This window comes from Apium graveolens, chromosome 10, assembly GCF_009905375.1.
Source record: "Apium graveolens cultivar Ventura chromosome 10, ASM990537v1, whole genome shotgun sequence".
Classification (NCBI taxonomy): Eukaryota; Viridiplantae; Streptophyta; class Magnoliopsida; order Apiales; family Apiaceae; genus Apium; species Apium graveolens.
Window position 1 is genome coordinate 211,200,033 of NC_133656.1, and position 72,089 is coordinate 211,272,121.

Below are 72,089 nucleotides of genomic sequence, written 5' to 3' on the forward strand. Positions count from 1 at the left end.
GACTATGGAACTGGTGAGTCTGAAGAGTTCTTTGAAGATGAAGATGGTGATGAAGAAGAGTTCATGGATATAGGGGAGAAGCAGGCCCTAGCTCTAGATCAAACATTCCACCTTGGGTGTTTTCTAAAGAGTGTGATGAACAACATTTCAAGACAACTCTTTTTCACATAATCCAACAGACATACACTGCTCTTCAAGCCACCACTAATGCTAGCACCAAGAAGCTTCTACAGGCACACCTCAACTCTCTGCAACTACATCAAATACAAGCTCTTCAACACAATCAAGATGTCACTTCAATCAAAACAGAGATTGATCAAGTCAAGAAGGATGTCTCTGAAAGATTGGATGCTAAATTTCCAGATAAAACAGTGCTTGACATCAACAGACAGTTGAGGAAAAATTCTAATATTGCAACTAAAATGGATTCTCTAGACACAAGACTGAAAGTAGTTGAAGCCTCTCTCACAACTATTCATCTACATCAAGCACAGCAAACTCAGTTGCTTCAAAAGTTGGTGGTTGCACAAACTTCTAACTCCACTCTACTTGATGATAACAAAAAGGGGGAGAAAAATTCAGTCATCCCAGTTAGTCAAGGAGAGCCAACCAGTGAGGGGGAACATATGATAAATGTTTAAATCAGTCAAGTAATAGTTCCAGAAATTACTTTTCCAAAGCCACCAGTATTGGACAATGTTGATCTGATCCAAATAGCAGCTGCTAAACTGGATTCAAATTCAAAACTCAAGATGCTTGATGTTGCAGCTGTTGAGAAGGAATTGGATGATAAATGGAAGAAAATTAATGAAGAAATTCAAAAGAAATTTGGGCCAATTGAGAAACCAGACAAGACTTTTCATCACTACTCACAAGTCAAGCAAATCTCTGTGAATGAAATGAGTCTAGGTAGCTTGGAAAAGGGTCAACCTTCATGCATAAAGTCTCCAAAGGCCAATCTGGTTTTGAAGCCTAAAAAGAACTATCCAAAGTTCTCAGACAAAAATCTTGTGAATCTTATGAATGAGACACCAAGGCCAGATGAAAAGAAGCTATTGGCAAGGTCAATTACATTCTTCAAAGATCTAACTGATTCGGTGCAAAAAAGAAGAATAGCCAAGATCTACAGATATGGTAAGGAAATCTGTGTGGTGGCTGGACACCCTCAGTTTGTAGAAGACAAGAAGGAAGAAAAGGAAAGAATTAAGAAAGAAAAGAAGCAGGCTGCTTTAGATGCTAAAAAGCTCAAACAAAAGAAGAAGCAAGCTGTTATCTTTGCCAAACTTCAAGCTGTGAAAACTACAACTGAGATTTCTGAACAACCACCTGTGATTACTGAAGCTCAAGATCAGCAAATACAAAATGAACCTCAACAGAAAAGAAAGTTCAGATACAAATTCATTGGACTTCAGTGATGAGGAAATGGAAGACTACATTCCCAAAAAATCTACAACTTCAACTCAAACATCCAAGCCCTTAGTGGTACATGAGGAATTCAAGGTGGATCCAACAAAGAACTTTCATGGTGAACCTATAATTCCCAAGGATGAGCTAATAGATTAGGAAAGTTTGCCAATTCCTGAACTAAATTTACCTATCTTCAACAAGCCAAAGAAAACAAAGATAAGAGCAACCAAGAAGGTCAAGCCTGTGACTCTCAGAACCAAAACCTTGGTCAAAACTCAACCAACTGTCAACAAGGGAGATCTACTATACATCTGTGACATCAAGGAATTTTCAGAAATAAATCTCTACTTGGATGAATTGGAAGAGGTAAAAGGAATTAATGCTCACAGACATCTTCCTGAAAGACTAGTGTTTAACTACCAGGGAGGGAAAGATTTCACATGGCCTCTTCACAGGGTTCTTCAAGAAAGCCAATCTGTACTGATAAAGGTCTTCTCATCCTTCAAGAAAAACTTTGGTTTTTATGTAACTACAAGGAAATTGGTCCTAAAGAAATTAGAAGATCTAAGGAGTAATAAAGCTAATGATGCACTCCCAAAAACTCTATCAATTCCCTTCATAGGAAACAGAGTGCATTTGAGACCCGATTGGATGATGGAATTCATGGATGACAAGGGTGTTAGAAGATTCTTCAGACTGGATGACCAATTGAGTATCTCTAGTAATGAGACTATATTGGAAATGCAAGAAAAGCTGGATATGTCAGATACTGAAGAATTTGAATTCCACAAGCAGCTCCAAAATCAAATAAAGGAAAAGAACAGGAAGCTTGGGAAGAAATTCAGACAATCAATGAAATAAAAATCATCTGCTCAGACCAGAGGAGCACCTTGATAATGATTGTGAGAACTCTTTGTACACTTTACTTTATTCGGTTTTCAATAAACTTGTAGCACTTATTAGTTTTATCTACTATAATTCAATCTGTACATTTAAGGTGTTTTGTTATCATCAAGTTTCTCTTAATTTATGGCTACAATTCGAGTAGAAATAAATTGGGGGAGATTTTTAGGAATATGTTGTGAACTTGATGATAAGTTAAACAAAACACCTTAGTAGATTTAACTTAATGAATTTTGTAGCTCTCGATGGATGTTCTAATAAAGTTCTGACGGATGAACTTTATAGTCCCGACGGATAATAATTTGACATCCATCGAGAGTGCAGCTTATGTAACAATAAGTATTGTAGCACATTTCTACAAATAACATATTTTTGTTAAGTAAATGTTGTAGGATTCTGTAAGTCATGATGACTACTAGATTGATGTACATAATAGGTTGGCTAATTGTAAATATAAGATGTCTTGTAATTCTGTACAAGTGAAATAGAGTCAAGTGGCAGAAAGACTCCCAACGAATAATCTACAAAGGCTCCCGACGGATGATCACCGAAGTTCCCAACGGATAATCAACATAACTCCCGACGGATGACCAACATAGTCCCGGTGGATGATCATATTCAAAATAACTGTTGATAGTGACAACACAGTCACATGCGTTGGGTGTTTGTAAAAGGAATGTGGCAGCGTGTTAAGCAGGATTTTGAGAACAAAGAAGCATTACCATTTCCATGCAAATATGAAGATATTCAAAGATGCTGGACAGAGTAATGTAGAAGCATGATATTAGACTAGATTTATTTTATTTTATTATCTTGTCTTACTGTCATGTAACTTGGTGATATATAAACCAAGTGTAGAAAGTAGAACAACTAACTAAGTAAGCACATTTTTCAGAGAGATAGATAAAGCTATACTTGTTAAGAATTTCTCTGTAGTAGTTTGTTTGTTCACTTATAAAGCAGCTTTGTGCTATTCAAAGCATCACAGAGTTCTCAATCTGATATATATATATATATTGTTAGATATATTTCAGATGTCATGTCTAATATGATTCATGTTTAGTTTTCAGATCTTAACAAACAGGACATATCAGGACTTACCGGAAGTCAGAACTTAATATCAGAACTTAAGGTCATATCAGAACTTAAGTGCGGGAAGACTTTCATATAAGGAAGGAAGCTGATTTACAGTAGAAGATCGAGACTAAAACAAATGAAGATATACATGGAAAGAGTTAGAAGACTGGAAGACTTGTAGAAGATATCTGATTGATATATTTTAGGAGACAGGATTATATTTCATATCAATTAGAAGTTATCTTGTAACTGTGTACTATATAAATACAGACTTAGGGTTTACACTATATGTGTTATCATTATCGAGAAGATTATACATTATAACCTAGCAGCTCTTAGTGATATTTGCTCATCACTGAGAGAGAACAGTTCCATTGTAACAGAGTTTATCATATTGAATATATATGTTTACTGTTACTTGTGTTCAAATCAATTTGATTGTAATAACACTATATTCAACCCCCTTCTACAGTGTTATGTGACCTAACAATTGGTATCAGAGCTTTTCTGTTAACACACATACAGTAAAGATCCAAACAATCATGTCTGAAGAAGCACAAACTCCAACCAAGCCCACCAAAACTGAAGAAACTCGAAAGACTCAAACCCACAGTCGATATGAGACTATTAGGATTCTCATACTGAGACCTTCTGAGTATCCCATATGGAAAGTGATGATGGCTATGTTTCTGGAAGCTACAGATCCAAAATACCTTGACAGAATTAATGAAGGACCACATAAGCCTACCAAGCTCTCTGTTGTAGTTGCTGATCAACCAGCAAAGACCATACTAAAGGAGAAAGGTGAGTACACAGCTGAAGACATCTCATCTATTGCCAAGGATGCAAAGGTAAGGCATTTGCTGCATAGTGCCATTGATAATGTCATGTCAAACAGGGTAATTCATTGCAAGACTTTAAAGGAGATATGGGAAGCTTTGGAGACAAGATGTCAGGGAACTGATGCAATCAAGAAGAACAGGAGGACTATACTCACTCAAGAGTATGAGCACTTTGACTCAAAAGCTGATGAGTCATTAACTGACTTATATGAAAGGTTTGTCAAACTCTTGAATGATCTGTCACTGGTGGACAAGGAATATGATCTTGAAGATTCAAATCTAAAATTCCTTTTAGCCCTTCCTGAAAATTGGGATTTGAAGTCTACTACCATAAGAGACAACTATGACCTTACTGAAACTACTCTTGATGAAATTTATGGTATGCTCAAGACTTATGAACTTGAGATGGATCAAAGGAGCAAGAGGCATGGAAGAAAGTCAAGGACAGTTGCTCTTAAGGCTGAGGAGGAATCTCCTAAAATGGCTGCCTCAAAAAGGGGCAAAGGAAAGGCTCTCGTCATAAAGTCTGATTCAGAGTCATCATATTCTGATAATGATGATTCAGAAACTGAAAGTTTACCTGAAATAGATGCTGATGAAGAGATGATGAAATTGTGTGCTCTTATGGTGAAGGGTATCACAAAAATAGCCTACATGAAATTCAGAAAAGGCAAGAGGTTTTCTAGGAAAGGTGTAAGTTCTGATAAGAGAGGGTTCAGAAAGTCTGAAGGTAAAGGAAAGTCTGACAGAGGAGACAACTCAAATGTCAAATGCTACAACTATGGTGAAAGAGGCCACATATCTCCTGACTGCAAGAAAGGAAAAAGTGACAAAGGCAAAGCACTTGTCACAAAGAAGAAAAGATGGACAGACACTTCAGATTCTGAACATGAGGTGAACTATGTCTTGATGGCAAATGCTGATAGCAACCCTGAAACTGCTGAATTGAAGGTACCTCAAACAACTTATGCTTTTCATACTGATGATATTACTGAGTTGAGATTATATCTTAAAACCATATTTATTAGTTATAGAGATCAGACTTTAACATGTGAAAGATTAACATCTGAAAATTCTTCTTATAAAAAGAGAAATGATTATTTATAAAAGGAGTTAGTTATTCATCATCAAACTAAGAAAGAAAAAGATGATGCTTTATATGTTAGAGATGAAGTGTTAAAATTAAATGAATCTCTAAAAGCTGACTTAGAAAAGGAAAGAGAGATTATCAGAACTTGGACTAACTCTGGCAGAACAACTCAGAATTTATTAAGTAGTGGAAACTGGAAAGAGGGCTTAGGTTATGGAGATGATATAAGTGAAAAGGGAACTGAACAAATTGAGTCAATTGTTGTTAAACAGAATGCTAAGCCAAAGGTAAATCCTGTTAAGTTTGTAGCAAAAACTGTAAAGTCTGATTCTGAAAAGATGAAAGAGTCTGTGACAGAAGTCAAAGATAAGTCAACTTCTGACAAATTAAAACAGGATAAACCAGCTGAAGTCAACATAGGCTTAATGACAAAAAAACAGCTTAAGCATAAGCTGAAAGAAATTAGGAATGTCAACAAGATAAAGGAAACTAGGAAAAATAGGAATGGAAAAGAAGGTGTGAATAAAAGCAATAATTATATGCCTGTTCCTAATGCTCCTAGAAAGAAATGTTATAACTGTGGAAACTCTAACCATCTTGCTTCTTTTTGCAGGAAGAATAAAGATATAAACTCTTTACCTCCTAGATCAGGAGTTAAGAGTCAGTCTGTTAGGTTTAAGCCACAAAATCCTTGTTTTCATTGTGGTAGTTTATGACATTCCATTTATACTTGTAAAGAATATCATAGTCTGTACTATGATTATTATCAAATAAAACCTTCTTTGAAGAAAGTTACTTTAATTCCTTCTAGTGTAAAGTCTGATGCAAAGTCTGATATAAGTTCTGATAAATAACATATTAGCATAAACTCTGAAATTAAATCCGCTGCAAATGCTAACAAACTTAAAAAGGCCAAAGGATCCAAGCAAGTATGGGTCCTTAAAACTAATCAATAGCGGTCTTTGTTTATGCAGGGCAACAAGAAAGATATCCTAGTGTTGGACAGTGGATGTTCAGGACATATGACTGGAAATAAAGCCCTGCTATCAGACTTTATGGAGAAAGCTGGCCCAGGAGTTTCTTATGGAGATGGCAACATGGGAAAAACTCTGGGATATGGCAATATCAATCTTGGCAATGTCATCATTGAAACAGTAGCTCTTGTCTCAGGACTTAAACACAATCTGCTAAGTGTGAGTCATATATGTGACAAAGGTTATCATGTGGATTTATTTGAAGAACACTGTGAAGTTGTAAATAATTCCACAGGCAAAGTGGTTCTGAAAGGTTACAGGCATGGTAACATTTATGAAGCCAGACTTTCAACAAGTTCTGATGGCTTTGCAATCTGTCTGTTGAGTAGAGCATCAATTGAAGAAAGTTGGAATTGGCACAAAAGACTCTCTCATTTAAATTTCAACAACATAAATGAGCTAGTAAAGAAAGATCTTGTGAGAGGACTGCCAAAATCAATATTTGCTCCTGATGGCCTTTGTGATTCATGTCAAAAGGCAAAACAAAGAAAATCTTCTTTCAAGAGCAAAACTGAATCCTCAATTCTTGAGCCTTATCACCTACTGCATGTTGATCTATTTGGTCCAGTAAATGTCATGTCAATTGCAAAGAAGAAATATGCTATGGTTATAGTGGATGAGTTCACAAGATACACTTGGGTGTATTTCTTGCACAAGAAGAATGATACCGTATCTACTCTAACTGATCATGTCAGACAACTGGATAAGTTGGTCAAAGATTCTATTAAAATTATAAGAAGTGATAATGGAACTGAGTTCAAGAATTCAATTATGGAAGAGTTATGCAAAGTGCATGAAATCAAACATGAATTTTCTGCACCTGGAACTCCACAGCAAAATGGAGTTGTAGAAAGAAAGAACAGGACTCTCATTGAAGCTGCACGAACTATGCTTGATGAAGCAAAGCTACCAATCTACTTTTGGGATGAAGTTGTGCAGACTGCTTGTTTTACACAGAATGTTACACTCATAAACAAGCATGGAAAAATACCATATGAGATGGTGAAGAAAAAGAAGCCAAATCTGAAATACTTTCATGTATTTAGATGTAAGTATTTTGTTCTTAAGACTCATCCTGAACAGCTGTCAAAATTTGATCTAAAAGCTGATGAAGGAATTTTTGTTGGATATCCACTTTCCACAAAAGCCTTCAGAGTTTACAATTTAAGAACAAGGGTTGTCATGGAATCTATCAATGTATCTTTTGATGATAAGAAGATTACTGGACTTGAAGATTTCAATGATCATGATCAACTGAGATTTGAAAATGAAGATTTAAATTCTGATTCTGTAAATTCTGATGACTTAAACTCTGATCCTATAAGTTCTGACGGGTTAAATACTGATGTCATTGAAACTGTGGTAACAACTCTAAAGGAAAATGCACCCGTCCAGGGGGAGCAAGCTGAAGATACTACCACAACTCAAGACTCTCAAGAAGCATCAGAACCTGTCACTGGCTCTTCAAGTTCTGATTCATCAAGTTCTGATGAGCCAAATTCTGATAATTCTGAAAACTCTGATTCTTCAAATCCTGAAAGATCTAACTCAAATTTTGAAGTCTCAGAGAGCATAACTACGGGGGGAGCATCAGAAAATGCTGATGGAGATAGCATGGATCATGGGGGAGGATCCAGTTCTAGAAATCAACTTCCATCTGCAAGGAAGTGGACCAAATCACATACCCCTGACTTAATAATTGGAGATCCTGAAGCAGGTGTAAGAACTAGAACCGCAACATCAAATGAATGTCTCTATCATTCTTTTCTATCTCAGAATGAACCAAAGAAAGTGGAAGAAGCTCTTCAAGATGCTGATTGGGTGCAAACAATGCAGGGAGACTTAAATGAATTTGAAAGAAATAAAGTCTGGACCCTAGTGCCAAGACCAAAGAACGTATCAGTTGTTGGCATAAAGTGGGTGTTCAGAAATAAAACTGACAGTGATGGCATAATTACAAGGAACAAAGCAAAGCTGGTTGCTAAAGGCTACTCTCAACATGAGGGTATTGATTATGATGAAACATTTGCACCAGTTGCTAGATTGGAAGCCATAAGAATCTTTTTGGCTTATGCTGCTCACAAAAAGTTTAAAGTCTTTCAAATGGATGTAAAAAGTGCTTTTCTAAATGGAGAATTGGAAGAAGAGGTGTATATTGAACAACCTCCAGGCTTTGTAGATTCAAAATTTCCAAATCATGTCTACATGCTTGATAAAGTACTTTATGGCCTTAAGCAAGCTCCAAGAGCATGGTATGACACTTTAGCTCAATTTCTTCTGGAAAGTATATTTCACAGAGGTATAATTGATAAAACACTGCTCTACCTCAACCATGGAAAGGAGTTACTTTTGGTACACATATATGTTGATGATATCATATTTGATTCTTCAAATGCCAAACTCTGTGAAAGGTTTGCAAAGCTAATGCAGTCAAGATATCAAATGAGTATGATAGGAGAAATTAGTTATTTTCAGGTACTTCAAGTCAAGCAAATTGAAGAAGGTACTTTTATCTGTCAATCCAAGTACACCATAAATTTACTCAAGGAATTTGGAATGCAAGACAGTTCAACTACATCCACTCCCATGGCCACTGCAACCAAGTTAGATAAAGATACTGGTTCATCAGTAGATATTACTAACTACAGAGGTATGATTGGCTCTTTACTCTATTTAACTGCTAGTAGACCTGATATCATGTATGCTACCTGTCTTTGTGCAAGATTTCAGGCTGATCCAAGAGAACCACATCTGATAGTTGTGAAAAGAAATTTCAAGTACCTCAAGGGTACAACTGATCTCGGATTGTGGTATCCTAGAGAATCAGATTTTAAGCTAATAGGTTACTCAGATGCAGATTTTGCAGGATACAAAATAGACAGGAAAAGCACTAGTGGAAGCTTCCAATTTCTTGGAGGAAGATTAGTTTCTTGGTTTAGCAAGAAACAGAAATCAATTTCCACATCAACTGCAGAAGCAGAATATATTGCCAGAAAGACTGTGATAATTTTCTTTGGATGAAGAACCAGTTACTGGATTATGGGTTAGAATTTTCTAAAATACCTATGTACTGTGATAATTAAAGTGCTATTGCTATGACAGGTAATCCAGTTCAACACTCAATGACAAAGCACATCAGCATTAGGTACCATTTCATAAGGGAACATGTGATGGAAGGTACAGTGAAATTACATTTTGTTCCAACAGATCAACAACTAGCAGATATCTTCACAAAACCACTATGTGAAGCTACTTTTACAAGACTGGTAAATGAACTTGGAATGGTTTCAGGTTCTTTTTCTAAATCTGCTTGGTTTTTGTTCTCATGCATCAGATTTTATGATCAATATTTACAGATTATCTTATCTTCATGTAATCTGTACCTAAATTGAAATACATTAAATGATGATTGTTATCTGATGTGGATCTATATACTCTGATAGTGATTTGAATGTTCTGTGATTATTCAATCCAATGAGGATTACTGTGCTAGATGCTGACCTAGTAGTCTTTAACATACTAGAAATCCCATGTTTGAATTAGTTGTTTATGTGAAAACTCATTAACACAAGCAAATTATGATTTTGAGCTTAGTTAAATTTACTTTGTGTATCTTATTAATAAGTCACAAACTAGATTCTTGCTTCTTATCTGTCAAATTCTGATGTCAGTAAATCTTAAGGATGAACCTAAATGCTGATAAGCCTCACTTATCTGAAGAAAAGAAAAGAAAATTAAAGTCAGGTACTCCTTTGAGATCTAGAGTAAATATGTGAAAGGGAAGACCCAAGTGCATTGCTGGTATTAAGTAATATGCATTAGAAAAGCAAATAATTTTTTCTTGGTGACTTTTCACATTCTCTGAAGATTGGAGAAATACTCTGATATTAGCATAAATTCTGATAAGCAGTTGTGACTCACTTACACTGAGAAGCCACTGTAAAAAAGAATTCTAAAAGATGCATAAAATGAGCACAAACAGTTGAGGTGGACTCATGCACAAATTTATCCTATAGTAGACTTCATTATTAATGACAGATTTTAAGCACTTTTCTTAGTTATGCCTTATTTCTAAGATGTACTGAAGTATATCAGACTTTAATCTTCATCTGATATTTTTCTAAATGCACACACTATCACTCCATATGAATGATGAAAATTACTGTGGTGATTAAGTTGTTTTTCACAAACAGTTAAGTGTCATTTGCATAAATTCTGAGGACAAATTCTGATGGAAGTTCTGATGATTAAACTCTGAAGAAACAAGTCATTCTTTGTATGAAGAATCACAGTAACAAACATTCACTTTTTGAGTACAGAAGCCATGTTCTGATGACTGTTAAATTCTGATAATAGTCAAGTTCTGATATTAAATCCTGATGGAATCTCTGATGCTTACGTGGCATTATTTTTACTTGACTTATTTGTGGTAAATACTGAAACAGTCATATTTAATCAGAATATATTTAGGTGAGATAAAAACAGTCATAATCATTTGGGTTAGTGGTAAACGTGTTTGTCTTGAAAAACTGCATGTGCACAGTAATTGTTACTTATTTCTCGTGCCCATTAATTCCTGCTTTAATTTTTTACTGACTGTTATTATTACACATCGGTCTAGGGAGACGAGGCATCATTAACTCTACACTTAATCATTAATCAGTCCTCTAGTCCCTTGATATTCCATTGGCTATTTAACCGACATTTCATTTCAGACAAATCATCTTCTATTCACAAACAAAATCATTCTCTCTCTTTTAATTCTCACCATTTTCATTCTTCATAAAAATGGTTCTTGTAAACATGTTTATGAATTATAAAAACTTCAACTTCGAGTTCAGTTGTATGACTGGGAACAGGAATGGCACGTCACTGCCATTCCTGATGAGATATGGAACTTGGTTCCACAAGTGGTTCAAACAAATCTCTTGTTCTTTAAGATGGACTATCAACTCCATCTTGATCGCTTGAAAGAAGAATGGAGAGAGGCTCTTCTTCAGCAAGAACGGATCATCCGTCTTGCAGTGCTCTTTGTCAGCAACAGGAGGAACTAATCGATAGCTTTCCTTCTTAGACCAAGACTGTTAATGTTCACAATCTTAGACTAGGATTATCTTGTAATCTTTTGCATGTAATCTACAAATTTCATAAGATGTACTCTTTGGATATTTTAATGAAATTTCTTTTGATTGCAAGTGTTGGGTCCCAATGTGTTTGTAGAAGGGGGGTTGAATACAAACAGTACCAAATAATCGAATTAAATGCGGAATAAAAAATGTGAAACATAATTCAAGTTAAATAAAAATATTATTAAACTTGAAAGGTGTTACAACAACTGTATCGATTACAAGGAATTAATCTCAAATTAATTATCACAAATTTAGAATAAATTCGACATGAACTTTTTCTATTTTTGCAATAATTAGAATCAAATGCTAAACGCGATTTGAGATTAAGTTCTAGGGATTTTGATCCGCTAGATTGTTACACAAGAACAAGATAAAGATTTCTAGTTGATTGGATTTAACTTTACAATCTAGAAATTTAATCTTGGATTAAACAGATGAAAAATGTAATATTTCAAGGCGGCTGCTTTTCTTGTTTTTTTTTCTTCTGTTTGAATGATAGATTATTGAAAGAAGGTCTTCTGCTTCTTTTTAATCAACAAACCAATAGAATTGAATTGGCATGACAATCCTATAGCTGGCAAGACTTTCGGTAGGACAATTGAATGAACTAGCAAGACAATCTGAATGAACTAGCATGACAATCAGAATGAACTAGCAAGACAATTATCCTCCTAGAGTAACTTTCGGTATGACAATGGAAAATGGCCTAGCATGACAATCGGTATGACAATCCTGATTGTCATGCTAGTTCATTTTCAATTGTCTTGCTGATTTAATGCTTGAATTTAATCCAATTAAGCTTCTGAAAATTCCTAAAATTCCTAGAATTAATTCAGAATTAATTAATCAATTAATTCAATTAATAAATAAATTATTCTTCGCAGATATAATTTATTTTCTTAATTAAATTAGATGACTTAATTAATTAATAGAGAATTAATTCTAGTCTTGAGCAGCGACCATTCTTCTGCAAATCTTCTGAAAATCACTGAAAATTATGAATCAATTCCATCACTTCAACGTTGACACTCGATGTACTGTCTGGTTCATGAGTGACTAACTTCCGTGACGTTTCTTCATGTCTTGACTGTGACACTTTGATTTTCTTCAAATTAAATCCTTGTAATTAATGATACTCTGACGAGATCTCTGTCACTTGATTAAATCCACGATCTTGATTTATATCACTGAGGCATGATCAACTTCTTGAACTTCTTCCAGTGAATTAACTCCTCAAGTCTGTAGATGAACCTTGTTTCTGAATCCTTTGACAGATATTACTTTGCGAGATCTCTCTGACGGTCGATCCACTATTTACTTATTACATTCTTATTTGAGTTGAGTTGAATCCTCGAATATACAAATAGGTCTATGACATATGACTTACAATCTCCCCCTATTTGTTTGTTAGACAATAACACACAAATACCTAGAGGATAACTCAACTAACAAATAAGAAAAAGATATAAACATACATGCAAAGTAAATAGCAGAAAAGTTCTGGATGAGATTTAACATTTTCCAGATTCCAAGTAGATGTTCCTCTAGACTGAACATATCTTCAAGTAGTTCCATCTTCATTTATACAACCACATTTCCTGTTGAGAAGCCCATATCTCTTGCTTCTCCCCCTATGAGAATCAACTGATTAAAGAAGATCACCTTCGTTTTACCACCTCTCCCGTACAATAGGATCCGCAGATAAAAACCAATGGTACTCCCCTAACTGCTTCTTCCCTTACTAGGAAATCACCTTGTGTTTACCACCTCTCCCGTACAATAGGATCCGCAGTTACAAACAACAATGGTGTGGAGTAGTGTACATATGATCTTTTTCTTCCTCCCTGCTATTTCTCCCCCTTAGTTGAGGAATCCTCCAAACTATTACTTAAGCTTTTATCTCCCTCTTAAAGAAGGAATGTATGCCGTCGTCTGAAGGAGTTCTCATATTTCACTTGGTTGGAAAAGAAATAACAAGTAGTTTCTCTTTCTTCCTCACTGTGAGTGTGTGATTCTGTTTAGTGTACCTCACATGTGTTTCACTCTTCTCTCCACTCGTGTTTACACTCATTCTCACAAGTGTATCACTCTTCTCTCATAGCTCCATAATCCAGCTGTACCTGCAAGGAAAATCACCTTAGCCATCCTTTAAGGAGGTCACAGGTGGTGCAATGGGAGTTCACAAATCCCCATCCTTGTTAAACTCGTCAGATAAATCTGAGTCATAATCTACAAGTTGCTAGTTTCCCTTTTAGGGTTCCAGATTTGAATTCTGGGAAGGTAAACAATGATCCAACGATTTTAGCATAAAGATCAAAGTTCCCTTCTAATGTCTGTGAAGACACTTCCTTGTGACTTATCAGGTAATATCTGAATCATTGTCAACAAGTTGCCGATCTGCACCTATGTTAGATCCACTATCCGCAGATGCATCCAGGGGATTTACGCCTGGGGAGGTAGACACTGACCACTGACATATGGCTTTTGGATCAGTATCCTCTCCTAACACATGTAAAGGCAATTGGTCCATTAACGAACCTTAAACAATCGAATCTGACCTTAAAATGGTCGAAATTCTTGTTTCCGTCAACTCATCCTTTGTGTGTGTAACCTCTCCTTGTGCATCAAGAATTGATTATGTTTGAAGTGGTGACACTACATCGGATACCTTGGCCGACAGGCAAAATTCAATAGACGCACCCTGTTGAGAGAATGAATCTAGTAACTGTTTTTGTACCTTTTCAGCCATTACATCTTTTTGAGAAGATGTATGGGGGCTAGCAGTTGTCTCGGTTTAAATACTACTCATCTATGTATGAGACAGAGCTACTGGGTTGACTACAGAACCTTCCTTATGTGGTGCACTAGGCACTATCTCCCTCACGCTCATTCATACTACATTTAGTGGTAAGAGAGTGTTGGTTGGTTCTGTTTTTGTGTTTGTCTTTACAGTCTGGGATAGACGTTGTGGGTTTTCAACCTCATGACTGTTAATGAAAGAAAGTCATTGGAGACTGAACCTGTAACACAGAACATATGGTAATAGAGAGAAAATGATTTACAATAGTGATTTCAAAAGATTTTACATGAAATACGAAATCACTAATGTAGAAAGAAGTTTAATTTTGTTTTTCAATATGAATGAGTTTTTGATAAAACATTGATCACTTAGGGTAAAGTCTAAGTAATTCTCATTCATGTCAAAAGCTTACAAATATCTGCAACATAATGTTAACAACATATCATTGACCGATACTTGTCAAGTACTTTAGATACTAATTGTTATGTTGCATTAACAATATACCACTGCACATATAAAACAATATGATTGTGCTTAGTGATAAGAGAGTTATAAATATGACGACTCTATTTATTCATATAAAATTGTAACTGCAGTTAGAGTGCCATACCATGTCCTTGACGATTGCTTGAGCAGTATACTAGTTCATACCAACCTGAAGTGAGATTGTGAAGAAGAGATTGCATAGTCCAATAGATCTGCAGCTGCAAAGTCCATGAACTGTGGTGCACTGACTTCCTCTTTTAACTCACCAACCAGGAGTACACTTGTACACATCTTACTAGAGTACAATTCCAAGTGTAATGTGCAGCAAGTGCCTGATATGTCGTAATATTCTCAAGTCTCGTCACTGGTGCTATATGTTAGATACTGCTTCCTGATAATAACCTAGCACAATATACAAAATTTCACTGATAACATTCCCAGCTTGCAAACAGCCATATCCCTCGGATAAACCTTTGCTGTTATCTCCAAAGGTAACCAGGGGGCCAGCTTTCTCAATCCACATTTGATAGCAGGGCTCTATCTCCGGTCATATGTCTTGATGATCCATTGTCAAGAATCCACACTACCGGTTACACCTGTTTAATGCCCTGCACTACAAATGGATTAGACCTTCTTCGGAACCCAAACTTGGTTGGGCCCGGCATACTTGTAGAATTGTCCTTTGTCAGGCAAAACAACATTTTTAATTTTAACAATCTCAACATCCTCAATGACTGAACATTTGACCTTGTAAACAGCCTTAACAAATTTCTGTTTAAGCTTAGGCACAAATGTCTCCTTTCTAGCCTTAGAAGGACTAGCAGTCTTAGACCTATCATGCTTCTTGTTATTCACATGCTGACGAGTAGTACTCTTATCATTAGACACATGCTTACCATTAAAATAAGCATACATCATATTAAAAGCACAAGACACACAATTAGCAACACTACATGCTTTATGAGAGTGATTAACAGCAGGTAATTTATGCATGGTAGACATGGCATTATTGTTATCCAACTCATGTGTGTCTGAGTTAGTCTCAGTTGCTTTCACAACTTTGACTGGAACTTTCGACTCACTTGACTTGGAAACAATCTTCTCATAAGCATGATCCTCAGCACGTATTTCTTCTTGAATAACAGAAGAGGTCGCATCAAATGGTTCAGCAATTGATGCTTTATAGAGGGGTTCATCAACACCCTTAAGCACATGTGGTACTTCCCTCCCTTTAGCACAGACATGAGGAGGGGAGTTTATGCCTAATTCTCCAATAGCAGCATTGTAATCATAACCTATTCCAGATGTTTGATTAACAACTTGCTTACTGTAGAACTCTTTAGCCTTCGAACAAGAATTGAAGTAGGCTCTAACCTTAGTCTCAAGACCGGTGATCTTGTCTTTGAGAATAGTTTCGAGTTTTCTATAACAGTCAACTCTATTCTCTAGAAAAGATACCTGTTCTTTTAATTTGTCTTGATTAATGTGCACAAGTCTTAATTCATTGACCTCTTTCTCAAGGTCTGTGATCTGTAAACTTAACAGTTCATTATCACGACGTGCACAATCTAAGTTACCTCTTAGATGATAAACCATTTCAGCATCAGAAAGTTTTACCTCTATTCTTGACGATGAAGCTTTTCCATCAATAGCCATAAGAGCAAGATTTCCTTCATCTTCATCTTCACTGTCAGTATCATCCCAGCTTCTTCCCTTTGCCAGATAAGCCCTTTCAGAGTTCTTTCTTACTTGCTTTGGCTTCCTACATTCTGTGGCAAAGTGTCCCAACTCATTGCAGTTATAGCATCTAATGGTGCTTCGATCAACCATCCCTGTTTTGTACCCACCACTGCTGGTGTTAGAGGATGAAGATCCACCTTTCTGGAATTTGTTGTAGTTGGACTTGTACTTAAGCTTGGGATTCCTCCTGAATCTGACATGGGAGAATCTCTTGACAATTTGGGCCATTAATTCATCTTCCAATTGCTCCAGCTCTTCCAAGGAATAAAAATCATCACTTGATTGATTTGTAGTAGGAGGATCATATTCTGCTACTAACTCATTTTCCTCACCCTTGGAAAACTGTACCATTCTTTCTAACTGTTGAGATTGTTGTTGTTGTTGACCTTCAGCTACAAGTGCAGTAGATGTGCTGACCATTCTATCCTTCCCGTAGACTTCCTTCTGTTGAATCTGCTCCAACTCATAGGTTTTTAACACTCCATAGAGCCTGTCCAAAGAAATCTCACTCAGATCTCTAGCTTCTCTAATGGCAGTGATTCTATGTTCAAGATGAGCTGGCAGTGTTAAAAGGAACTTTTTGTTGACCTCCCTGATTGAATAATACTTTCCATTGATGTTCAGGTTGTTGATCAACGCATTGTACCTCTCAAACACTTCAGTAATTCCTTCTCCTGGATTTGATTTGAAATGTTCATATTCAGAGGTTAGGATTTCCAACTTGTTCTCCCTAACTTCCTCTGTGCCTTCATTAATCACCTCAATAGTTTCCCACATGTGTTTGGAATTTTTACAGTTCATCACATGTCTGTTCATCAAGGGATCAAGGGAATCAATTAATATTAATTGAAGGCTGGCATCCAAGGAGGCTTCTTCCTTCTCAGCAGGAGTAAAATCTTCAGGCTCTTTTGGATAGGTTCTAGCTTCAGTAGTCACCACACCATCTATTATTACCTCCGGTTCAATAACCATCGGAGTTTTTATACCCTTCTTTAACAAGTTTCAATATTTGGGATTTGCAACTTGTAAAAATAATAGCATCTTCTTCTTCCACATGATATAATTCTCTTTATCAAATTGTGGAATTTTAACGGTTCCAACTTTATGTGAAGTCATTATGAATTTTTGAATAAATAAAAATTCAAGGAGTTGAAAAATCACAAAAGTCTAGGATCTTGATTTGTTCGTTAATCAGAAGGCTCTGATACCAATTGTTGGGTCCCAATGTGTTTGTAGAAGGGGGGGTTGAATACAAACAGTACCAAATAATCGAATTAAATGCGGAATAAAAAATGTGAAATAAAATTCAAGTTAAATAAAAATATTATTAAACTTGAAAGGTGTTACAACAACTGTATCGATTACAAGGAATTAATCTCAAATTAATTATCACAAATTTAGAATAAATTCGACATGAACTTTTTCTATTTTTGCAATAATTAGAATCAAATGCTAAACGCGATTTGAGATTAAGTTCTAGGGATTTTGATCCGCTAGATTGTTACACAAGAACAAGATAAAGATTTCTAGTTGATTGGATTTAACTTTACAATCTAGAAATTTAATCTTGGATTAAACAGATGAAAAATGTAATATTTCAAGGCGGCTGCTTTTCTTGTTTTTTTTTCTTCTGTTTGAATGATAGATTATTGAAAGAAGGTCTTCTGCTTCTTTTTAATCAACAAACCAATAGAATTGAATTGGCATGACAATCCTATAGCTGGCAAGACTTTCGGTAGGACAATTGAATGAACTAGCAAGACAATCTGAATGAACTAGCATGACAATCAGAATGAACTAGCAAGACAATTATCCTCCTAGAGTAACTTTCGGTATGACAATGGAAAATGGCCTAGCATGACAATCGGTATGACAATCCTGATTGTCATGCTAGTTCATTTTCAATTGTCTTGCTGATTTAATGCTTGAATTTAATCCAATTAAGCTTCTGAAAATTCCTAAAATTCCTAGAATTAATTCAGAATTAATTAATCAATTAATTCAATTAATAAATAAATTATTCTTCGCAGATATAATTTATTTTCTTAATTAAATTAGATGACTTAATTAATTAATAGAGGATTAATTCTAGTCTTGAGCAGCGACCATTCTTCTGCAAATCTTCTGAAAATCACTGAAAATTATGAATCAATTCCATCACTTCAACGTTGACACTCGATGTACTGTCTGGTTCATGAGTGACTAACTTCCGTGACGTTTCTTCATGTCTTGACTGTGACACTTTGATTTTCTTCAAATTAAATCCTTGTAATTAATGATACTCTGACGAGATCTCTGTCACTTGATTAAATCCACGATCTTGATTTATATCACTGAGGCATGATCAACTTCTTGAACTTCTTCCAGTGAATTAACTCCTCAAGTCTGTAGATGAACCTTGTTTCTGAATCCTTTGACAGATATTACTTTGCGAGATCTCTCTGACGGTCGATCCACTATTTACTTATTACATTCTTATTTGAGTTGAGTTGAATCCTCGAATATACAAATAGGTCTATGACATATGACTTACAACAAGGTTTAGTCTTTGTTTATCTCGTATTATGTGCATGTGAATGTTCTCTTTGAAGCCTGTTAATCTTTATTTCATCTACTTGAACTGTATTTCTTGATGAATATTTTGATTAAAATTGTGGTAACTAATAATTTGTGCTGATTTGACAAACAAATGTTGAATTTGAATCGACATATCCTATTTCTGAAAAAATTGAAGCAATTGAGAAAGCTCAAGAGAAGCAACAGGCCCAAATCTCTGAGGTTCTGGCAAATCAAGCCTCTCAACAGGCTCAATTGAATGATATTCAATCTTTAGTGGAACTTCTTCTCTCACTCCTATTATCAGATGATGCCAAAAAGGGGGAGAAGATAGTTAAGTCCAAATGCTCGAATGATCAATTACTGAAGAAGAAAGATGATGAAGCTGATGACCAGGGAAACCCTAGCAAGGGTAGAGGTCAAGTTCAAAGTGAAGGGCAGAGGAGCAAGGTTTCTTCAAGGAAACTAATTACTGAAGCAAGCAAATCTTCTACTCAAAAGAAGACAAGTTCTGAAGCTGCTCAAACTCAAAATCTGATAGCAAGTACTGAAACTCAAAATCTGATATCAAGTTCTGATGAGCAAAGTTTGACAAAGCCTGATGTTCTGATACAAGGTGGAAGTCAAGATTCTCAAAAGTTTATGCAAACTCTGAAGCTCAAAGGAAAGCAGACTACTGTCTACTACAAGGATCCCAAGATTTAGACACTTGATGGGGAAATTGCAAGAAGATTATTTCTGAAGCATAATCCAGGAATGGATTTAGAAAATCTCAAGGAGGAAGAAGCTAGATTTAAAGCTGAAAAGAAAAATCTAAAGCCAAAAGCTTCTGTTGCAAAGAAACCTCCAAGGCTTAAGGAAAAAGGTATTGTGATTAAGGAGAAGTCACAAACTGAGGCATCAAAGCCCAAAACAAGATCACAGATTGAGATTGATCCCAAAGACAAAGGAAAGGGAAAAGTTGATGAACCAATCAAGCCACGGGAGATGAAAATTCCTCAAATTCTGATAAAACCTCTGTGCAAAATGGTTCAAGTTACTGATGATATTCTTGCTGAAGATACAGATGTTCAAACTCTGAAAAGAAAGAAGATTTTTGAAGAATCAAAGACAACCTCTGACAAGGCTCAAGTTGTTCAGAGTGAAGAACAGCAAGCTATAACAGAAACAACAAGTTCTGATAAAGTCATCAAGTCAACCTATGACAGTGCTCAAGTTGATTTAGACAAAATGGAAGTAGCTGATAAAAAGAAACTTCTGTGGAAAAATGTCAAACCATCAGATCCAAAGAAAAGCCAATTACTGTCTACTTTCATGACTATTGGGTTAAATGCTAGAGAACCAAGAGACAGGGCTGGGCTAGGTTCTGATGAAGCTAAGATTAAAACAGGAGTTGAAGTTGCTACTAGAGATCCATTTCTATTGACTGACAGACCTCTTGAAGATGTTACACAGAAACACCTTGATAAAGTTATATCTGTTCAAGTGGTACTGGATGCTCATAACAAGCACAATATTAAGGAAAATCCGATTCTATTTCTTGAAGATGGAAGGACATATCAAATGTCAGAATCAGATGTGCTAAACAAATCATTGAAAGAACTTCAATTCTTTCATTACCTTTTAGAGGTAAAGTATAATATTACCAGGAGATGGTCAAAGTTCATATTGAAGACCATTAAAGATAAAACAATAATTTCTGGTTCAAGAGTTACATAATTCATTCCTAGTATTGTTGAAAATGATGGAAGTGAAATTCCAATGAAGAAGAATTCTGCTAAGCTTGAAGAGATACTGAAAGAGAAATGTTTGTGCTACAATGAAGATTCTTCTCATCCTAGAGTAATAAGACTGAATGATGGTTTAGAAAGAAACCATATCTCTGCTTTAAGTACTGCAATCTACCAGATTGGAAGTCAGAATGAAGAGATGAAGCAAGTCAAGACTACACTCTCTCAAGTCCTGAGGATTAAAGAAGAAAAGTTGATATCAAGCTTTGTCAAGAATCATTATGGATTCAGATTGACTCAGTAAGATTGGTAAAATCTACAAGGACTGTAAGTTGTAGTTAGTTATCTAGTTAAACTCTCATTGCATTTCTACTTAAATATTTTTGACATCATCAAATTTATTAACTTGTATATTTTGCTTAATTTACAAGTTGGGGGAGATTGTTAGATATATTTGAGATGTCATGTCTAATATGATTCATATTTAGTTTTCAGATATTAACAAACAGGACATATCAGGACTTACTGGAATCAGGACTTACTGGAAGTCAGAACTTAATATCAGAACTTAAGGTCATATCAGAACTTAAGTGCGGGAAGACTTTCATATAAGGAAGGAAGCTGATTTACAGTAGAAGATCGAGACTAAAATAAATGAAGATATGCATGGAAAGAGTTAGAAGACTGGAAGACTTGTAGAAGAGATCTGATTCATATATTTTAGGAGACAGAATTATATTCCATATCAATTAGAAGTTATCTTGTAACTGTGTACTATATAAACACAGACTTAGGGTTTACACCATATGTGTTATCATTATTGAGAAAATTATACATTATAACCTAGAAGCTCTTAGTGATATTTGCTCATCACTGAGAGAGAACAGTTCCATTGTAACAGAGTTTATCATATTGAATATATCTGTTTACTGTTACTTATGTTCAAAATCGATTTGATTGTAATAACACTGTATTCAACCCCCTTCTACAGTGTTGTGTGACCCAACATATATATATATATGTGTGTGGTGGATACATTCAAATCCACCAGAAAGTTTTAAAACTTGTGTTTTATTACTTAGTGTTTTGATTTCTATTATACTTTCATTCTGCATTATTGCAAATCAAATACTGCTATATATATTTAGTTAGAACATTTTTTAAAATCTCAAAAAGAAACCAGAATTACATTCAACCCCCCTTCTGTAATTCTTTTTGTATTGTTAGGGAATAACAATTAATAATGTGTTATTAGGGGTCAATGCCATTCATTACCAATAAAATCAGTGCATGCAATCGGAACATTCGAAAATATGTAAAGATTCAGTCGAGAAATCAAAGTATCAAAATAGATATTATAATAAAAATATCGTGTATTAATAATAAGTTGAATTTATGCAATTAGATCGAAAGCCCGGAGTGTAGCCGATTGTTCGCGAATTTATTTGAAATAAAGAATTTTAAAGTACGGATTATGTCCCCTTTTTATTCAGCGCTACTACTCTTAGCATTTAGAAATATTTGATTCGTTCAGTTTTTCTGTATCCTGCTCATTCAATATTTGATTTGACTTTTTCCGACTTCCTAAAATTGTTTTAAAAATTTTAAATATCTGTTTATGCGGTTTTTAAAAATTATCTATGACCTCCTCAGTTTTGGAAATTTAAATTAATTGTCTTAGGTGATTTTAAATTTGCGAGAATATTTTTATTTGAACCCTTAGAGATATAGGATATACCGAGTTAACGAGCTGTAGGGGTACTACAGCCATGTCATTGCGGCACCAGTGACATGACACTTCCGTGACAGTGTGATTGATCACGGCGTATCCTTCTATTAGCTCTTGAGAGGAGCTTTTGCGCATTTGATATTTGTTCAGAATACGTGGGTGCACACCCAGAGTTTGATTTGTGATTTGATTTATGGTGACGTGGTATATACCGTACACGTTATCCATTTTGTTGCACGCGCATTAGGTACCATATGATATGTGTATTTGTATATGTTCTGATCTCGGTATGAAATATCCTAACCCTCGTTGTTTCAGCCTTGTTTTTAAAATTATTGTTTTATTTTAAACTACAGATTATTTATTTTTTTTTATTTTTTTTTATCGTAGGTAACCCGCAGCCGCTACCCTTCGGGTGCGCACTGGTTAAACCCTACGGGTTCACGTAATAGCCTGCAAACCACGTGAACCAAGGTAAACCGCATTTAAGCGACAGGCTCTGGCTCAGGAGGCATAATCATAAATTCTCCTCCCGTGAGATTCGAACTTGTGACCAAGAGGTTAGTTTTCCTCTCTTTAACCAACTGAGCCAACCCTTACGGGCCAGATTATTTAATTTTGATCTCCTATTTTATAAATTGTATTCCAAATCCGTACAGGGCGTTTGACTCATGCCGTATTCTTTTTCTGGCAGGTGATTAGGGGGATTTGGGACTCTGTGATGAGAAGATACCCCATTTATCGATTAGGATTTCAGACTTTTTCATTTTAATTAGAGATTTCTACATTTATATTATTGGTTTAGACAGTTTGGAGATTTAATATTATTTTTGGAGATTTTTAGCCTATTTAATCATTGTTTAGAAAATATATTAGTATTTTCTTTACAGGTTTATGGATTTTAAGTAATATCTCCTTCTATTTGAAGAAGGGCTCTTACTGATAGACTGTTTGAGTGTGTGTCTTTATAATTATAAATAAATCAATTCATATTACATATATGCAATTATACATACCGTACATATATGCCATATTATATTTATATATTGATAAGATAATAGGAAAAGGCTAATACATGTATATATAAAAAATTAATTATATTTTAGTATAGATCGGGTTCGAGTTCAGATTGATACAAAATGGATTTAAGATTTTTGGGTCGGGTTCAAAACGGTAAGGTCAACAATCAAACCGACCCGAAAGTAATTCGGGTTTAAAAATTAAACCCGAACCCAAATATTTCGGGTTCTGTAAAATCCAATTAAATTGATACAGATCGAGTATTCATCAATTCAGTACAAATTACCATCCCCGTATAACATCATCTAATTATTATTTTTTTCACTCAATTTGAGACTACATCATCCCTTTTGGGATGATTATTTTTTACACCCTATTTGAGACTTCTAGCGCAACTATACAAAATTATCCACCACCCAACTAGTAAGGTACTAACAATCAGACAGGAGTACCAACTATCAACGTCTTCTCAATTAGTGCCCATTACAAATATCTTTTCAAATAATTTCTTTAATTGGATTTTGCTGAGCTTTTTCTTTAGTCTAATTTCTCAAATTTCATACCCACCGAGTTCTACTGTTATTGATTCACATCCACTTGAGTAAAACTTAGAATCAAGAAAACATACTCCGCAGTCAACCACCATAAACCCCTACCATAGACCTAGTTTTTTGCAGTCTTAAAATACATTGCCAAATCAATGTCCAATCCTATTTACTTTCCACCACTATGTTTTGCCTTGATGTGAGATTCCAAACCCTGCTCTGTTTTTAATATCCTGCAATGAGACATTAGAAAGAGCACAGGCTTCAACATTTTTTTTATGTTATCACTTCAGCAGTTAATTATATATTAAACACTTACTTCTTGCAGGACTTGCAAAGATGAGATCCTTCACTCTTTGGAGTTGGCTGGTTTGGCCTAGTTGCAGCAGTCTTTCCGGTCTGTTTTGAAGGATATGGTGTAGCCACGTGGACACTGCTCTTCTTGCCATCTGCAAAACAAGGGACCAATATAATAAATACAGCCTCATAGCTCAAGACTAATTCGTATAACAATCATAATTTGTGAAGAACGCCGGATTAACTAAATTAGATAAAAAAAGGTATCAGAGATACCAAATGAACCCACCTTCAATATAAAGATACAACGGAAAATCATTATGAGATAAAAGGAACACAAAAGAAGGGGAAAATGCTAATTATTTGACACAATCGTGTTGCAAAGAATAAAGAGAAACAAGGTAAGTTCCGCACCAGCTTTTGGAGGAGTAATCAATTTTGCCTTCTTTTCAGGAACATTCTTTTTGGAAGCAGACACCGAAGCTCTCTTCTTGCTAGATTTAACCTTCAATAAATTATACATTGGTCAGCATATATACTACTGGCCAACAAGAAATATACTAAGCAATCATAAAAACCAAAACGTGGTGCAATTTACTTGAACTGGTGTCACTTCCTCCTCCTTGTCGCCATCTTCATCTGATGCACTCTTGTTGTCCTGAAGATCATTATAACAAATAAATATCTAAATTTGACACCAGTAAAAGATATCATAAAATATCTGAAATTAATACCATTCAAAAATAATTTTTTTTACTACAAATACACAGAAAAAAAAAACAAAACCACCAAAATACCACAATCCCGGTGAAGCACAGACCACAATATAATATTTTATGACAAGAAACCACTGCCAATATAATATAATATTTTAGTTGGTGTCCTCGGCTCGGCAGTCAAGAAAGATCACAAAGATGAATATATTGTTAGTAGCACATATGGAGGATATCTAACTGATGTAAAGCAGTAAGACATGACCAACCTGCTTGCAGGCCTGTCTCAATTATATTGGAGGCCCTGTGCTAAATATAGTTTTGGGGCCCTTTATTTGCTGAAAAATGTATATGCAAATAAATTTATATTTGAAAATTAAAAATCTTACTATAGCCATGGTTTCAATTCTAGTTTTAGTATATATACCATATATCTAAACAATGGACATAGTATTTTCGGGGGCCCTTCTAGATTGGGGCCCTGTGCGGTTGAACTTCTTGCACACCCTATCTACGGGCCTGCCTGCTTGTAGACCACACATGTTATACTGTGGCTTTTCTGAATTGTGTTATCTTGGACCAATGTCCCTAGATTGCGTACTTGGGTGTTACGGACATACATAATATACAGACACACATAAACAATTAAAATAAGTTTTAAATATTGGCAATTGGTTGTGGGACAGTGACTTGACTTACCTCATTGTCCTCTGAATCATCTTCAGACATTGCATCATCATCGTCACTCGAGTCAGCATCATCCTCTGAACTTGCATCATTATTGGGTTCTACAATCTTCGCCTTCTGTTTCCCAGCAGCAGCATCTTTCCCGGCACCAACCTCCGGGACATCCTCACTTGAAGTTGCATCACCATCATCATCACTTGTGTCATCATTATCCTCTGCACTCGTATCTTTTTTGGGTTTTACCATTTTCACCTTTTGTTTCCCAGCAGCGGAATCCTTACCAGCACTAACCTTTGGGTCATCCTCACTTGAAGTTGCATCATCATCGCTTGAGTCATCATTATCCTCTGAACTAGCATCTTTTTTGGATTCTACAATCGCCTTGTGTTTCCCTGCAGAAGAATTCTTGTTGGCATTTATCTTTGAGTCTTCTTGCTTAACTTCTGAAGCTGGTCCTCCTACGAAGTTTTATTCAATATAATTATTACATGACTAATATCTAGCATGAGGGATACCACAAACAGAACGGTTCATACCATTTGGAGCCATAACTGGAATACCTTCATCAGATTCTTCATAGGAATCAGAATCTGGGGGAAAAAATACATAAGTTAAAAGTACACCAAATACTCAAAAGAATAACTCAAGTAATACTCAGAAAGAAAATCGATGAAAAAGGTACAAAAGCCTCACCACTATTATCCTTAGTCACAGTTAGAAACCGATAGCCAACTAATCAAGTCAAGGATAAAAATTTAATTCTATTACAAGATATATAACGGCTATGGTTTAACTTGAAATGCTTGCAAATAGATTTAAAACCCGCAGGTAAAAAAGGATATTTATCAGAAATATCATTATCAGCTGTATATCCGTGAAAGATAACACTTCCATTTTTCCAGTTGTGGGATAACTCAAATGTCTTATCAAACACCAAGTCAAAGCTCTGCTGACATAACTTTTCAGAATGAAGTGTTCCAAGAGCAAGCTTTTTCCCGTTAATGTTCACAAACAAGCAAATGAATTCAGAACTGTCCTTATCAACTTCACCAATACAAGCCTGTAAAAGCAAGAATCAGTTCTGCAGATACAATTGAAGATATATTTTCAAATCATAGAACATAAGGTTCCAGACTCCCATAATACCAGTGAAAGATGCAAAGCCCTGTTCTCATCAAGTTCCACCTTAAAAGGTTCCCCAGCTTCAACCTCAGCAGCTAAGAGTTCAAAAAAAACATTGAGTTAATAAATCCAAAATATTATGTACTGAACAAAGCAACAGAGGCTCAATCGACAGGCATACTATGGACACACTTAAGACAAGATCTACTAAAAATTGTTTGATGAGGGATACCGCCATCAATAAACAAGGTAGAATAAACTTGTAGCGGATATAAGTAAATATATATGTGTGTGTGTGTGTGTATATATATATACACAATCATATATAGGAAGGCTAGAAAAGGATAATTATTAGTCAACAAATGGACTTTCATAGCACTATTCCAGGTTATCATCAGAACCGACCAAAGTCATAAAAAACCATTTCGACAACATTGCAAAACCATTCCAACAAACCTATACACTAAACAAACACAAATAACACTGCACTTATGCTGGTCAAATAGTACAACGATTATAACATTAACGCCAACTTGCCAAGCTACACACATTAGCAAGCTATTTGATTAAGCTACATACACCAATCACCATCACAAGCGTGAAGCGCCTAATACCATATTTCGGCTAAATTGAAGAATATACAACATACACGCTCAAACAAACCCCTAGATATAGAAGAAACTTGGAATTACTAAATTACACACAACTTATTTCAAAATACATGAGATGATGAGAAAATCAAACACGGGCAAACCGTACTAATACAATTTATTCGAAATCTCTGTACACCAAATATTATAAACAAAACACCACAAACACAATACAACTACAATCACATAGCACTAGAAACAAATAAGACATACGAATTAATTAACAAGCTACAACGACAATAAGCATTTAAACTATTAAACAAAACAGTAAAAACAATTAAAAACCACACACACTGATCGTGTTTGACTAAAATTAAAAACGAGTCTTAAATTAGTAAGTAATTTTGTGTGTGCGCGCACACACATATACATACAGAAGAATCTATTATGAAACCCTAGAATTTGAAAAAAAATGAGGCGAAAATAGATAAATAAGATAATAAAAATTGCGAAAAGTTAAAGAGTTAAAAAAAAAGAGACATTACCCCAATGCTCCATGGCAGATGTGTATTGAAGCTAATATGAGTGTTTTATAGAGTGATTGAATAGAGCTAGGGCTAATCAAAGGAGAAGATGAAGAGTGTCTATATGTATGTATATATAGGCGGTGAGGATACTAGTATGAATCGCGAACCACTCTAATCTCGCAATTTCCAAAAATGTTCAATTTTTTTAGAGGAAAGGTTTTTCTTTTCGGTAGCCGTTTGCGAAATTTTAAAATACGTAACTTATAACTTAAAATTAGTATGTGACTTAAAAGCGATTAGATAAATACATATAAATTATGTAAATGTTTGGTTAATTTTACTTATAAGTTAAAGTTTTTTAACTTAAATGAACTAAAATAAATAATTTTTAATATTATTATCTTAATTCATGACTTTTAAATTAACTTAACATTTAAAAATATATATTTAACAACTAAAATTAATAAAAAGTGAAAAATTAAAATAATTTGAGAAAAAATATGTCGTTACTAACATTTAACTTACCAGACAGTGCAAAGAAGAATTCTATATTTTTTTATAAGCCGTAAGTGATTTATAAGCCCGTACACAAACATGCTCCTAATTTAATTTTTGAATGAATCCTTCTGAAATGTCGCATACCAGACGGTTTGACTTCTCAATAATGAAACAAGGTAATTTTATTTGAAATGACTAGAGTATGTCCGACCACGTTAACTAAACTCAGGGAAATCATAAATATCTAAATATCAATAAATCGTACTCAATAATACCGCCCAGGACAGTGTCTGAGGAGGGTATATCGTACAAAGTACATAGCCTTACCCTCGTTCCAAAGAATGAAGAGATTGTTTCCTCAAAAGACCCTCGGCTTGTGTGTGTGCACAAATATGTGTGTCCTGGGTAAATAATGATCCATAAAAGTAAGTACATTAAGCGAGACAACGATAAATAATGATATGATACCTCAGCCCATGGTTTTCTTCACATGGGACTTACCGTGAAAAGCTTCGTTAATTGGTTCATTATCGTAAGCCCCTTCAATTTCTCATTTTGCACTCCTTTTGATGCCTCAAACTCAATATTTCCCTTGAAGATCACTCTCCAACTTAAATATTTGAATTACCACAAACCTGTCCAAAAAAATTAAAACAGAACACAACCCATCTACCATATCATGTAATTAGTCATATGGCTTTAAAAAGCAAAATTATAGCACCTACACGAGCAACTAATGTTAGAAGTTCAGGTTTATGATGATTTTCAGATTGCAGATAAACAGAATGCAAGTAACCGAGATTCAAGCATTGCAGTTTGCTCAGATTTTTCAGGAAGCTTTCTCAGGATTAGATAAGGGTTAGGGTTTTATGTATATCTTGTTTGACTGGATAATTATCTCTCTAACTTATCTCAAACAAACCCTATCTTATAAGCCAAGTTTGAATTATTCAAATCCTATCTTTTACTTGGTTTATCTTTTTCAAACAACTAACAGACTAACTTCTCAAGTATTCATTCAAATATTTTCAAACAAACTTATATTCAAATCTTATCTATCTTATCCTTTGTTTGAAAATAAATCTGTTAGAACTTTGCTTATAAATACAACTCTTTATTTCAGATTTGTAGCTAACACTTTCACGAGAATCTTTCATCATCTGAAATCATTTTCTTGTTCCATACCCGAGATATTCATATCCAGAAAAACAAGAAACTTAATTTGAGTTGTAAACTTTCACATTACATTCTTGTAACTGAATCGTGTATTATATCACTTGTCCCGGGTTGTGGGAGGTTGATTACAACAGGAAGGCCAATTAGCTTTGTGCTAGGTAGCTGTGTGCTAGGAAAATGTTTCTTTCAAGTGGGCCAAGTTTGTAATCAAGGAAAGTTTGTAAGTACTTTGTTTTAAGTGGATATAATACATTCTCTATGCTAGTTGGCATGGGGACTTGGATGTAGGCCATAGACTAGGTGTAGGGGCCGAACCAAGTGAAAACTCCTGGTATTCTGCATTGTTTGATTTCTTTATTACTGCATTATATTTCAGTAATTTTCTTTCTGCAGTTAAAAGAGACTATCTCATACCCTGTCTCATTTGTAAAGGGACTGTCCCATTTGCATAAGAGACTGTCCCATTTGCCTTGACAGTTAGAATTTTATTTTATCTATCGAGCCATTTAATTTCATTTGGTATCAGAGTAGGTGCATTTAATTCTCTTTTTAGTGTTTATTTTGCTAGCGATCCATGGCTCAACCAGATAGGTATTCAAACAATTATCCACCACTGCTTCATGGTGCTGAAAACTACAATGACTGGAAGTTTCGGATGAAAATCTTTCTCCAGCGTGATGCATTTGAATGGGATGCTGTAGAAAATGCTTTCACAATTCCTATGAAATAAGGGAAGCCAAAATCTCTCAAGGATCTCTCTCCCGAAGAAGTGAACGCAATGAATTCCAATGCTAAAGCTATGAACTCACTTCTCAATGGCATGGTACCTACAGAATTAAGAAAAGTTTCAGCATGTACTACTGCCAAGCAGATTTGGGATACGATCAAAGTCAGCCACGAAGGCACGTCTAAGGTACGTGAAGTAAAATTAAGTATGCTAATGAGTGACTATGAAGCTTTCAGGTTGGAAAGAGATGAAAGCGTGCGAGATGCTCAAGGGAGGTTTCTGACATTGATGAACTCCATCTCACTTCTGGAAAGGATCATTCCTCAATCTGAGATTAATAGGAAAATCCTCAGAGCAATGCCAAAGAAGTTTGCTCCAAAGGTTACCATTCTGCAGGATTCAACACTGCTTTCAACTATGGATACTCTAACACTGTTCAGTGAATTGGAAGAATTTGAAAATCAGCTACGCAGATATGATGAAGAAGATAAAACTCCTCGTAAGAAAACTCTTGCACTTAATGCAGATGCAGATGAGTCTCCTGATGATTCTGATGAAGAGATTGCTCTTTTAACAAAGAAGTTTCATAAATTTCTTGCCAAACGGAATGCTTCCAAACGACCTATGAAGTCACAGTTTCCGAAGAAGGACTTCAAATCTAATCCGAGCAAGGAGGTTAAAGTGAATCAAAGCAAGGATACTTGTTTTGAGTGTGGAAAGAAAGGGCACTTCAAAAAGGACTGCTACAAGCTGAAGAACAAAAAGAAGGCATTAATTACTTGGAGTGATGATGAATCTGACGTGGAGATCGATTCAGACGATGAAGTTGCTCAACTTTGTTTTGCAGGAATAGAGGACAACTCTAGTGATAATGATGAGGTACAGAATATTAAGTATAATTCAAATATATCTCCATCTATTTTAAATTTGCAGGTCCAGGTTAAGAAGTTGAAAGAAAAGAATGCTTATTTAAAGCAAACTTTAAGTGAAGTTCTTAGTGAAATGGATGACCCCATGAAGGAAGAAGCCCTAGTTGCTGAGAACAAATCATTGCTTGAAAGGGTTTCAAAGCTCACTGAAGAAAATCAATATCTCAAAAATGAGATTGAGATGAAGGATGTATGCCTTGAAGCCTTGAAGAAAGAGTCAATATCTGTTGATCCAGAAACCGTTAAAGAAGACAGTGCTCCTGATCCCTTGGTTCCTGAATTAAAGCAGAAAGTCGAACAGCTTGAAAAGGATTTAGCTAAATGTTTTCATGGAGAAGGAACATTGAATGCTCTTCTTGGTGAACAAAAATCTTCTCTTGATAAAGAAGGTTTAGGATGTGAGTCAATCAAGAAACGTGCATTTCAAGGCGGTTATAAGCGAGCTCCTATGAAATATAAGATGCCTTATGAAAAATGTCGAGATTGTGGCAAAGCTGGCCACCCTACAGCTGAATCTAGATTATGTGGTATCAAGGACCACTTCTCTAACTCATCTTATAAATCATCTACTAGATATAAATCTGCTAATACTTCTGTTAATATTGTTCAGATGTGGATTAAGAAATCAGATAGATATTTATATAAGATTTGTGATACTAACCAACCAGGACCCAAGGTTAAGTGGGTACCTAAGGGATAAAGCAATTCTTGCAGGTTTGTTTGAAGGTCCATGTTCCGCAAAATAAATGGATCATCGACAGTGGTTGTTCACGTCACATGACAATGATAAATCCAAGTTTCTATCTCTAGTTGCCAAGGAAGGTGGCTTAGTTACTCTTGGAGATTCAAACACCGTCAGAATTATTGGAAAAGGTACCATTGGTAATGACAGGTTTTCTATTTCTAATGTTCGTTTAGTTGATGGTTTGAAATATAATCTTATTAGTGTAAGTCAACTCACTGATGCTGGTCATAAGGTTAAGTTTGATAAAGATGTATGTTACATTGGTACTAAGACTAACGAGTTTGCCTTAGTTTCCAAAAGAAAAGGAAATATTTTCGTGTTAGATTTTGATGAACAGCAGGAGGAAATTTGTCTTGCTACTGTTCAAGATCAGCAGTATCTTTGGCATCGACGTCTAGGCCATGTTCACATGGATCTTCTTCGGAAGATATCTTCTCATGATCTGGTTCGAGGTCTACAAAGCTGAAGTACAAGAAAATAGAACCTTGCACAACATGCCAACTTGGAAAACAGGTGAAAACTTCCTTTATTGCTAAGAATAAAGTATCAACTTCTGTTCCTTTGCAGCTCCTTCATCTAGATCTTTTCGGTCCAGAAAGGTACGTAAGCTTGGGAGGTAAGAATTATGCCTTTGTTATAGTTGATGATTATTCTCGTTTTACTTGGGTATTATTTTTACGAACTAAGGATGAAGCTTTTGTTGAGTTTAAGGATCTTATTACTAACCTTGAGACTAAGTATTTATTTAAGCTCAAGACTATTCGTAGTGATCATGGAGGTGAATTCGAGAAGGATTTCACAACCTTCTGCAAATCAAGAGGAATCACTCATGAATTCTCAGCTCCTCGAACTCCTCAGCAGAACGGAGTAGTAGAACGCAAGAACAGAACTTTACAGGAAACTGCCAGAACTCTATTGCATGAGAGTAAGCTTCCAAGAAAATTTTGGGCTGAAGCGGTACACACTTCCTGTTATGTGTTAAATAGAGTACTTATTCGTCCTATTTTGATTAAAACTCCGTATGAATTACTTAAGAAAAGGACTCCTAACATTAGTTATTTTCGAGTTTTTGGTTCCAAGTGTTTTATTTTAGATACTCAAAATAATCGAGGCAAGTTTGATGCGAAATCTACGGAAGGAATCTTCTTGGGATATTCTACTACAAGCAAAGCTTATCGTGTTTATAATTCTGTCAAGAACAAAGTAGAAGAATCCATCAATATTGCGTTCAATGAATCCTCAAGGAATATATCTCAAATTGATGAAGACACTGCGGATCTATCGTCTCATTCCCAAATGAGACAGTCTCATTCTGAAAAGAGTCAGTCTTATTCTGACAAATCAAACAGTCAAGACTCTCCAGGTCCATCTCAGTCTTCTGATAATTCTTCAGGATCTACTCAAGCTTCAGATGAATCTTCTGGCTCTCCAAAGACTCCCAATAGTGTTTCAAATGTGAATTCTGTTACTCCTCTGGATAAATCATCACAAGCGGAAATGAGGCAGTCTCTTTTGAATGAGACAACTCCCATTCATTTCCAGGCAGACAATTCTAATGAGGAAGAGATGAGTAATATTCAACTTCCTAAATCTTCTAGGACTGTGAAGAATCATCCACCAGATAATCTTCTTACTGATCTAGATCAAGGGATTTCTACTCGAAGCAGACTTCATAATCTATGTGTATTCTGTGCTTTTGTTGCTGAATTTGAACCAAAGAATGCTCAAGAAGCAGTTGCAGACGAACACTGGTCTGTTGCAATGCAGGAGGAATTGAACCAGTTCGAGCGTTGTGATGTTTGGGAACTAGTCCAACCTCCTCAGGATGCCAAGATCATTGGTACTCGTTGGGTTTTCAAGAATAAGAAAGATGAAGATGGAAATATCATTCGAAATAAAGCTCGTTTGGTTGCTCAGGGATACAATCAGCAGAAAGGAATCGATTACGACGAGACATATGCTCCAATAGCTCGTTTAGAAGCTATTCGAATCTTAATGGCCTTTGTAGCTCACAAGAAGTTCAAGCTCTATCAGATGGACGTCAAAAGCGCATTTCTAAATGGCTATCTCAAGGAAGAAGTCTACGTGAAACAGCCTCCGGGTTTTATTCATGAGAAGTACCCTAACTATGTTTACAAGCTCAAGAAATCTGTCTATGGATTGAGACAGTCCCCTCATTGTTGGTATGAACGTCTTAGTCAATTTCTTATGAACAATGGTTTCATTCGTGGTACACTCGATCCAACTCTCTTTATTTTTCATAAACGTGATAACTTTCTTTTAGTTCAAGTTTATGTTGATGATATAGTATTTGGATCTTCTAACGAATCTCTGTGTAAGTGGTTTTCTGATTGTATGCATAAGGAATTTGATATGAGTTTGATGGGTGAATTGCAGTACTTTTTAGGTTTGCAAATTAATCAGTCTAATGCAGGAATATATATTCACCAAGGCAAGTATATAAAGGATCTACTCAAAAGATTTGCACTTGATCATGTCACACCTAAATCAACTCCGATGAGTACTTCAGTTAAGCTTACAAAGGATGAACAAGGTACACCTGTAGATGTCACTAAATTTCGAGGTATGATTGGTTCATTGTTATATTTAACTGCCTCACGACCTGACATTATGTATAGTGTATGCTTGTGTGCTCGTTTTCAATCTCAACCTAAAGAATCTCATTTAAATGCCGTTAAACGTATTTTTAAATATTTGAAAGGTACGAGTGACTTGGGATTATTTTATCCAAGCTCCTCTTCCTTTGACTTAATCGGTTTTTCAGATGTTGACTATGCAGGGTCACAGGTTGATAGAAAAAGCACAAGTGGTGCTTGTGAATTTTTAGGAGAGTGTTTAGTTGCATGGCATAGTAAAAAGCAAACTTCAGTAGCTCTTTCTACCGCTGAAGGAGAGTACATTGCAGCTGGAAGTTGTTGTGCTCAAATTTTGTGGATGCAACAAACATTGCAGGATTTTGGTATTTCTTACTCAAATATTCCTATATATTGTGATAATACCTCTGCAATTAATATCTCTAAAAATCCTGTTATGCATTCTCGTACTAAGCATATTGATTTTTGTCACCATTTTCTACGAGATAATGTTTCTAAAGGTAATATTGAGCTTATTTACATTTCTACTGAGAAACAGCGTGCAGATATCTTCACTAAGCCATTAGCTGAAGATAGATTTTGTAAAATGCGTCGTGAATTAGGTATGTGTTCTCTGTAATTATTAAGTGATTTTATGTAATTTATGTGATTAAATGTGAATTATGTCATAATACTTAAATATTTGTTGAGCATTTATTGTTTGTTTTTGAAATTAGGTTTCGTGTTCATTATACCTTGTACTCATGTTTATGAATTTGTGTTTCATTTATTTTATTTGTCCGTGTGATTATGCGTGTAAATAGCATTAGATTTTGTAAATCTTTTGATTAGACTTTTCATATCCTTGAAACTCGTGTATGTATCATTCATTCAATACATCACTTCTGTTTTTGCACCTCTTTATCTCCTCTTCCATCTCTAACTCTTCAGTTTCTACTTCTTTTTAAACTCTCTTTCTTAATCGTTTTATTTTCTTTTCTCATTCTACTCTCTCATTCTCTCAAAATCCCATTCTTTCTCTCTTAACCCTAAAATCTTCTTTCTTCCATGGCTCGCCGTTCGAGATCCACCACTAACCAAACCCCGACCCCTGGTCCGTCTGGTTCGAAGCGTCGTCGTATGGCCGCAGTTGTTTCCGAAGCATCTAGTGAAGCATCTCCTAATTCTTCCGAACGTCATGCAAAGGAAAGCACTACTAAGGCGTGGCACAAGTCCATTCTGAAAGAAAGGTTGTGTGATACTGATCTTCTCTCCAGGATTGGCGTATCATCGTTGTTTGAAGCTGTTGGGTGTGCTGGGTTGTTGTCGCCGTCAGATGTGATCTATCCAAATTTGGTGAAGGAGTTCTATGCAAATTTTTCGATTTTGGCCGACAATATTGTGTTCTCTTCGGTGAAAGGAAGTCCAGTTTGCTTTAAGGCGGATTTGCTGGCCAGGCTCACAGGAGTATCCGATCAAGGCCCCTGCCCATTTACCACTCATCAGGCGTTTGACGAGATTCCTGGATTACAATATGAGGAACAACTCAAAGCTATTCTCGGTGACAACTTTGTTTCTGTGTTTGTCAAACTGTTGGTAACTGATTTAACTCCTATGTGCTTATTATTGTTTAAATTGTTTCACTCGAATGTTTTGCCTCGTAAATCTGGTCGTGATAGAGTCACATTTCAGGATTCTATTCTTCTGTCTGTGTTTGTTAAGAAAACCCCTTGTAATTTGGCTTCATTGATTATTTCCAACATGAATCATTGTGCTAAACATGAATCCATGCATCTTCCATACCCTGCTTTATTAACAAAGATTTTTCAGTATTTTCGTGTTCCTTTTGAGTCTTCTAAATCAGAAAGATTGAATGTTGTTTTTGACTTGTCTGTTTTAACTGCGAATGGTCTCGTAGTTTCTGAATCAAATGATTTGTTCTTTGATGATGCCCACCGTTCTGTTGGTGGTTTGCCCAAATCCCCCCATTATGCGTCAGACCCAAATGATCAAAACACCAATACTGTCCTAAATTCGTTGTTTGCTAAGTTAGAAGAGAATTCTGTTGCTTTAGCTTCAATTAATCAGCATTTTGCTTCTGTCAAAACTCTCGGATCACTAACTTCTGAAGTTAGTATTTTAAATGCTTCTTTTGAGATGTTTAGAAAGTATGTTTGTTCGTCTTTGGATGATATCAATGCCAAACTCTCTGTATTGCATACTTCTGATGTCAAGTTGTCTAAGACCATAGATTTTGAGTTTGGGACTCTGCAAGAAGGGATGGTTTCCTCTGCTAAGGCATGGGAAAAGGAGTTTGTTAAGTTGTTTTTAAAGCTTGGGTCAGAGACTAAATTTCTATCTCAGCAGTTGTCAGCCATGCAAGACAAGAGCAAGATGTATTGGCACAAGAAACGAGACTGGATTGGAGATTGTACTCTAGAAGAAATCACTGCTCCTCTGCCACTCCCTGCCATTCCTCCACCTTCAGTTTTTGGCATGACCAGAGAAGAATACAAGGCAAAGATTTTTGACTGGCTTCGTGAAAGGGACGGAAAGGCACCAGCTCAGGAAGCTTTTGACAAGCTATTTTCAGAGTACGGCTCAGCTCCAGTGTTTCCTTCATCCCAGAACAAGGCTTCTGGTTCAGGCAAAGGCAAAGCTCTAGTTAATGTTGATGACGATTCTGATTAGAGACCCCTTTTATGATGAAGGGGGAGAAATTTTTATGATTTTATGTGTTTTAAGACGATGGTTCTTTTGGGTTTTTAAGATTATGTGTTGGTTGTGTTGGTTTTTAAGACTATGTTTTGGTTGTGTTGAACTTTGATTGTTGGTTGTGTTGGTTTTGAACTTTGATTCTGGATGTGCTTTATGTGTCTAATCGTTATTCTGGATTCTGTTTAGATAACAACTGGACATCCTGGTTTAGGGATGGGTTGTTATGTTTTAAGAATTTAATGATTGAGACTGTCTCTTTTATGCATATTGATCTAGTGTCTCATTCATTCTTTAGTTGTCTCATTCTCATAATAATTGCACATATTATAAACTGCAATATATTCTGTTGTATCTAACTTTGTTTTACAGGCCTTTAGTGTTTTTGATAGGGGGAGCATTTATGCTTTCTTTGTCATCATCATAAAAGGGGGAGAATGTTAGAAGTTCAGGTTTATGATGATTTTCAGATTGCAGATAAACAGAATGCAAGTAACCGAGATTCAAGCATTGCAGTCTGCTCAGATTTTTCAGGAAGCTTTCTCAGGATTAGATAAGGGTTAGGGTTTTATGTATATCTTGTTTGACTGGATAATTATCTCTCTAACTTATCTCAAACAAACCCTATCTTATAAGCCAAGTTTGAATTATTCAAATCCTATCTTTTACTTGGTTTATCTTTTTCAAACAACTAACATACTAGCTTCTCAAGTATTCATTCAAATATTTTCAAACAAACTTATATTCAAATCTTATCTATCTTATCCTTTGTTTGAAAATAAATCTGTTAGAACTTTGCTTATAAATATAACTCTTTATTTCAGATTTGTAGCTAACACTTTCACGAGAATCTTTCATCATCTGAAATTATTTTCTTGTTCCATACCCGAGATATTCATATCCAGAAAAACAAGAAACTTAGTTTGAGTTGTAAACTTTCACATTACATTCTTGTAACTGAATCGTGTATTATATCACTTATCCCGGGTTGTGGGAGGTTGATTACAACAGGAAGGCCAAGTAGCTTTGTGCTAGGTAGCTGTGTGCTAGGGAAAGGTTTCTTTCAAGTGGGCCAAGTTTGTAATCAAGGAAAGTTTGTAAGTACTTTATTTTAAGTGGATATAATACATTCTCTATGCTAGTTGGCATGGGGACTTGGATGTAGGCCATAGACTAGGTGTAGGGGCCGAACCAAGTGAAAACTCCTAGTGTTCTGCATTGTTTGATTTCTTTATTACTGCATTTATATTTCAGTAATTTTCTTTCTACAGTTAAAAGAGACTGTCCCATACCCTGTCTCATTTGTAAAGGGACTGTCCCATTTGCATAAGAGATCCTGGTGTTCTGCATTGTTTGATTTCTTTATTACTGTATTTATATTTCAGTAATTTTCTTTCTGTAGTTAAAGAGACTGTCCCATACCCTGTCTCATTTGTAAAGGGACTGTCCCATTTGCATAAGAGACTGTCCCATTTGCCTTGACAGTTAGAATTTTATTTTATCTATCGAGCCATTTAATTTCAACTAAGACTATTAATAATTATGAGAACAAACTACCAAACTTATTAAGTATAAGTACTAGACAAAGAAAATTATTACAAGTTACCAAAAAGTGGACTAAATTACAAGCTACACATGCAAACTACGAAAGTCCAAACTAATCTGCCACCCTAATCCTCCTGCGCCAAGATCTCCTATCTGAGGTCAGGTCATCACTGAGGTTTAGGGCCCTTTTGTCCAGCGTGAGTAGATCAGCCCAAGTCCACCTTGGTCTCCCTCTCCTTCTCGATCCTGATACCACTAAATCCTCCATCCTACGCACTGGAGCAGCTACCCTTCTTCGCCTAATATGCCCAAACCAACGCAATCGACCTTCTCTCACTTTTTCTGCGATAGGCGCAACTCGTAATTTATCCCTGAAAAAACCATTTGACAATCTATCCAATATGGTGAAAGGAATATGTCCTAAGTCCAATCATGAATTAGGATTTAGGAATAACTTCCTGTGTAATCTGTTTTGATTTCATTGATATTAATAAAAGACTTGTTTTGTTTTTATTATGGGCTCTATCTATTTAAGTGTTTAAATAAGATATACCATAGTTTAGAGTAAAGCTTTTTATGGATTATGATGAGATCATAATAGTGAGACCTAAAAGATGATAACTCTAAACATAAATAGTTCCTGGTCGTAGGATTACTAACTGGTAATTAATAATCCGCAGAGATCGCTACATACTATGCTTGCTTCATTATGAAGGATGTCTGTTCTCATAGACATTTGTGTGGTGACACTATAGCTAGTATGTAGGTGCTTATTATAGAATAAGTTCACTGAACATGACTCGCACAGCTGAACAACTGATGGAGTTCACTCACGTGTCAGCAGTTGTTCACATAGTGATAGTTGTACAAGTATCCTTAGACTTGAGGTCATCATAGTCATCTTGTGTACACTGAACTATGCTTTGGTTTAGTTCTTAGTCTCCAGGGACAATTATTAGGGCTCTACTGGGTATAGGAATTTGTACACGAAGATAGTGTATGATCAATATAGGATCTACCCCTTCCAGTGAAGGAAGTGAATGTTCAAGGCTGATCCACTTATGCTAGTTCAGGAATCTCTGGCCAGAGTGAATGAAATTAGAAAGGAGTTTCTAATTTGCATAGAACTACGCATAGTAAATGGTAAGCAAGTGATTAAATTAGATAGGCTTGACACGAGATCCATGCCTTGTATTTAATCGGGACATTGTAGGGTAGAAGGAGTTTATTGTACGGTAACTATTCACTGAATAGGTTCTTGGTATTCTAAGCAGTGAATTCATATTATCCGGATAGTCGCGATATGCTGAGAAGTATCCCTCACGATGTAGAATAAATGTGATTAATTAATTAATCATATTTAATAAATTAGAGAATTTATATAAATAATGATAAAATAGTTTTATTATTATTTATTTCTACTACCGGCTTAATATTGAACCTACAGGGTCACACCATAAAAAGAGAATGATTTAATGGTGGAAGAATTAATTAATAATGGCTAATAATTATTTATTTATGAAATAAATAATTAATTGGCAAATTTAATAATTGATTAAATGAGATTTAATTGATTATAAATTAATTAAGAAAAGTTCTTAATATTATTAATTAAGAATTTAATTTTTGGAAATTAAATCAAGAGAGAGAATTATTTCTAAAGTGTTTAGAAAAAGGATTAATAATTAAAAGGTGTTTTAATTATTAATGAGAATAATAAATGGGATAATAATAATAATATTTATGGGAAAATTTCAGCTGAAAATTTTGCCTATAAATATACTATTATAGACCCTATATTTTATTCGAACCCAAAAACCCAAAAGTTTTAGAAAACCAAATTCTCTCCACCTCCTCCTCCTCCTTAACGTCGTTTTTCTTGGTGGATACCGGTGGAGTGCTTCACGTTTGAGGAGCAGCTGCTAAGGATCTCTGATCGTTGCTTTTGGATCACTATTAAAGGTTAGTAATCGATCCCTATGTTTTTACCACGATTTATATGCTTTTATTTTGGATTTTATATGTGTAAAAGTATTTTACCATGCCTCCATTGCGATTAAAATTCAACATATGGTACGTCCACAAATCCACCTTAACAATCTCATTTCTGCCACCTCTAACCTACACTCTTGAGCCTTTTTCAATGCCCAGCACTCCGACCCGTATAACAAGGCCGGTCTGATCGCTCCCCTATAAAATTTTCCTTTTACTCTAAAAGGGACCCTCCTATCACACAATACTCATGTAGCAGCCCTCCATTTTAGCCATCCTGATTTGAAACGATGTGTAACATCCGCATCTATACCCCCATCCTTATGCAAAACGGAACCCAAATACCAGAAATTATCTTTGGGACGGTACTTGATCGCCCATCAGAACATCCACCCCCTCATCATTCGGTTGATTACTAAAGTTACACCACAAACATTCCGTCTTAGACCGACTAACCCGCAATCTATTAGACTCCAATATATCCATCTATCGCTCTAATGTTACATTAACTGCAACCCTTGTCTCCTTAATTATGACTAATCATCCGCGAATAACATACACCAAGGTACATTATCCTGAATTCTCCTAGTTAGAACATCCATTATAACTGCAAAAAGAAATGGGTTTAGCGAGGATCCTTGGTGAAGTCCTATTCCTATCGGAAAATTGAAAGAGATATGTCCTAAGTTCAATCATGTATGAGAATTTAGGATTAACTTTTATGTAATCTGTTTTGATTTCATTGATATTAATAAAAGACTTGTTTTGTTTTTATTGTGGGCTCTATCTATTTAAATGTTTAAATAAGATATACCACAGTTTAGAGTAAAGCTTTTTATGGATTGTGATGAGATCATAATAATGAGACCTAAAATATGATAACTCTAAACTTAAATAGTTTCTGGTCGTAGGATTACTAACTGGTAATTAATAATCCGCAAAGATCGGTACATACTATGCTTGCTTCATTATGAAGGATGTCTGTTCTCATAGACATTTGTGTGGTGACACTATAGCTAGTATGTAGGTGCTTATTATAGAATAAGTTCACTGAACATGACTCACACAGCTGAACAACTGATGGAGTTCACTCACGTGTCAGCAGTTGTTCACATAGTGATAGTTGTACAAGTATCCTTAGACTTGAGGTCATCATGGTCATCTTGTGTACACTAAACTATGCTTTGGTTTAGTTCTTAGTCTCAAGGGACAATTATAAGGGCTCTACTGGGTATAGGAATTTGTACACGAAGATAGTGTATGATCAATAAAGGATCTACCCCTTCCAGTGAAGGAAGAGAATGTTCAATGCTGATCCACTTATGCTAGTTCAGGAATCTCTGGCCAGAGTGAATGAAATTAGAAAAGAGTTTCTAATTTACATTAAATAGAACTAAGCATAGTGAATGGGAAAGCAAGTGATTAAATAAGATAGGCTTGACACAAATTCCATGCCTTGTATTTAATCGTGACATTGCAGGGTAGAAGGAATTGATTGTACAGTAGCTACTCACTGAATAGGTTCTTGATATTCTAAGCAGTGAATTCGTATTATCCGGATAGTCGCGATATGCTGAGAAGTATCCCTCACGATGTAGAATAAATATGATTAATTAATTAATCATATTTAATGAATTAGAGAATTTATATAAATAATGATAAAGTAGTTTTATTATTATTTATTTCTACTATCGGCTTAATATTGAACCTACAGGGTCACACAATAAAAGAGAATGATTTAATGGTGGAGGAATTAATTAATAATGGCTGATAATTATTTATTTATGAAATAAATAATTAATTGGAAAATTTAATAATTGATTAATTGAGATTTAATTGATTATAAATTAATTAAGAAAAGGTTCTTAATATTATTAATTAAGAATTTAATTTTTGGAAATTAAAACAAGTGAGAGAATTATTTCTAAAGAGTTTAGAAAAAGGATTAATAATTAAAAGGTGTTTTAATTATTAGTGAGAATAATAAAGGGTTAATAATAATAATATTTTATGGGAAAATTTTCAACTGAAAATTTTGCCTATAAATATACTATTATAGACCCTATTTTTGCCTCAACCAAAAAGATTTACAAAACCCTAATTCTCTCCATCTCCTCCTCCTTCATTACATCGTTTTCTTGGTGGATACCGGTGGAGTGCTTCACACTTGAGGATCAGCTGCTAAGGATCTCCGTTCATCGTTTTTTGGATCACCATTAAAGACCTCCATCTTTCCATTAACGTAAAACTTCTTAAGGTAAACATACTGAACTACGAATTAAATATTATTTTTCGCATGGATCCTGCGGAGGGTTTCGTTTTTTTTAAGATTTAAATTTACGTTTTCACTGCGTTTATGTGTTAAAAACCCTTCAATGGCATCAGAGCTACTTGCGAAAAGTTTTTAATTCATTTATGTGTTTAACTGTTTTCGATTTATGAGCATGTACGTGATTCGCCATGATTTGATCTTGATATAATATGCTTATATATGTATGGTTTTGAATATATGATATTCATGTGAGTTGTATAATCATAAGATGATTATGTAATCTGTATATATACTGATATATACATGATTTATGTTTGTTCTAATTATGAGAATCATATTAGATACGGATTCTGAATTGGCTGCTGCAGATTTGCTGAAATCTGGGTCTGGTGTCCGATTTATGCAAACGAATACCCTATTCCATAGGTAAACAAGATTCTGAACAAGACTGATAGCTAAAGCTATCAACGACTCATCTGTAAGGCGTTTGACGTCGTTTACTGCCCGTAAACAGTGATTCTTGTTTTTCTGATTTGATTCTGATTTTTCTGATTTTTGTCATATTTTCTTTTTATGATTAGATCATGGATAATATGATATGTTAAGATCAGATTATGTGTTTTAACATGCTTTTATGTGTTGTATGAGCATGGTGTATGGTTATGGCCTTTCGACCTTAGTGTAATGGTTTTGGTTTTGGTTTTAAATACGACTTGCATGTCGTCAATCTTTGTAATCATAAATCTTGAATGTAACTCGAGTTATTCTTGTAAGTTCATTAGATTAGTTTTACTTTCAATCATGTAATGTAATTGAAGACTCAAGAAGGCTATCTAATGGAGGTGATACAAAGAAGAAGACGAGGCATACAAGAAGTCTAAACAAAGAAGAAGACTTATGTAATAAGTAGTTGTATTTATTTCCATCACCATATTAGATTGACCTTGAACTTTATCATGAGCTTGATAAAGATCACATAGGATGGGGCCATAACCAAACACATTTACTTTATTGCACTTTACATTTACTTGTTTATTTAATTTTATATATGAGATATATGCCTATGTTTACCATGCGATGATAGATTTAAGTGAACTTAAATCAATATAAGGCGTGCTCTAGAAAATCTAGAATATGAATCATTTCTTGCCTTAACAATAAATATTATGAATACGATCATGAGATTCTTGTGTTTATGAAACACGTAATTGAATATGAATTTTCAATATTGAGAGAAAGAATGATTCTGTCAACAACAGATTTCTATCTATAAGAAAGGGTTATTGAGTGACACCTCTTGACAATGCTCCACCCGATCTGGGAATCATCTGATTATCGATTATTGATTTGAAATATTTAATTTAAAAGGAAGAATCTCTTTATAATATAATTATGATTGTAACGTAATATAATCCCTCTAAAATTAAATAATATCAAGTAGTAATTGGCCAATGACACAACGGGCTTGTGTCGGTCATAGCCTTCCAACATGGTAGGAAGTTGTTCTTATTTTTAAATCATTGTTGTTTCATGCTACAGCCGAGGGCTTTGATTTCGAAATAAGAAATACTTGTCCATTACATAGAGATGTGTATATTGAATTAGAATCTAAAGGTCGGTACGTGCTACAGCCGTGGGCCGTTGGAGACTGATTCAATTGTACGAAATGTTGGGTTAGACTTGACTTAGAATATTGAGTTTGTCGTGCCACAGCTGTGACTCAATTATTCAAGAGGCTAAACTTATATTAGGGAATAACATAAGATGTAATTGACAAGAGTTGTCTGCCTATTGAACATTACATGACGTTTCATGCCACAGCCGAGGTTGTGTGACGGAATGTAGGATCCCTATTCCCACTAGCATTATGAATGCTTAATTTTCACTTAGGGGGTTGAAAAAATTAGATAAACTAGTGGGAGACACTTATGAATAAAGACCCGATTCATATAGTGTTTTGAAATGAAATTGAATATTTGCTAAGTGTTGTTATATGTTTATCATTTACAGATTTACTATATTCGTCATGTCTTCTACACTATCACTCCGGAGCATACTAGATGCTCACAAGTTGATTGGTCCTAATTTAGCTGTTTGTTTTCACTGTAACAAGTTGGGGCACTGGAAGAGGAACTGCAAGGTTTACCTTGTAGAATTGAAGAAGAAGAAGGGTAGTAAGACTACCGCTTCTGATTCAGGCATGTTCATGATCGAAGTTAATATGTCACTAGGTCAAATTTCTACTTGGGTATTAGATACCGCCTGTGGTTCTCATATTTGCAATTCGTTGCAAGGACTAAAGGGAAGTAGGACTCTTGAAAAAGATGAGGTGATTCTACGTATGGGCAATGGAGCAAGGGTTGCGGCCATATCTGTAGGATCATTTAGTTTGCATATGCCTACGGGCAAGACTATTATTTTGAATAATTGTTATTACGTTCCCTCTATTGTGAGGAATATTGTTTCTATTCCTATGTTGGATGTGGATGGTTTTTCATTTATTATTAAGAATAATGAATGTTCTATCCTTAGAGATAATGTTCTTTTGGACGTGGCATTTTAAATAATGGTCTGTATGTATGTGACGTAGAGCATGATTTACTTCAGATTGAACAAACTAATAAAAGAAAACGAGATGATGAAAATATGACCTATTTATGGCACTGTAGGCTAGGTCAAATTAGTGAAAATAGACTGCGGACATTGCATAAGGAAGGGTTACTTGACCCCTTTGATTTTGAATCATATCCTACATGCGAGTCTTGTCTATTGGGTAAAATGACCAAATCTCCATTTAGTGGACATGGAGAGAGGGCTGCAGATTTGCTAGGATTGGTACACACAGATGTATGTGGACCAATGTCTACGCAAGCCATTGGTGGATTTTCATACTTCATTACTTTCATAGATGATAGATCTAGATTTGGATATGTGTATTTGATGAAACACAAGTCTGAAGCCTTTAAAAAGTTCAAAGAATATAAACATGAAGTGGAGAAACAAACCAAACACGATATTATAACTCTTCGATCAGATCGAGGTGGTGAATACTTGAATGGAGAGTTTCTGGATTATCTCAAAGAAAATGGTATAGTCTCCCAGTGGACTCCTTCATATACTCCACAGTTAAATGAGGTATCTGAGAGGAGAAATCGAACTTTGTTAGACATGGTTCGGTCCATGATGAGCTATGCGAATCTTCCAGTATTCCTATGGGGTTATGCATTGGAAACCTCAACATATTTACTGAATAAGGTGCCTTCCAAATCTGTTCCTCAAGCTCCATATGAGATATGGAAAGAAAGGAAACTGAGTCTTAAACACGTTAAGATTTGGGGATGTCCAACTTATGTCAAGAAAGTTGACCCAGATAAGCTGGAATCTCGATCCGTAAAATGTAATTTTGTGGGATATCCTAAAGAGACTTTGGGGTATTACTTTTACACCGACCATCGGGTGTTTGTCTCCAGACATGCTACCTTCTTGGAAAAGGAGTTTATCTTTGAAGGAAACAGTGGGAGCAAAATTGAACTTGATGAAGTTCAAGAAGCACAAACTACTACGGATCAAGTGGAAACACCTGTTCAGACTGAACAACCTTCTGTGGAACAACCCATTCGTAGGACAGGGAGAGTGTCTCGCCAACCTGAGAAGTATTATGGCCTTGTCATTGAGAATGACAATGAGTTGTCAATCATTGATGATGACGACCCTGTGACCTATAATGAGGCTATGAGTAGTGTTGACTCAGAGAAATGGCATAGTGCCATGAAATCTGAAATGGAATCTATGTATACCAACCAAGTATGGACTCTGGTTGAGGCGCCTGAAGGTGTTAAGCATATTGGGTGCAGGTGGGTATACAAAAGAAAGATTGGAGCAGATGGACAGGTAGAGACCTATAAGGCCAGGCTCGTGGCAAAAGGATTCAAACAAAGGCAAGGGATTGACTTTGATGAAACTTTTTTCGCCTGTAGCCCTGTTAAAATCAATTCGGATTTTGCTTGCGATTGCTGCTTACCACGACTATAAGATCTGACAAATGGACGTGAAAACGGCCTTCCTCAATGGGGAACTTGAGGAAGAAGTGTATATGACACAACCAGAGGGTTTTCTTTCCAAGGGAAATGAACACCTAGTGTGTAAGCTGTTGTGAACCATATATGGTTTAAGGCAAGCTTCTCGTAGATGAAACATCCATTTTGATGAGACAATCAAAGAGTTTGGTTTTATCAAAAACATAGATGAACCATGTGTCTACAAGAAGGTTAGTGGGAGCGCGGTAACATTTCTTGTATTGTATGTGGATGACATACTTCTTATAGGAAATGATATACCGATGCTACAATCAGTCAAAGTTTGGCTATCAAAGAACTTCACCATGAAGGACTTGGGAGAAGCATCCTACATTCTCAGTATGAAGATCTATAGAGATAGATCTAGAAGAATGATAGGTCTTACCCAGGGTACATACATCCAGAAAGTGCTTAAAAGGTTTAGCATGAAAAACTCCAAAAGAGGTCTCATACCGATGAGCCATGGAGTGTCCCTTTCCGAAAAAATGTCTCCTAAGACACCTAAGGAAAGAGAGCGTATGAGTAAGATTCCTTATGCTTCAGCAATAGGATCTATCATGTACGCGATGTTGTGTACAAGGCCTGATGTTTCTTATTCAATTAGTGTGACGAGCAGATATCAGTCCAATCCAGGTGAAGACCACTGGAAAGCAGTGAAAAACATCCTTAAGTACTTGCGACGGACTCATGACATTTTTCTTGTTTTTGGTGGTGAATCTGAGTTGAAAATAGAGGAGATGTCAACGTCGAGAGAGTTGACACACATAACAATGTAGCAGACCCACTCACAAAAGCCACTTTCTCAGAGTCACTTTGATCGTCATAAAGACAAGATGGGTATTAGATACCAGAGTGATTGGCTTTAGTACAAGTGGGAGATTGAAAGAGATATGTCCTAAGTCCAATCATGTATGAGGATTTAGGAATAACTTTTATGTAATCTGTTTTGATTTCATTGATATTAATAAAAGACTTGTTTTGTTTTTATTGCGGGCTCTATCTATTTAAATGTTTAAATAAGATATACCACAGTTTAGAGTAAAGCTTTTTATGGATTGTGATGAGATCATAATAATGAGACCTAAAAGATGATAACTCTAAACTTAAATAGTTCATGGTCGTAGGATTACTAACTGGTAATTAATAATCCGCAAAGATCGGTACATACTATGCTTGCTTCATTATGAAGGATGTCTGTTCTCATAGATATTTATGTGGTGACACTCTAGCTAGTATGTAGGTGCTTATTATAGAATAAGTTCACTGAATATGACTCACACAGCTGAACAACATGGAGTTCACTCACGTGTCAGCAGTTGTTCACATAGTGATAGTTGTACAAGTATCCTTAGACTTGAGGTCATCATAGTCATCTTGTGTACACTGAACTATGCTTTGGTTTAGTTCTTAGTCTCAAGGGACAATTATAAGGGCTCTACTGGGTATAGGAATTTGTACACGAAGGTAGTGTATGATCAATAAAGGATCTACCACTTCCAGTGTAGGAAGAGAATGTTCAATGCTGATCCACTTATGTTAGTTCAGGAATCTCTGGCCAGAGTGAATGAAATTAGAAAGGAGTTTCTAATTTACATTAAATAGAACTAAGCATAGTGAATGGGAAAGCAAGTGATTAAATAAGATAGGCTTGACACAAGTTCCATGCCTTGTATTTAATCGTGACATTGCAGGATAGAAGGAATTAATTGTACGGTAACTACTCACTGAATAGGTTCTTGGTATTCTAAGCAGTGAATTCGTATTATATGGATAGTCGCGATATGCTGAGAAGTATCCCTCACGATGTAGAATAAATATGATTAATTAATTAATCATATTTAATGAATTAGAGAATTTATATAAATAATGATAAAATAGTTTTATTATTATTTATTTCTACTACCGGCTTAATATTGAACCTATAGGGTCACACCATAAAAGAGAATGATTTAATGGTGAAGGAATTAATTAATAATGACTGATAATTATTTATTTATAAAATAAATAATTAATTGGCAAATTTAATAATTGATTAAATGAGATTTAATTGATTATAAATTAATTAAGAAAAGGTTCTTAATATTATTAATTAAGAATTTAATTTTTGGAAATTAAATCAAGTGAGAGAATTATTTCTAAAGAGTTTAGAAAAAGGATTAATAATTAAAAGGTGTTTTAATTATTAGTGAGAATAATAAATGGTTAATAATAATAATATTTTATAGGAAAATTTTTAGCTGAAAATTTTGCCTATAAATATACTATTATAGACCCTATTTTTGCCTCAACCAAAAAGATTTACAAAACCCTAATTCTCTCCATCTCCTCCTCCTTCATTATATCGTTTTCTTGGTGGATACCGGTGGAGTGCTTCACACTTAAGGAGCAGCTGCTAAGGATCTCCGTTCATCATTTTTTGGATCGCCTTTAAAGACCTCCATCTTTCCATTAACGTAAAACTTCTTAAGGTAAACATACTGAACTACGAATTAAATATTATTTATCGCATGGATCCTGCGGAGGGTTTCGGTTTTTTTTAAGATTTAAATTTACATTTTCGCTGCGTTTATGTGCTAAAAAGCCTTCAGTTTCTAATTTACATCAAATAGAACTAAGCATAGTGAATGGGAAAGCAAGTGATTAAATAAGATAGGCTTGACATAAGTTCCATGCCTTGTATTTAATCGTGACATTGCAGGGTAGAAGGAATTGATTGTACGGTAACTACTCACTGAATAAGTTCTTAGTATTCTAAGCAGTGAATTCGTATTATCCGGATAGTCGCGATATGCTCAGAAGTATCCCTTACGATGTAGAATAAATATGATTAATTAATTAATCATATTTAATGAATTAGAGAATTTATATAAATAATGATAAAATAGTTTTATTATTATTTATTTCTACTACCGGCTTAATATTGAACCTACAGGGTCACACCATAAAAGAGAATGATTTAATGGTGGAGGAATCAATTAATAATGGCTGATAATTATTTATTTATGAAATACATAATTAATTAGCAAATTTAATAATTGATTAAATGAGATTTAATTGATTATAAATTAATTAAGAAAAGGTTCTTAATATTATTAATTAAGAATTTAATTTTTGGAAATTAAAACAAGTGAGAGAATTATTTTTAAAGAGTTTAGAAAAAGGATTAATAATTAAAAGGTGTTTTAATTATTAGTGAGAATAATAAAGGGTTAATAATAATAATATTTTATTGGAAAATTTTCAACTGAAAATTTTGCCTATAAATATACTATTATAGACCCTATTTTTGCCTCAACCAAAAAGATTTACAAAACCCTAATTCTCTCCATCTCCTCCTCCTTCATTACATCGTTTTTCTTGGTGGATACCGGTGGAGTGCTTCACACTTGAGGAGCAGCTGCTAAGGATCTCCGTTCATCATTTTTTGGATCGCTATTAAAGACCTCCATCTTTCCATTAACGTAAAGCTTTTTAAGGTAAACACACTGAACTACGAATTAAATATTATTTTTTCGCATGGATCCTGCGGAGGGTTTCGGTTTTTTTAAAGATTAAATTTTCATTTTCGCTGCGTTTATGTGCTAAAAACCCTTCAAAAATAATGAGTATCCCCAACCGGTATTCGAACACACGTCCTTACCTGAAAATACATTTCTTGTATCACCCTCAAATATATCCATGGCACCCCTTTAGCCACAAAACTTTCCCAAATTACCTCATGCGGAACACTATCATATGCTTTCTCCAAATCTATGAACACCAAGTGTAGGTCTTTACTATGTACACGATATTTCTCCATCAACTGTCTAAGAAGGTGAATTGCTTCCATGGTCGACCTGCCGGCATAAGGCCAAATTGATTTTCCAGACACTTCCACCTTACTTCTTAACCTAGTTTCAATCACTTTTTCCCATAGTTTCATAGTATGACTTAAAAGCTTAATACCACGATAATTGCTACAGTTCTGTGCATCTCCCTTATTTTTATAGATCAGAACTACCATGCTAAACCTCCATTCCTGCGGTATGTCAATAGTCTGAAGTATAGTGTCGAATAACCTCGGTAGCCATTGCTCTCCCTCTTCACCCAAACACAACCATACCTCTATAGGTATTTGATCAAGCCCCGTAGCTTTACCTCTACCCATCTTATATAATGCTCCATTAACTTCGGCTCTGCTCATAGAAGGCTGAACACCAAAGTCTAGGCTAGACTCACTAGCTGCTCATATCTCCCTAACACCTATTCTCTCCTCATTAAATAACTCCCTAAAATAGTTATGCCATCTGTTCCGAATATCCTTATCTTTCAATAGCACGTGTCCATTAACATCCTTTATACACTTAACAAAACCTAAATCCCTTCTCCTCCTTTCTCTAACCTTCGCCAATCTATAAATACCATTTTGACCCTCTTTTGTACCAAGGTGATTATACATAGCCTCATATGCCTTTGATTTTGCCTTCGCTACTGTCTTCTTGGCCGTACGTTTAGCTTCCTTATATAAAATTCTTCTCATATCAACTTGTTCATCATCTTGGCAACACAAAAGTTCCCTAAAATAATTATGTTTAATTTTTACTCGCTCCTGCACCTCCTGGTCCCACCACCAAGCTTCCTTCTGCACCTGAACCTTTCTTGAGGTAACACCTAACATATCTGTAGCTACATTTGTGATTGTACAGGCCCATCGATTCCACATTCTATTAACATCCTCATCATAAAATCCGTCTCCTGCCAAACCAATCCTTTCTATAAAAATACCTACTTTATCTCTCTTTAGATTTTTCCATAAAATGTTCGGTGTCACCTCTCTATTATCTTATACTACTCTTTTCCTCATACATATATCCATTACCAACAAACGATTTTGAGTAGTACATGCCTCGCCCGACAATAATTTACAATCTTTACAATCCATGTTGCCTTTTCTCGTAAGAAGATAATCGATTTGTGAGTTACAACCTCCACTCCTAAAAGTAATCAGATGATCATCCCTTTTTTGAAACAAGAATTAACAATCACTAATTCACGTGCCAATGCAAACTCCAAAAGATCCCACCCACTCTTGTTCCTCATCCCAAAACCAAAACCCCCATGAATGCCTACATAATAATCCGACTATTCGCCAATATGTCCATTAAAATCACCTTCTATATATAAAATCTGGTCCCCAGGTATCAACCTAACTATTTCATCCAAACAATCCCAGAAATTCTTTCTCGCCAACTCACACAAGCCAACATGGGGTGCATACACACTTACAATATTAACGACCTCTTCATTAACTACGAATTTAATCTTCATAATCCTATCACTGACTCTATTCACTTCTACTATATTCTCCTTCATGAGCGAACTTATCATAATACCCACATCATTCCTTGTATTACCAACCCCTGAATACCACAATTTAAACCCGTTAACTTCCTTAGTGCTACCACCCTTCCACTTAGTTTCCTGAATGCAAACCACATCTACCTTTCTTTTCTTTAACATATCAACAAGCTCTAAAAATTTCCCGGTCAGAGAACCTACATTCAGCGTACCTACTCGAAATTAGACATTAGTTGACCCTTACCCCTCCCGAGAAACTCTTCTCCCTAAATTACTACCACTATCACCACCACCCCTACTTCTTACCTAATCCATCAATCAAATATAACTCTATGACACGAAAACACACAACTTAATACTGAAAAACACATAGTGTATAACAAGAAACTACAATATCGATTAAAGAACACAGACCAAATATATATACAGTCAGAGTTATAGAAAATCTACTTAATAAAGGAGTAAGAATAATAAATAATTTACCTCGTTACTTACGTTTTCTGTTGAGAAGAGGAGTCCTAATATTGATAAAATACAGGGACCCTGCCTTGTTCCAATTGTATTCAATACACTTCAATCACTTGCTCAATTCACATCTAAACCAATACTACAACTCACCGCAACTCCGATAACTTTAATAAAAGCACGAGCATGAATCAGAATATGTAATTCAATGGTGTTAATTATAATTATTATAAATCAATCAACAATACGGGTAAATATTCTTTAGGATATTATGTGGAGAGGGTATAACTATTATAACTATTAGCTATATTCGAAAATATTATTTTATTTCTATTATTCGATTTTCATATACAAATTTTAAATGATAAAATAAATTTATTTAATATTTAATCTAATAAAAATGTAAATAAAATATAAATTTAATGAAAAGCTATTGAATATAGTTGCATTTTAATAATATAAAAATTCAAAATATAAGGACATGTACTTCAATTATTACCTATATTCAAAAATATTATTTTGTTACTATTTTCCAAGTTCTCATATATATATATTTTAAATGATAAAATAAATTTATTTAATATTTAATCTAATAAAAGTGTAAATAAAATATACATTTAATGAAAAATATTGAATATAGTTACAATTTAATAAATATTAAAATTCAAAATATATAACACATTTAAATAAAAAAATAATGATTAATAAAATTTGTTTGACATTATAAGATATATATTTAGATTCTATTTTATGATATTGGATTTATTAGTATTTTTTATAAAAATGCAATTGTATGTCAAAAAAATTAATAAATTTGGTTAATAAGAAAATAATATTTTTATACTTAATATTATATAAGCTAAAAATATTAAATATAAAATAAGAATTTCTATCCATATGTATTAAATATAATATAAATATAAGTATGTATGTATAATCATACGTTTAAATATGGTACAAAACTCATGTGGATGTGACCCATTTATTTTAGATAATAACTACAAGATAACAAATATAGAAGATTTGATAGATGATATCCATAATTATTGTAAACAGGTCTCATGGTTAGAGACATAATATTTGTAATATCCAGGAATTTCGCGACTTGTATTCTCAAATATTATATACGAATGTGTGATTTTGTATGAAATTAAAAAAATATGTATATATGTGAGTACACGATTAAGTGACCCGTATATGTTGATATGATTAAATGAATAAAGTGAATATGTGATTGATAAAGATATCAAATTTTTGTATGGAAAAGTGAGAATATTTAAGATTTAATATGGAAATTAATGAAAGCATGAAACTTCTATTGAGAAATGTGAGATTACTTGATATGTGACTTGTACGTGTTGGACAATGTGGTTGATGCATTTTTAAACAATTTTAAATTTTTTCTTATGTAAAAATAGGAGTATATGAGCTTTTAAATATTCCTATAAAATAATTAAAATTATATAAAATCATGGGATTTATTTTATTATCTCTATAATACTCCTAGAGACTTTATAAAAATGATGGATGAATTTATTTTGGTGATTTGGTATATTTAAATGATTTTAGAATCATTATTTTGGATGTTTGAGTAGTAACTTGTAAAATTCGTATAAAATAATCTATACGCTCAAAAATTATTTTAAAAATATGAGGAGAAAGGTAATTTAATTTTCTACATGATAAAAATAAAATTTCAATAATTCCTAATTGTGAATCTCCAGTTATCTATTTAATAAGTTTGATTTTAGGGATTTCTCTAGCATAAGATTACTTAAATATAGAAATTTGATTAGCAACAGATTTACTAAAATACCCCTGGCTGTGTTGAAATCAGACCGGACCCTTTCCTTCTCATTTTTTCGACACAAACACCATCTCTCTCGATTGCTCTCTTTTCATTTTGGGTAATAGATCGTCTCCATCATTTTTGTTCAATTTATTTGATGATGGACTCGATTTGAGCCCTTGTTTTGTCTCATCTTCTTCGATTTGTACTCGCATGTATATATGGGTGTATGTATTGATCGATTTCGTGAGATTCACTTCGGGTCGGATTCAAAATCTTTGATTTACCTCGATTCTTGCTTTGTTGCTTCTCATATGCGCCGATATGTACTTATATATATATATTTATATATGGTTGTATGTGTCGATCGATTTTGTGACGAACCCATTTCGGGTCAGGTTCAGATTTTCTGATTTGCTTTGATTTTTGACGAAAACGAGTGACTGATGTATGTGTATAAGCAAATCGGTGAAGTTTCGGTTGGAAACCCGATTAACGGACACCACCGGAACTTTGCCGCCGCCGACGATGAGCTCCGGCGAGCCGACGGTGGATGATGATGTTAAATTGAGTCCTATTATATTAAAAACATCGATTTTATTAATTATATTCGAGTTTTATCAATTTTCAGTTTATTATCCGATGAAATTGATGGGTATTTATTGATTATGTGTTTCGTAATTATGTAATGGAGGTGTTGATGTTAAATTCGATTTTTTCAGAAATTATAACTTGAAATTTGTGAATAAAAGGTTTCAATTTGTGAGGATTGGAATAAAGTTGTATATTTTGAGTCCTTAAAGTGCTTGGTGATTTATTATGGAATTGCTTAATTGAAATTGGATATGTTGGTTGGTTTTAGCCGATTAAGGTGGACAATTTCATATTGGTAATTGTTACGGGATTCAAAATATTATGTGACAAGTATATGATGATATGTTAGATATATTTGATAATGTCATGGCTAATATGTTTTATGTTTAGATTTCAGATCTTATTTGAACAGGACAAATCAGTACTTAACTGTTGATCAGTACTTATACTGGAAGTCAGGACTTAAGGGATATTAGTACTTATGTTATCAGGAGATAAGCATCAGGAGATAGATATCAGAACTTAAGTGCTGAAGGACGATCAGATAAGGACAGTAGCTGATTAAAGTTAAGAAGATCAAGATAAACATAAGAAGAGATATGCATGAAGAAGGAATTCCATAAAGAATGGAATACTTGGAATAAAAGATATCTGATTGATATATATTAGGAAGCAGAATTATATTCCATATCAATTAGCGATTATCTTGTAACTGTGTAATATATAAACACAGACATAGGGTTTACACTAGAAGTGTTATCATTATCGAGAATATTATTTACTGTAACCCTAGCAGCTCTCGTGATATTTTGTTCATCACTGAGAGATAACAGTTCCAGATTGTAACAGAGTTTATTGTTTCAATAAAGTTTGTTTTCTGTTACATAAGTTCTTGAAGTTTGATTTGATTGTAATAAACACTGTATTCACCCCCTCTACAGTGAAAGTGTGACCTAACAAGTGGTATCAGAGCCTTCTGTTAACACACATACAGTTAAAGATCCAAACACAATCATGTCTGACACAGAAACTCCAACTAAGCCTACCAAAACTGAGGAATCATCAAAGACATCAATTCAGAGTCGATATGAGACTATCAGAGTTCCCATATTGAGACCATCTGAATATCCCATATGGAAGGTAAGGATGACCATGTTTCTGGAAGCAACAGATCCAGAATACCTTGATAGAATCAAGGAAGGGCCTCACAAACCTACCAAGCTCGCTGTTGTAGTTGCAGGTGAAGCAGCAAAGACTGTACCAAAGGAAAAGAGTGATTACACTGCTGAAGATATAGCATCTATTGCTAAGGATGCCAAGGTACGACACTTACTGCATAGTGCCATTGATAATGTAATGTCAAACAGGGTAATCAACTGCAAGACTGCCAAGGAGATATGGGATGCACTGGAGACAAGGTGTCAAGGAACTGAAATAGTTAAGAAGAACAGGAAGACAATACTCACTCAAGAGTATGAACATTTTGACTCAAAATCTAATGAGTCATTGAATGATTTATATGATAGATTTGTCAAACTTTTGAATGATTTGTCATTGGTTGATAAAGAGTATGATCTTGAAGATACCAACCTAAAATTCCTGTTAGCTCTTCCTGAATGCTGGGATTTGAAGGCAACAACAATAAGAGACAACTACAATCTTGATGAAACAACTCTTGATGAAATCTATGGAATGCTCAAGACTCATGAACTTGAGATGGAACAAAGAAGCAAGAGGAAAGGAGGAAAGTCAAGGACAGTTGCTCTCAAGGCTGAAGAGGAATCCCCCAAAGCACCTTCCTCAAAGAAAGACAAGGGTAAAGCTCTTTTCATAAAGTCTGATACTGAGTCATCAAGTTCTGAGAGTGATGATGACTCAGATTCTGAAAGCTTGCCTGAAACTGATGCTGATGAGGAGATGATGAAGCTGTGTGCTCTTATGGTGAAAGGAATCACAAAGATTGCATACAGGAAGTTCAGGAAGGGAAAGAAGTTTTCCAGGAAAGGCATAAGTTCTGATAAGAAGAATTTCAGAAGATCTGAAGGAAGAGGAGGAAAGTCTGACAGAGGAGATTACGCCAATGTTAAATGTTATAATTGTGGTGAGAAAGGCCACATATCTCCTGATTGCAAGAAGACCAAGAGTGACAAAGGCAAAGCTCTTGTCACAAAGCAGAAAAGCTGGACAGACACCTCAGACTCTGAAAGTGAGGAGAACTATGCATTGATGGCAAATGCTGATAAATCAAGTTCTGAGAGCAGTTCTGAAGCTGCTGAAACAAAGGTACCTCAGACTACTTATGCTTTTCATACTGATGATATTAATGAGTTGAGAAGATATCTTAAAACCATGTTTGTTAGTTATAGAGATCAAACTTTAACATGTGAAAGATTAACTTCTGAAAATCTTGCTTTTAGGAAAAGAAATAATTTCTTAGAAAAAGAGTTAGTCATGTTCCATCAAACTCAGAAGGATAGAGATGATGCTTTTTATGTTAGGGATGAAGTGCTAAAAATGAATGAATCTCTAAAAACTGAGTTAGAAAAGGAGAGAGAGATTATTAGGACTTGGACTAACTCTGGCAAAACAACTCAAAATTTGCTAAGCAGTGGAAACTGGAAAGAGGGCTTAGGTTATGGAGAAAATAAAAATGAAAAAGGAACTGTAGAAATTAAGCCTGTTGATAAGCAAAAGCCGAAGTTAAAACCTGTTAAGTTTGTAACTGAAAAATCTGAAAATGAGAAATCAGAAGTTAAAAAGGAATTAGCTTCTGACAAACTAAATCAGGAAAAGACAGCTGAAGTTAACATAGGCTTAATGACAAAGAAGCAGCTTAAGCATAAGCTGAAAGATGTTAAGAATGCAAACAAGGTAAAATCACCTAGGAAAAACAGGAATGGAAAGGAAGGTGTGAATAAAAGCAATAACTATAAATCTGTTCCTGATGCTCCTAGGAAAGCATGTCATAACTGTGGAAGTTCTAACCATCTGGCTTCTTTTTGCAGGAAGAATAAGAATATTAACTCCTTATCTTCAAAATCAGGAGTTAAGAGTCAGTCTGTTAGATACAAACCACAAAATCCTTGTTTTCATTGTGGTAGTTTATGGCATTCCATTTATACTTGTAAGGACTATCATAGTTTGTACTATGATTATTATCAAATAAAACCTTCTTTAAAGAAAGTTTCTGTTGTTCCTTCTAGTGTAAGTTCTGATTCAAAGTCTGGTCGTATAAGTTCTGATAAGAAAGCTGTTAACATAAAATCTGATGCTAAATCCGCTGCAAATGTTAACAAACTTAAAAAGGCCAAAGGATCCAAGCAAGTCTGGGTCCTTAAAACTAATAATTAGTGGTCTTTTTTATTGCAGGGCAACAGGAAAAATATTTTAGTTCTGGACAGTGGATGTTCAGGACATATGACTGGAAATAAGGCCCTGCTATCAGACTTTGTGGAGAAAGCTGGCCCAAGTGTTTCTTATGGAGATGGCAACATTGGAAAAACTTTGGGATATGGCAATATCAATCTTGGGAATGTCATCATTAAAGATGTAGCTCTGGTCTCAGGACTTAAACACAACCTACTGAGTATAAGTCAAATCTGTGACAGAGGTTATCATGTTGATTTCTTTGCAGAACATTGTGAAGTAGTTAGTAAATCTAAAGGAAGAGTTGTTCTGAAGGGATTCAGGCGTGGTAACATTTATGAAGCTAAGCTTTCAACAAGTTCTGATGGTTCTGCAATCTGTTTGATGAGTAGAGCCTCAATTGAAGAAAGCTGGAATTGGCACAAGAAACTCTCTCATTTAAATTTCAACAAGATAAATGAGCTAATCAAGAAGGATCTTTTGAGAGGACTGCCAAAATCAGTGTTTGCTCCTGATGGTCTTTGTGATTCATGTCAGAAGGCCAAACAAAGAAAATCTTCATTCAAGAGCAAGACTGAATCATCGATTCTTGAGCCTTATTATCTACTTCATGTTGATCTATTTGGTCCAGTGAATGTCATGTCTATTGCAAAGAAGAAATATGCGTTGGTCATAGTAGATGAGTTCACCAAATACACATGGGTGTATTTCTTGCACACAAAAAGTGAAACTGCATCTATCTTGATTGATCATGTCAAACGTCTGGATAAATTGATCAAAGATTCTGTGAAAATTTTGAGGAGTGATAATGACACTGAATTCAAGAATCTGATAATAGAAGAGTTCTGCAAAAATCATGGAATAAAGCAGGAATTTTCTGCTCCTGGAACTCCACAGCAAAATGGAGTTGTTGAAAGGAAGAATAGAACTCTCATTGAAGCTGCACGAACAATGCTTGAAGAAGCAAAGCTTCCAACCTATTTCTGGGCTGAAGCTGTGCAGACTGCTTGTTTTACTCAAAATGCAACACTCATTAACAAGCATGGAAAAACACCATATGAGATGGTGAAGAACAAGAAGCCAAATCTGAAATACTTTCATGTATTTGGATGTAAGTGTTTTGTTCTCAAGACTCATCCTGAACAGCTATCCAAGTTTGATCTAAAAGCTGATGAGGGAATCTTTGTTGGATATCCACTTTCCACAAAAGCCTTCAGAGTCTATAATTTGAGAACAAAAGTGGTCATGGAATCTATCAATGTCTCTTTTGATGACAAGAAGATCACTGGACTTGAAGATTGCATTGATCATGATTAGCTGAGATTTGAAAATGAAGATTCATATTCTGATACCTTAAGTCCTGACAGTCTAAGTCCTGATACTGTAAACTCTGATGGATTAAACTCTGATGTTATTGAAACTGTGGTGACTACGTCAAAGGAAGATGCACCAATGCAGGGGGAGCATACTCAAGATATTATCACATCTCAAGAAGCATCAGAACATACATCTGGCTCTTCAAGTTCTGATTCGTCAAGTTCTGATAAGCCAAGTACTGACAGTGCTGAAAATCTAAATGCTGAAGGATCCAACTCAGAGAGCATAGTTTCAGGGGGAGCATCAGAAAATGAAAACGAAGACATCATGAATCATGGGGGAGCATCCAGTTCTAGAGAAAACCTTCCATCTTCAAGGAAGTGGACAAAATCACATACATCTGATTTAACAAGTGGAAATCCTGATGCAGGTGTCAGAACTAGAACAGGTACTTCTAATGAATGTCTTTACAATTCTTTTCTCTCTCAGTCTGAGCCAAAGAAAGTGGAAGAAGCTCTTCAAGATGCTGATTGGGTGCAAGCAATACAGGAAGAGTTGAATGAATTTGAAAGAAACAAAGTCTGGACCTTAGTGCCAAGACCTAAGAATAGATCTGTTGTTGGTACAAAATGGGTATTCAGAAATAAAACTGATAGTGATGGCATAATTACAAGGAACACGGCAAGGCTGGTTGCAAAAGGATATTCTCAACAGGAAGGAATTGACTATGATGAAACATTTGCACCAGTTGCTAGGTTAGAAGCCATAAGGATATTCATGGCTTATGCTGCTCACAAAAAGTTTACTGTCTTTCAAATGGATGTGAAAAGTGCTTTTCTCAATGGAGAATTGGAGGAGGAAGTATATGTTGAACAACCTCCAGGCTTTGTAGATTCCAAACATCCAGATTATGTCTACAGGCTTGATAAAGCACTTTATGGACTTAAGCAAGCTCCTAGAGCATGGTATGAGACTTTAGCTCAGTTTCTTCTGGAAAGTGGATTCAACAGAGGAACTATTGACAAAACACTGTTCTATCTCAACCATGGCAAGGACTTACTTTTGGTCCAGATTTATGTTGATGATATCATTTTTGGGTCTCCAAATGACAAACTTTGCAAAAAGTTTGCCAAACTAATGCAGTCAAGATATCAGATGAGTATGATGGGAGAACTTAGTTATTTTCTGGGCCTTCAAGTCAAGCAGAGTGAAGAAGGCACTTTTATTTGTCAATCTAAGTACACCAGAAACTTGCTGAAGAAATTTGGAATGCAGGATTGTTCAAGTGCATCCACTCCCATGGCCACTGCAACAAAACTGGATAAGGATACTGGTAAATCAGTAGATATTACTGATTACAGAGGTATGATTGGCTCACTTCTTTATCTAACTGCTAGTAGACCAGATATCATGTTTGCTACCTGTCTTTGTGCAAGATTTCAAGCAGACCCAAGAGAACCTCACTTAACAGCTGTAAAGAGAATCTTTAAGTATCTTAAAGGAACAGCTGATCTAGGATTATGGTATCCTAGAGAATCAGATTTCAAATTAATAGGTTACTCAGATGCAGATTTTGCAGGTTGCAAAATTGACAGGAAAAGCACAAGTGGAAGCTGCCAATTTCTTGGAGGCAGATTGGTTTCTTGGTATAGCAAGAAACAAAAGTCAATTTCCACATCAACTGCAGAAGCAGAGTATATTGCTGCAGGAAGCTGCTGTGCACAGATTCTTTGGATGAAGAATCAGTTACTGGATTATGGGTTAACATATTTCAAAATCCCTATTTACTGTGATAATCAAAGTGCTATTGCTATGACAGGTAATCCAGTTCAACACTCTATGACAAAGCACATCAGCATCAGGTACCATTTCATCAGGGAACATGTGGATGAAGGTACAGTGGAATTGCATTTTGTTCCCACAGATCAACACGTAGCAGATATCTTCACTAAACCACTTTGTGAAGCTACCTTTACAAGATTGGTAAATGAACTTGGAATGATTTCAGGTTTTTTTTCTCTAAATCTGCTTAAACTTGTTATGTGTTATCAGACTTTATGATCAGTATTTACAGAATTAATCTCTTTGTGTATTCTGTGCTTAATTGATAAATGTTTTTAAGTACTGACTGTTGTCTGATATATATCTCTTAACTCTAATAAGTGATATATCTGTTTAAGTAATCATTCAATCCTATGAGGATAATTGTGCTAGATACTGACCTACTAGTCTTCAATAAACAAATGATCCCATGAAAGAAGTAATTATTTCTGTGGAAATCTTATGACACAAGCAAATTCTGATACTTGAGCTTAGTTTAGTTTACTTTATTCATCTTATTACTAAGTCCCAAATTAGAATAATGCTACTCATCTGTTTAAGTTCTGATTCTAATAAAACTGCTGAATGTACTAAGTGCTGATAAACCTCACTTATCAAAAGAAGAAGAAAAAGAATCAAAGAATAATATCAGGTACTCCTTTGAGATCTAGAGTAAAAATGTGAATGGGACGACCCAAGTGCATAGCTGGTATTAAGTAAATATGCATTAGAAAAGCAAAATATTTTCTTGGTGACTTTTTACACTCTATGATTACTGGAGAAATACTCTGATAATAGCATAAATTATGATAAGCAGTCGTAACTCACTTACACTGAGAAGCCACTGTAAAATAGAATTTAAAAAGATGCATAAAATTAGCACAAAAACAGTTGAGGTGGACTCATGCATGAACTCATTTATCAGTAGGTTTCAGGATAATGACAGCTCTTTAGCAAAATTTTAATTATGACTTATTTCTAAGATGTACTGAAGTAAATCAGACTTTACTCTTTATTAGTTATTTAGCTTAATGCACACACAAATCACTCCATATGAATGATGAAATTTTTATGGTGGTCTATGTTCTTTTAGACAAACAGTCACTGTGTCACCTTGCACAAATTCTGAGGACACGTTCTAGTTACATGTTCTGATGATTAAGTTCTGAAGACTATAACTCAGAACTTGTTTGAAAACTTACTAAGATAGATATTCCTTTTTCGAGTAAAGACATTATGTTCTGATGACTGTTAAGTTCTGGTATAGGTCTAAGTTCTGATTTTTCAGTCTAACAAGTCTACCCAGCCACCTCAAACCTCTCAACCATCTCTCAGAACATATCTCAAGTCATATGTGAAGCCTACATCTTCTAAGCCAAAGAGAACAAAGACTGTTTCTCAAACACCTCAGAAGAAGAGAAGGATTATTTTGAGAGATGCATCAGATTCTGAAGAACAGATTCTTTCTTCAGAACCTGTGGTAAATGAAGCTGAGAAAGCAACTTCTCAGAAGGATTCTGATATTGGGGGTTCTAAGCTTCTCAAAAGGCTTAGACGAATGACTGTTCCTGAAACTCCAAAAGAATCCAAATCAAACAAGAAATACAAGAAACAGAGGGCACAAAGGCCAGTTTCAGATGATGAGGAGGAAGCAGCTAAGGAAGGGGATCAGGAATCTCTGATCTCACAAGAAAAAGAATGTGCTCCAGTTACTTCTTCTCCATCCACTCCATCTCAGAAAACAGTATCTGACAAGGCTAATTCCCCTTCTGTGTCTCTTGGTAATCAAGGCACAAGTGCTGATAATGCTGATCAACACTTAGTTGTGCCTGGAGTAATTCTCTTAGAAGCTCCAACAACAACAAATCTTTTGCCAACACCTGTTCCTGATGCTATTCAAACTCCGGAATTATCTAAGTCACCTTCTCTGCATCTAGACACTGATGATCAGACTTTAGGTGAGCATCAGGATATGGCTGTTGATCAGAACTTAGCATCAGCTCAGCAACTAGAGGATGCTGAAGCCTCCATTGCTACTCACACTGCTATTATATCAGATGATACTGATTCTATAAGTTCTGATGCTGCACATGCTGGAGATACTGGTGATGCTGCTCCAACTGCAGATACTGATGCAGCAGGTCCTTCAGGACATATTCCTCTTTCTAAGTCTGAACTAGTAAAGAAGTTTGTTACAGAGGAACCACCAGTGCCTTGGAGTGAAACTCCTGCAGGTCAGGAGTGGACTAAGGAATGGAACTCAGTTTCATGTATTCCATCTGCGTTACATCTTACTGAGCACTTGACTAAAGCTGATGAAATGTTAAATTCTGATGATTTCAAAACCCAGCTTCGTGTCACTGCATTGAGTACTAAACATCTATAAGGTCTTCATCCAACCACTCATGCAGAAATACACAAGATTCATGAGAACTTTATCAAGCAGGAACAAGTTTGGAAACTTGATAAGAAAAAGTTCTTTCAACCTTCTATTGACAGGATTGCTTATATTGAGAAGACTCAAGATCGTCAACAAGCACAGATTGATCAAATTCTGCAAAATCAAGCTTCTCAGCAATCACAATTGACTGAAATCCAATCTTCAGTGGAATTGCTTATCTCTCTTCTACTTCCTGCTGATGCCAAAAAGGGGGAGAAAGTAATTAAGTCCAAATGCAAGGATGACAAGACACTGCAAGGAAAGGATGATGAAAAAGATGACCAAGGAAACTCTGGAATGGGTGGAGGTCATAGTCAAGGTAAAAGATTCTCATCAAGAAATGCTGAAATTGCAAGTCACAGGATAAGTTCTGATACTGGGAAGAGAATAAGTTCTGATACTGGTAAAAGAATAAATTCTGATGAACTTCTAGATCTTGATGAAGAAATGTCAAGACAGTTATTTCTTCAAGAAAATCCAGGAATGGACTTGGAAAGTTTAAAGGAAGAAGAAGCTAGACTTAAATCAAAGAAAGCCACATCTAAATCTGAAGCTTCTGGTAAAAAGTCACTTCCAAAACTGAAAGGTATTGTGATTAAAGAAAAGGCACAAACTGAAGCAACATTTGCTAAATCACAACCAAAGATAGATCCAAGATCCAAGGGTAAAGAAAAGGTTGGTGAACCTGTTAAAGTTTATGTACCTCCTGAAGATGAAGAAATTACTGATGACAAAGATAATCTTGCTCTGACTTCAAGAAAAGTTCTTAAAACAACCTCTGACATGGCTCAAGTTGTTCAGAGTCAAGAAATTGTAAGTTCTGATATTCAAAAGAAGCAAGTAACCTCTGACACAGCTCAAGTTAACTTGATATCAGAAGGAAGATCAAAAACACTCCTACCAGGATTCACTAAGGCAAAACAAACTCAATCTTTGAAGACTACTGCAAGTCGTTTTGAAGCTAGAGTAGTTACTGGAAAGGAAGCAAGAGATAAAACTGGATTGGGAAGTGCTGATGAAAGAAGAGTACACAACACTACCAATGATCCAACTTCCTTGAGTGAACCAGGTATTGGAGCAACTCCTGAAAGATTGAATCAACTGGAATCTGTACAAATGGTTTACCATACCTACTTGAAGGAACACATCTTGTTGTATTTCATGACAGATGGTAGGGTATATCATATAAGACAAAATGCCATTCCATTGAAGTATTTTGAAGAATTGGAGCATGTATTATTCTTACTTCAAGTGGATGACAGATTGACAGGGACTGCTGCAAACTATTTGAAAGAACAGATTCAGAGACAGAAAAGACTTTATTCTGTTAAGTCTGACAGCATATATGTTCCAAAGTACAGAAATCACAATGGTGATATTGTTGATATGAAGCCTAATACTGCACAGATCAGAACATATCTTGGTATTAAGGGGCTTGAGTTTAATCTAGAGTCTGACAAAGCTTATGTCATAAGACTAGATCAGGAGTTGAGAAAAGCAAAGATTAATGATCTCAGATCTGCAATATTTCAAACTGGTGAAGATACTGCAGAGCTTAAAGATGTCAAACGGAGAATGATTGATGAACTCAGATATGCTGAGAAATGTTTGTTGAAGAATTATCTCAGAACAACTCCGGACATCAGAGAGATCAGAAAATGATGAAGCCAAGTCGAAGATCTACAACTGCTTAAATTCTGATGTGTATACAAACTAAAGTTGTTATCAGAAGTTGAATTGGTAAAAGCTTTAAGGACTGTAAGTTGTAGTTATCTTGTCTAATTCTCATGCATTTGTACTTAATGTTTTTGACATCATCAAATATCTGTTAAACTTGTATATTTTGCTAATTTACAAGTTGGGGGAGATTGTTAGATATATTTGATAATGTCATGGCTAATATGTTTTATGTTTAGATTTCAGATCTTATTTGAACAGGACAAATCAGTACTTAACTGTTGATCAGTACTTATACTGGAAGTCAGGACTTAAGGGATATCAGTACTTATGTTATCAGGAGATAAGCATCAGGAGATAAATATCAGAACTTAAGTGCTGAAGGACGATCAGATAAGGACAGTAGCTGATTAAAGTTAAGAAGATCAAGATAAACATAAGAAGAGATATGCATGAAGAAGGAATTCCATAAAGAATGGAATACTTGGAATAAAAGATATCTGATTGATATATATTAGGAAGCAGAATTATATTCCATATCAATTAGCGATTATCTTGTAACTGTGTAATATATAAACACAGACATAGGGTTTACACTAGAAGTGTTATCATTATCGAGAATATTATTTACTGTAACCCTAGCAGCTCTCGTGATATTTTGTTCATCACTGAAAGATAACAGTTCCAGATTGTAACAGAGTTTATTGTTTCAATAAAGTTTGTTTTCTGTTACATAAGTTCTTGAAGTTTGATTTGATTGTAATAAACACTGTATTCACCCCCTCTACAGTGAAAGTGTGACCTAACATGATATAACTTGTGTCACTTTTAAATAAATAAATTCAAGTGTATAGTATATATAAGAATTTTGATATGAATTAATTAATTAAATGCAAATGTTGTTGTTGATGATTGTTGTTGTGTCGATTTGAGATCGACCGGTAGCTAATGAAATAGAGGAAGTGCTGCCCAATTTTTATATATAAATAAAAATGAATGAGATAATATAATGATTTTAATTTTTAGAAACAAGAGGCACGCTAATATATTAACTTATAGGTTTATATTAAATTGTTTTCAAAAATAGTTTCTTTACTCAAATTGACTTGACTTAGTTGGTTTTAAATTATATTCAGATAATCCTTATTTGATTTAATTGATCGGTCAAAAAGAGTTAACCGATCAATTTTATCGATAATAAATCTATTTAAATAGTAATTAATTCCAATTAACTTGAGTTATATTTAAATATTATTTTCTATACTTCACTCTGTTTTATCAAGATAAATGCTTTCTTAAAATATTTTAGATTGTGTTCACATAAGACTGACGTGCATGTATGTTATTTGGTAAGTGTTACTTGTGTGACGCCCTCCAATCCCGGGTCAGAAGTTTGGGGTTCACAACACACACACACACTCAATATATATATACCTGCTTATGAAAGTAATATATGTTAAGACCCTACTTACCATAACCATGGATAACAACAGGTTAAAGTATGAAAACAAGCCACAACCTTAACTTTTATTACATCGTACCAAATCCCAACTAGTTCCACTTACAACTGATAATGATATCATTCTTACAATCTTACATAACTCATCTAAATTATAAAGCTCCTGTTAACTCGGTCCATCTTATCCTGGAATCCTAGCTCGCACACTGGACTGAGAATCCTCGTTATCAACCATTTCCTTTTCAACTGTAAAATAACATAACATATTTGCAAGAGTGAGCTAACTAGCTCAGCAAGTCATAATAGCAATAACTGAGGTTCAACAATGATCAGTTGAAATGATTCATAAGAATCAAGTTTCTAGATAAGCAATGAATAGAATTGGATATTCTTTTCATTTTAAAAAAAACAAGGTTAGGCTGTTGATCAGTCACGCACTAACCCCGAGCAAAGCTCCTAGCTTTGCTCTATATACTGGATCCAAGGCACACATTGGCCTAATATGACCACGAATCTGGTCTGACCACGAATCTGGTCCACATTTATAAAACCATCCAATTTTAAAACAATTCAATATGATAATCATTGCAATTCAATAAAACGGAATCATAATTAACATTGATAAAGCATTCATCTCACAGTATAAAACATTTCACAGATATCACCAGGGTGTATCAAGGTGTAAATATGAAGAACGACCTCAGGCCTGATGAAGAATCAAGTATCCGAAGAACAACGGCTCGATTATAATACAGGGGATTGATCTTTGATGTGATAGGATATTCCAAGGTGTATAAGTTTCTGTATGCTCAAGAAATTCCGTTGAAATACTTGGTTTATGATGTGTATGTACTTGTGAAGTAGTAACGTATATGTTTGGCTCGTATATGAGAATTCAACAATCAATGGTTTCTGAAGAATAAGGCTTATGGCTCAAGATCAATATGAATCAGGGTTCACGGTTAAATAGTTTAAAGTGCTTGCAATATAAAACAAGATTTATTTTGAGTAATAGCAATATGTTATGAGAAAGTTCAGAAATAATCGCAATATATCTCGAAGAAAGGTTCAGAAAGACTTGCCTAATCACAGATGATTTCCAACTTTACTTGTACTCATCTAATAGTTTTACTTTTCAATCACTTTCCTTCTTTTTCTATGTCTTGCTTCTATTCGTCAATCACTTGCCTTCTCTTTCTACACTTCAATTATATCTACGGATCACTGACTTTCTCTTTCTATGCCTCGATTACTCTGCTAGGCATCACAATCATCTATAAATACTCAATCTCATACTATTCTAATCATCACATAGCCGTCATAAGCTTTTATCTACCATTCATTTTACCCAAATCTGATTTACGGATTGAAAGTTAGAGTAAAAACAGTTAAACAATGCACAAACCATCATTTTATACAGCAATCAGGTCACATATAACACATAACACGTAAGATATTCAATCCAAATAATTTTTAAAAGAAGATTCAGGGTCAAAAGGATTTTCAGGTATTTAATACGAATTTTTAAACATTTTTCGGAATTAACACCGGACTCCGAATCATTTTATAATCAAATAATAGGGTTCAAACACCCGAATTTAACCATTTAATAATAATTATCGAGCCTTAAAAATAATTTAAAATAATATTTTAAAGCTCGATACTATTTTTCATGATTTTTAAATCAAAAGAATTAATTAAATCTAATTAAATAATCAATTAAAGTTAATTAATAACTAATTAAATCAAATAATCAATTAATGATTAAATTAATTGATTAATTAAATAACTAATTATTAGTTACAAATTAATTAATTAAATAATTAAATTTAATTTCAAATTTAAAAATAACTTTAGAATTAAAAATATTGATTTTTGAAATTTAAAAACAATTTAAACAAATTTCTAAATATAATATAAAAAGAAATCAAATTTTTATAAATTTTTAAAACTTAAATCTGATTTTTGCAAGGTTTTTAAACTGGGTATTGAAAGTGTAAGTTTTACAAACACTCGGGGGTTAAACTGTAATTTTATAGTCGTCCCCCTCCCCCGTCGCCGGAAGCCATGGACGCCGGCCATGAGCTTTTTCGGCGACCGAATTTCTGCCCAGAACAAGCTCAAACAACCAGTGTCTGTTCTACTCAACGTCAGGAACAATTATGTGCTATCAGAATCAGCAAACATCAACTAGTTTGATCGGAAAATCCAATCAAAGTTTCTCCGCCGACGAACTTTGAATTTCCGATCAAGTCCTTACAGGGTACGTCTGTTAAAACCAGTTACACCAACGAGTTCCTTTTTCCATGATCTATCGATTGACACTGATCATTCATTCCCAGAATCAATAAAAATAAAACCCCCAATATTTAATTTAGAACATTCAACCATTAAAACCCTAATTTAACAATTCAAGAATCAAACAACAATTTGAACATGTTATTGAACTCCAAATTTATCATAAAATATACCAAAATGACCAGGAAGCAAAGATCTACACGATTATGCCATCAAATCATATCAAAAATATCAAGAACAAAAATTCATAATTTAATCCATAATTAATTCAAATTAAAATAATTAAATCAGAAAAATACCTTGATTTCTGGGCAAAAACAGATGGTTGTTTCAGAAAGAAGATTTCGAGAGTTTCGTTTTGATATATTGCACGCCTGAATCGGAGTTCGATAACGCCTTCGTTTGTGCGTTTGATTTTCAATAATACGGTGTTTTAATAAAGTTTTCTCCGGTTTTCAGGGTTTGTACTGTCTGATTATGATTTTTGCGCGTGAAAATGAAATAAGAAAGGGCTATTTATATTTACGGAATATTAGTACGTTCTGGGATCATATTGGATCGATAAATACGTTTGTTTTGGATAAACATTATCCTTTTTGGATAAACACTATCCTGTTTTGGATAAGCACTATCCTGTTTTGGATAAGTACTATCCTGTTTTGGATAAACATTATCCTATTTGGGATAATTATCAAAACCGAGATTTTATAAAACGATTGTACGAAGATAATGTTATCGAAAAGGGTTAGCGTATCGAAAATATCGCGCCGGGCCGCGCACGGGTCAAACCGTAATCCGGATCGAAAAAGTCAAAATATGGAAAATGTCCGGAATTACCAGATTAGGTTAGGAAGGAGTTTTCGGAAGAGTTTCGGGTTATAAAAATGTAAAAACGGTTGAGGCCGGACGGTGACCGGCTTTAGAAAATGATTTTGTAATTATTCAAAAAATAATTAATAAATTCATAAATCAATATAAAATCATATAACACTCCAAAAATTACCAGAAAAATACCTTAATTATCTATATTTTGTTCTGTACATAATAAAATTAACATACCTATACTTTAGCACATATAGATATCTACATGACCACACCAATCGTCAAATAATTCACCAAAAATCACATAAATTCACATAAAAATTATTTATTGATAAAGATAATTACACGTCATGTCCCGGATATTACATCCTTCCCCTTTAAAAGGATTGAATCACACAAAGGATCAGATAATGATATATTCTAGTATCTCACTTCCATTTTTCTCAGGTTGATCACCTTACCACTTTTCATAAACTTTTACTCGTAGTATTACTCATTACCCAACAGCCTCTTGCTGACATCATATTCTATTAGTTGCTCCTATAACTCAACTCAAGTCTCCATTTTATATATAATGGAGCTTAATTATTTTTCATTCCAAAAGGACCAACATAACGTCTATTAATTTTTTTTTCTTTCTAATTCTAGAAATTCGTGCTCATGAACGTTTCCAATAGTTACTGGTTGCTGAATCTGATTCCCACATGTTTCTCTGTTTAATTCACCTAGTTTGTAATCGCTTTCAATCGCATTCGAGGCTCTTTAATCGTTCTCTTAATCCTCTCGTCCATCTGCGAATGATATTGTAATATCCGGGATATATTGTGTAATTATTTTTGCTATTATACAATTATTATGTGTGTTCAGTATCTATTCTGTGAGTTAATTGTTAAGTGTTATCTGTACTTGAATATTCAAAAATAATATTAATTGAGTATTTTAATTTTTATATGTCCAAAATAAAATATAGATAATTGTCATATCTTCCTAATTATTTTTATGTTGGTTTATGGATTTATAAGAATCATATGAAATTTCTAAAATCTTTTTCCGGGTAATTAAAATCTATTTTATAAAAACGGGAACCAACCGACGTCAACCGTTGTTACGTTTTTGGAACCCGAAACTCGTTCGAGAACTCCTTCCTAACATAATTGTAATATTCCGAGCATATTCCATGTTTCGACTTTTTCGATCCGGCTTACGGTTTGTCCTGCGCGGGTCCCGGCGCAACATTATCGATACAATATTTGTTTCGGTAAATCAATAAAACCCGTATTTTCGATAAACGGGAGCTTTTTATTAAACTATCCCAATTATCACTTCGTAATACGTGTAACCAGGCGCTGAGACCAAGACCGCAGTACAAATTGTACTAATTTGGATAATTATCCCGAAAACCGATACCGTT

General features: G+C 34.8%; 2 protein-coding genes across 2 annotated transcripts; both read right to left on the reverse strand.

The window, feature by feature from the left end:
- Nucleotides 1–23,987: 23,987 nt before the first annotated feature.
- LOC141693083 (histone deacetylase HDT1-like) lies at nt 23,988–28,197 on the reverse strand. Its single transcript, XM_074498090.1, has 10 exons — nt 28,043–28,197; nt 26,932–27,002; nt 26,628–26,845; nt 26,479–26,498; nt 26,322–26,375; nt 25,798–26,243; nt 24,984–25,043; nt 24,800–24,890; nt 24,408–24,537; nt 23,988–24,321 (listed from the first exon to the last, which is right to left on the reverse strand). Exons 1-10 carry the CDS (start codon nt 28,053–28,055, stop codon nt 24,258–24,260), a joined length of 1,167 nt encoding a protein of 388 aa, XP_074354191.1. The 5' UTR covers nt 28,056–28,197; the 3' UTR covers nt 23,988–24,257.
- A 23,321-nt stretch (nt 28,198–51,518) lies between these two features.
- Nucleotides 51,519–52,792, reverse strand: LOC141691750 (uncharacterized). The gene is made up of 3 exons (XM_074496508.1): nt 52,444–52,792; nt 52,327–52,398; nt 51,519–52,027 (listed from the first exon to the last, which is right to left on the reverse strand). The coding sequence occupies exons 1-3, from the start codon at nt 52,790–52,792 to the stop codon at nt 51,519–51,521; spliced, it is 930 nt and encodes a 309-aa protein (XP_074352609.1).
- Nucleotides 52,793–72,089: the final 19,297 nt, after the last annotated feature.

Bases quoted from the DNA above. Each gene is read 5' to 3' on its own strand.
- LOC141693083 (XM_074498090.1), bottom strand. The intron at 26,846-26,931 runs GTATTATGGGAG...TTGCTTTTACAG, and splicing joins GGGCTTTGCATCTTTCACTG to GCTTGTATTGGTGAAGTTGA. The intron at 24,538-24,799 runs GTGCGGAACTTA...CTTGTTTTGCAG, and splicing joins GATTACTCCTCCAAAAGCTG to ATGGCAAGAAGAGCAGTGTC.
- LOC141691750 (XM_074496508.1), bottom strand. From the start codon at position 52,792: ATGTTAAAGAAAAGAAAGGTAGATGTGGTTTGCATTCAGGAAACTAAG. The intron at 52,399-52,443 runs GTGATTTTAATG...ATTATTATGTAG, and splicing joins CCAGATTTTATATATAGAAG to GCATTCATGGGGGTTTTGGT. The intron at 52,028-52,326 runs GTGAATTAGTGA...TTGGTTTGGCAG, and splicing joins TTTGGAGTTTGCATTGGCAC to GAGACGGATTTTATGATGAG.